We start from the raw sequence: 72,089 nt of genomic DNA, 5'->3' as shown, positions 1-72,089 counted from the left end.
AATCACAAAGATGGACTAACTAGATGTCCGTGGTCAAAGCTCAAGGCGGAAAAAGTGCAGACTTAGAAGGGCAGACCTGGAAACACACCCCATTTTGAGCCCTCAACAGGAGAATTAACCCAGGACGGCTGCCCTGCTCCCATGCTCGTACCATAAGCTCTATTTTGGGCAGGGAATGTGTCCGCTAATTGTGTTGTCTTGCATTCTTCCAAGCGCCTAGTACAGTGCACAGATAACCGCTCAGTAAGTTCCACTGATTGATTGACCAGTCCTCCCAAGAGCCACGGGACGCCAAGAGCTTGGAACAGTTCTCTTCATATAGTAAGCGCTCAGTAAATACCACTGATTGATGGACACCAAGAGCAAAACCCCATTCCTTGCACGGCAGGTAGCAGGTAGGAATGATAATAATAATTATGGCATCTGTTGAGCACTTACTATGCACAGGCAGTGGGGTGGATACGAGCAAATCGGGTTGGACACAGCTCCTGTCCCATGTGGGGCTTACAGTTTCAATCACCATTTTACAGATGAGGGAGCTGAGGCCGAGAGAAGTGAAGTGACTTTGCCCAAAGTCACCCAGCTGACAAGTGGCAGAGCGGAATTAGAACTCATGACCTTTTGACTCCCAGGGCTGTGCTCTATCCACTATGCCACGGAGCCCACTAGTAGTATGTGGGCAGGGAACGTGTCTCCCATTTCTAAAGTATTGTACTACTTTACAATACTAATACTGTATAATATTCCTTATAGAGGTAGATTGTCTTTGTGAAATGGCTAAGAGTTTTAATAGCTTCACATTTTAAGTGAGGAACATGAGGTACAGAAAGGTTTAGGGATTCACCCAAGGTCCCTGAGTAAGACATCAGCTCACTCTCCTGAATCCTAAATCTGGGGATTTTGAGATTTAAAATGATAACAATTAAAATGGAATGGTAATCTACTTGGGTTAGCTCATATACACTCTTATCTTTACTTCACTTCCCAAATGGCATGGATGGTAAAGTTAGCTGCATCGCATTACCGTAGTAACCCAAGAGCTAATTGCAGAGTAATTTGCCACTGGTAGAAGTTGTTGAGGAGTATCATCAATCAATAGTATTTACTGAGCGTTTTATTGTGTGCAGAGCACTGTATTATGTGCTTGGTATCGTATATTTTCCCTCCATTAAGAATTTCATCAGAAAGAACACTAGTTTGTTCAGTGCTTTCAGCCCAAATCCAATTCCAGTTTAAGCAGCGTGGCTCAGTGGAAAGAGCTCGGGCTTTGGAGTCAGAGGTCATGAGTTCAAATCCCAGCTCTGCCACTTCTCAGCTGTGACTGTGGGCAAGTCACTTCACTTCTCTGTGCCTCAGTTACCTCATCTGTCAAATGGGGATTAACTGTGAGCCTCACGTGGGACAACCTAATAATGTTGGTATTTGTTAAGCGCTTACTATGTGCCGAGCACTGTTCTAAGCACTGGGGGAGATACAGGGTAATTAGGTCGTCCCACGTGAGGCTCACAGTCTTCATCCCCATTTTACAGATGAGGGAACTGAGGCACAGAGAAGTCAAATGACTTGCCCGTGGTAGAGCAGGGATTCGATCCCATGACCTCTGACTCCAAAGCCCATGCTCTTTCCAGTGAGCCATGCTGTTTCTCATGATTACCTGATTACCTGTACCCTGTATCTACCCCAGCGCTTAGAACAGTGCTCTGCACATAGTAAGTGCTTAACAAATACCAAACATTATTATTGCTCCACAAATCTAAGGAGAATAACCATCTTCGTCATTTTGAGGAATGAACTGACCTTGAACTTCCTACTAAGACTGCTTTCGAGTGTGAACTTTCTAAAAAGAGGGCTGATAGTTTTAAGGGAAGATTTCTCAACTCTTCTCCGAACTCTGTAAGTTGTATGAGGGGGTGAAAACGGGACAGAAATTGTTTCTTAAGTTTAAAGCTATACTAATTCACGTATTTGCAAATATATTACATAACATAGACTGTAAATTCGTTGTGGACAAGGAATTTATCTACCAACTGTTATACTCTTCTCTCCCAAGCGCTTAGTACACTGCTATGCACACAATACATACCCAATAAATACAATTGAGTTATAACCTAGTATTCAGAAACTTAAGTGATATTATCAGATATACACTTCAGAAGAAAGGTGTTTATATTCATTCAATCACATTTATTGAGCATTGACTGTGTGCAAAGCACTATACTAAAGCACTTATAAGTGCAGAGTAATAAAACTAAGGTATTAAAGCACGAAATGTTGACATTTTATAAATCCCTTTTTTACCATTCTGTGAAGCTTAGCTTCATCTATAATTTTTCCAGCTTCTGAATCTCTAAAATAAAAAAAAACCTAGGGACAGGGTACAGTATGCTAAATGCTAATACTGAAGTTTCATTGTCTTGCAGTTACAAATGGATCTGTTACCTACCACTATGTAAATAAGATCATCTGCTAGACAGGCTTCAAGAGGGAAGAACGTGCATTCTTAAAACATAATTGTGTTCTTTATGTGTAGTAGTCTCAAGAAAGTTGTCATTATCGTCTTTAATACTCTGCACACAGTAAGCAAATACCATTGATGATACTAAAACAGTAACATTTTACTACTTTCCTTGCAATTAATTTTTTCAAACCTCTGTACCAAAATGCCTCCTTTCATCCAGTGCTCCCCGGGATTACTGGGACATCGACTAAAATGAGTTTATTTTCCTCCTGAATCCTGGGATTTTAGCATTTGCTTTCATAACGTCTCATAATGTAGAGCCACATGTCAAAAAAGATGCTTTGGGATTGTTGATTTTACCCTGCAAATTTTTTCAAGTGTCCACATTAGACACTGAGCCCCAAGAGCTGGGGGCTTTGCTTGGAATCACTGTGCTATTTTGCAATTTGATGCACTTAATACATGACTCATACTTTGTGGGCTATTCAATCAATTAATAGTATTTATTCTAGACTGTGAGCCCGTTGCTGGGTAGGGATTGTCTCTATTGCCGAATTGTACTTCCCAAGCGCTTAGTACAGTGCTCTGCACACAGCAAGTGCTCAATAAATTTGACTGAATGAACACTTACCAGATTAAAGGATCCAGAACAGTTAGAGGAGAGGAAGTGGTGGCAGTAGGTACATACAACCCCTCTGAGAAGTTTGGCCAGGAATCGGAAAGAGATGAAAGAATAGCTAGATAGCGTAGAAGAAGCCAGAGGTATTTTTAGGATGGGGAGGCGTAGGCATGTGTGAAAACAGCACCAGAGTCAACAGTCATGTGGCAGTGAGAGATGTTTATGCACTTTGTCTCCTCGCCCTTGAATCCCACTATTTGACTTAAAAAAACACAGAACCCTTTCCAATATAACATGTAGGCAAAAAGATAAAACTTAAGTGGGTCAATTTTGCTACTTGATTAACAGCTAGAGGTGAATGATGCTCTGGAGAACTACTATGTACAATAAAGTTTTGGGGCTATGTGAATGTCAATTACTTTTGCCATTTTTCTCCCCATTAGCAGACAACAGAACTACCTAGACGTAATGGCTATCCTGTCAAAATGGTGCCATCAACCTAACGTTAATGAAATTCACGTCAAGGCATACAATTCAGTATGGTATCTTAAACCCCAGAGTCAGGCACTGTAAAAATGCGGTAAAAACTTGTTAATTTGAAATCACTGACCACTTTGGTAGTATATATCAATTATTTATCATGGCAACTCTTGTAAATATTTTTATTGGTCTCCCCCATTAGCATATATGCTTCTTGTGGGCAAAGAAAACATCCCGTCTTTGTTCTCTGCTTTCCAAGCACTTAGTATAGTGCCATGCCCTTGAGAGTGCTCAAAACAATACTACTACTACTATCAGAAAAAAGGAATTGGCTGGACCACATACAGATTTTACATTTTTAAAGAATTAAAGACCAATAAGACACCTTGTCAGAAGGAAAATAATGGTTACTTAAAACTACATGCCATTCATAATCATTCGATCAAACTTAAGGTTGTAGTTTATAACATATAGCTTCCGGGAAAACATCTTCTGGACTCCGATAATGCTTTTATGTGAATTATACTATCTACAGAGATTTAATTCTAAAATCAGTAATTACTAATACCTATAACCCCAAAGGTTCTAGAGAATCTTATTTATGATCAATAAAGAAAAGTAGCAATTATGAAAATAAGGGACAAGTTGACCTGGGTTTATTTGGTTTACTAGAGGTTAGACTTTTTTTAAAAATTATATGTATTTCAGCCCAAACAACTGAGCAACATTTCTTCTCTATTTTGGTCAGTTGTAAGAAAGTTAATTTTCACTAGAAAAAATAAAACTTTCTGATTTAGACTTTTATATACACAAGAGTTTCACGAAGTCTAAACCTCTCCACTCTCCAGCAAAGAAAAACAAATCTCCAAGCCTTTCCAACATACAATCCTGTTTCATTTTGCCCCGTAAAATGTTTAGGCAATTACAAACAGAAAACCTTTCAAGGTCTCTCATTCATTTCATCAATTAGGATGCACAAAGCAGCATCTTTCTCTATAATCTGATCTTTCCTGTGACCAGAAATCTCTCTCTGGTGCTCATTCTGTCCAATACAACTGTTGCTGTCATCAGCATCCATTGCTTCAGTTTTTAACTTTAGTCCTCCCTCAGAATGGGGCAGATCATCAGGTAAGGATGCGAGGCAGTTCTGGATCATTTCTATAACTCGTTCCAAGTGTTTCTGAAATCTCTCGGCTGTCTCCAGGCGTTGTCGTTTCTGCACCTCCATCATAACTCTCAGGGTTTCCCTTGCTTGGTGGGGTCGGTATTCATTTATAAGATGATGCACATGGACAAAGAGTAGCTTGAGATCTTCCAGTTTTTCCTCCCTTTTTATACTTCCTGGGCTCCTTATCAAAATATCCAAGAGGTCTAAGAAGTTAATCAGAATGGACATGTTGAGTTTCCTCAGTTCTTTCTTGTGATCAAACTGCATTGGGTGCAATCGTTCGATGCCCTGACTTTCCAAAGGCCGGATAATGAGATCATCACACTGGAACTGGTTGCCAAACATCATATAACTGTCTTTCACAGGGGGTGGGGGTTTAGGAGCTAAACCCTTCCGAATATTTTCATCAGTATATTCCTTGATGTACTGCATTGGAGGTGGAGGAAGAGCACTGACTTGCTGAGGTTCACCCATTGTGAAAAAGAAAAGCACCTGCAGAAACACAAATATACAGTTTTAACAAATTAGGGACTCTACTAAATAATTTTTTTTTGCCTTTTGGGAAAGGTGAGGGATCGAGAAGAACCAGTGCCCATGAATGGTCCACACGTTTGACTGACAGTAGAGAGGGGTGATGAGTGAGCTCATATGCCCTTCCCGGAAAATTTCCAGTCTTTTGGGGAAGAAGAGAAGGCAGATAAATCAGAGCCAATAAGAGCAAGATAAGGCAACTTTTATATCTACCAGCAATTGCACATAGTAAGCGCTTAACAAATACCAACATCATTATTATTATTATTATGAGGGCACGAGGCCTATTCCAAGATCACTGCCGTTTTCCAAAACCCGGTCCCTGCTGAACTATCCTAGTGACTCCAAGTTCAATTAATCAATAGTACCTACTTAGCATAGTGGAGCACTGTACTAAGCATTTAGGAGGTTAAGAGAGAGGTAAAAACCATGTCTGTTCTTAAAGAAATGTGTTTATAAATTCCCAGATGAATTACATGGTTTTAGGGGTGCAAGGTCAAAAACAATGCAACAAGTCTCCCTTGGTGGGGTGAAGGTGGCTACAGAAAGAAGGGATGCCTTACATCACAAAACCCTATCACCATGCCTTTATAGCTTCCTAATTTCACCATGACACCCATTACTTCCTCGTTGTGGGCAGGTAAGGTGTTTATTGTTATAGTGTACTCTCCCAAGCGCTTAGTACAGTGTTTTGCACACAATACACACTCAATACAGATGATTAGATGAATGAACTTCCTCTTAACCTCCCTTACCCTGTGACGTGTCTGGAAAGAAGCGTTCAACGCCCGGCGGGAGATGAAAGACGGAGGTCACGATTAAACCTCCCGATTCCCAGTCCAGTGCTGTGAGCCCTTTGGGGTGCCACCACCTAGAAAAGTAGAACGCGTGCACACAATGGAAATTCTGCAGGATGACTTCAACATGAAGAAACACGGCAAAAGCAGCAGCACGGGGATGTCTCTCTCTCTCTTTGTATCTCTCCCCGCTCAGGTGTGCCCTGTCTCACTCTCCCCAGGTGTGCCCCATCTCTCACTCTCCCCTCAGGTGTGCCCTCTCACTCTCCTTCTACACCGAGTGCCCATTGTTGCGTAGGGATTGTCACTATCTGTTGCCAAATTGTACTTTCCAAGTGCTTAATACAGTGCTCTGCACACAGTAAGTGCTCAAGAAATACGACTGAAAGTGTGGCCTCTCTCTCTCTCTCAAATGTGTCCTCATTCTCTTGCACTCTCCCCTCGGGTGTCTCCTCTGTCTCACTCTCCCCCACCTTAGGTGTGTCCTCTCTCTCCCTCCCCTCAGGTGTGTCCTGTCTCTCTCACTCTCCCCTCAGGTGTGCCTTGTCTTTCTCTCTCACTCCCCTCATATGTGTCCTGTCTCTCTCTCTCCCTCCCTCCCCTCAGGTGTGTCCTGTCTCTCTCTCTCACTCTCCCCTCAGGTGTGTCTTGTCTCTCTCCCCCTCCCCTCATAATAATAATAATGTTGGTATTTGTTAAGCGCTTACTATGTGTAGAGCACTGTTCTAAGCGCTGGGGGAGACACAGGGTCATCAGGTTGTCCCACGTGAGGCTCACAGTCTTAATCCCCATTTTCCAGAAGAGGTCACTGAGGCACAGAAAAGTGAAGTGACTTGCCCACAGTCACCCAGCGGACCAGTGGCAGAGCCGGGAATCGAACCCCTGACCTCTGACTCCCAAGCCCGGGCTCTTACCACTGAAGCCATGCTGCTTCTGTGTCTTGTCTCTTCCGCACTCTCCCCTCAGGTGTGTCTCTCTCATTCTCTCTCCCTTCAGGTGTGTCCTGTCCCTCTCCCTCCCTCCCCTCAAGTTTTCCTCTCTCCCCCCCTCAGGTGGGTCCTCTCATTCTCCCCTCAGGTGTGTCTTGTCTCTCTCCCTCCCTCCTCTCAGGTGTGTCTTGTCTCTCTCCTTCCCTCCCATGTGTCCTGTCTCTCTCACACTTTCCCCTCAGGTGTGTCCTGCCTCTCCCTCCCCTCAGGTGTGTCTTACCTCTCTTACTCTGCCCTTATGTGTCCTGTCTCTTCCACACCCTCCCCTCAGGTGTGTCTCTCTCCTTCTCTCTCCCTCCCTCCCCTCAAATGTGTCTTCTCTCTCCCCACCCCCCCAGGTGTGTCCTCATTCTCTCTCCCTCTCCCCTCAGGTGTGTGAGAGTGTCCTGTCTCTCTTACACTCTCTCCTCAGGTGTGTCTTGTCTCTCTCCCTCCCTCTTCAGGTGTGTCCTGTCTCTCTCACACTCTCCCCTCAGGTGTGTCCTGTCTCTCCCTCCTCTCAGGTGTGCCTTGCCTCTCCCTCCCTCCCCTCATATGTGCCCTGTCTCTTCCACACCCTCCCCTCAGGTGTGTCCTGTCCCTCTCCCTCCCTCCCCTCAACTGTGTCCTCTCATTCTCTCTCCCTCTCTCCTCAGGTGTGTCTTGTCTCTCTCCCTCCCCTCAGGTGTGTCCTGTCTCCCTCCCACTCTCCCCTCAAGTGTGTCCTCTCTCTCCCTCCTCTCAGGTGTGTCTTGTCTCCCTCCCTCCCCTGTGTCTTGTCTCTCTCACCCTCACTCTCCCCTCATGTGGGTCTTGTCTCCCTCCCCTATGTGTCCTGTCTCTTCCACACCCTCCCCTCAGGTGTGTCTCTCTCCTTCTCTCTCCCTCCCTCCCAAATGTGTCTTCTCTCTCCCCACCCCCCCAGGTGTGTCCTCTCATTCTCTCTCACTCTCCCCTCATGTTTGTCTGTCTCCCTCCCCTCATATGTGTCTTGTCTCTCTCACCCTCACTCTCCCCTCACGTGTGCCTTGTCTCCCTCCCCTATGTGTCCTGTCTCTTCCACACCCTCCCCTCAGCTGTGTCTCTCTCCTTCTCCCTCCCTCCCCTCAGGTGTCATTCATTCACTCACTCACTCGATCGTATTTATCGAGCGCTTACTATGTGCCGAGCACTGGACCGAGCGCTTGGAACGAACAAGCGTCCCCTCACTCTCCCTCACCACCTCCCGTCAGGTGTGTCCTTTCATTCTCTCTGTCTCCCCGCCCGCGGCGTGCATTATCTTTTTCTCTCCTCCGGTGTGTCCCGTCCCTCCCGGCCCCCCGCGGGCGGCGCTTCGGCCTCACCGTTCCCGGTCCGGGGCGGCGGGAGAAGTCCGGAGAGGGACGGAGGGCTCCGGGCAGGTCCCGCCCGCGCTCGGCGGCCCCTCCGGCGGCCGGCCCCCTCCACTTCCGGCCGCCCTCTAGTCCCGCCCCCTTGACCCGGAAGAAGAGACGAAAGCCGCGTGCCGATTGGCCGCCGGAGCCGTCCTTTCTACGACAGACGTTTGCTCTCCTTCACCCCCTCCCACCGCGGCCTCCAGCCCGACGGCAACGGCCGCCGCTTGGCGCGCCGAGTCTCTGCGCATGCGCCCGCCGCCGCCGCCCGCGGACTACCTTTCTTTCATTCATTCATTCATTCATTCATTCATTCATTCACTCACTCACTCACTCACTCACTCACTCACTCACACAATACTACTTACTGAGACCTTACTACTACTACTAATTATTATATTAACAATATAATAATTATGCGCCCGCCGCCGCCGCCCGCTGACTACCTTTCATTCATTCATTCATTCATTCATTCATTCATTCACTCACTCACTCACTCACTCACTCACACAATACTACTTACTGAGACCTTACTACTACTACTAATTATTATATTAACAATATAATAATTATACAATATGCAATATAATATATAATATAATAATGTTGGTATTTGTTAAGCGCTTACTAGGTGCCGAGCACTGTTCTAAGCGCTGGGGTAGACATAGGGGAATCAGGTTGTCCCACGTGGGGCTCACAGACTTAATCCCCATTTTACAGATGAGGGAACTGAGGCACAGAGAAGTTAAGTGACTTGCCCACAGTCACACAGCCGACAAGTGGCAGAGCTGGGATTCGAACTCATGAGCCCTGACTCCAAAGCCCGTGCTCTTTCCACTGAGCCACGCTGCTTCTCATATCCTAATATCCTAATAATTATAATATCCTAATAATTATGGCCCCTTGTCAGCTGTGTGACAGTGGCCAAGTCACTTCACATCTCTGTGCCTCAGTGACTTCATCTGTAAAATGGGGATGAAGGCTGTGAGCCTCACGTGGGACAACCTGGTTACCCTGTATCTACCCCAGCGCTTACAACAGTGCTCTGCACCTAGGAAGCGCTTAACAAATACCAACATCATTATTATTATTATTATTTGTTAAGCGCTTACCATTTGCCAAGCACTGTTCTAAGCACTTAATAATAATAATAATAATGTTGGTATTTGTTAAGCGCTTACTAGGTGCCGAGCACTGTTCTAAGCGCTGGGGTAGACACAGGGGAATCAGGTTGTCCCACATGGGGCTCACAGTATTCACCCCCATTTTCCAGATGAGGTCACTGAGACCCAGAGAAGTTAATAATAATAATAATGGTGGTATTTGTTAAGCGCTTACTATGTGCTAAGCACTGTTCTAAGCCCTGGGGGCGGGGAGACAAGGTAATCAGGTTGTCCCACATGGGGCTCACAGTCTTCACCCCCATTTTCCAGATGAGGTCACTGAGGCCCAGAGAAGTGAATAATAATAATAATGGTGGTATTTGTTAAGCGCTTACTATGTGCCAAGCACTGTTCTAAGCACTGGGGGCGGGTTATAAGGTAATCAGGTTGTCCCACATGGAGCTCACAGTCTTCACCCCCATTTTCCAGATGAGGTCACTGAAGCCCAGAGAAGTGAATAATAATAATAATAATGGTGGTATTTGTTAAGCACTTACCATGTGCCAAGCACTATTCTAAGCGCTGGGGTAGATACAAGGTCATCAGGGTGTCCCACGTGGGGTTTACAGTCATAAGCCCCATTTTACAGATGAGGAAACTGAGTCACTGAGAAGTCAAGTGGCTTGCCCCAAGTGACACAGCCAACAAGTGTCAGAGACAGGATTGGAACCCATGACCTCTGACTCCCAAACCCGGCCTCTTTTCACTGAGACATGCTGCTTCTCTAGGTGCCGAGCACTGGACTAAGTGCTTGGAAGGGACAATTGGGCAACAGATAGAGACCATCCCTGTCCAATGACGGGCTCCCAGTCTAAACGGAGGAGACAGACAGCAGGGCCAAAGAGAACAAATCAAAAACAAGACAACATCATCAAGATAAATAGAATCTATTTAGAATAGGAGATATACATCTCATTAACAAAATAAATAGGGTAATAAAGAATATATACAAATGAGCACAGTGCTGAGGGGAGGGGAAGGGGGAAGAGCAGAGGGTGGGGGGGAGCAGAGGGAAAGGGAGGGCTCAGTCTGGGAAGGCCTCCTGGAGGAGGTGAGCTCTCAGTAAGGCTTTGAAGAGGGGAAGAGAGTTAGTTTGGCAGATGTGAGGAATTTGCACAAATCTCACGATTTGTAGTTGATGGGGGCGGGGAATGGAGGGAGGCTCATCCACATTGGAGTGTTGTGAGGGGTTGGTTTATCTCTCCAATTCCGACGAGTGCAGTGCCCTACCTATTTATTAATTCGTCATGTAATCTATGGAGTTGGGGGGCCAACATATAATCTTGATTCCACTTTAATGCATTGAGAAACAAAGAGGACTAGGGATAGCTCAGGCGCAACTAATCAGGGTGAGAACGAATGCTGTAAATCAGCCCTTCCAATCCACTTAATTTCCCATTTGTCTTGCCAGATAGGATAAAAAATAAACTTTCAAGGATGTTATTGTTATTGAACATGAGAGCTCCCTTGTTTGGGCCCAGCTCAGAGACAGGATGGCCAGTTGTCCAGTTTCACACTGGGCAAGTAGGTTTTCATGTGGCCTGGTATCTGCCGGATTTGGACAGAGTGTTGGACACCTTTCTGTACAGCATTCTTATTTTCAGCATTTGGTCTCCCTTTGCCGTGGCTCCTGTCGCCAAATTCTACAATTCAGATGTAGTGTCTAGGGTCATACAGTAAAAGGAAGGGAACACAGGGCTCCTGGAGGAAAAGAGGCTGTCCAAGAAATGCTTTAAGTTCAGAAGAGCTCAGCAAACTTCTGAAAAACAGCTCTTATGACATCATCGTATTAGGCTGTATGGCCTGTATAATACCTGCTTCTAATCTCCAATCTCCATGTGAACAGGGACTGTCTAAACCCACACGTAAATTGTCTTTTACGTGTACTCTTCCAAGTGCTTCGTACAGTGCTCTGCACACGTGTGCAATAAACACCATTGATTGTTACACTTGACATCACTGACATCTCAATACCTGTCAGTACCCGGTATTCCCAAGACCTGTCAGTGGCCAGACTACACAGAGGCCATGTAGGCCTTCCCATACGTTATGGGTATTGTGATTATTGCTATAGTTTAATAAAAAAAGGAACACTTTTCTTTGCTGATTTTAATATTGTATAGTAAAGTATGTGACTGTGAAGACATTGTATGCTGAAGATTTTTCTTATGTCATATGTAAATCCCAGCCCTGTGCTTATTCTAATTTCAGTGAAGGGAGAATAGAAATGATTACCCTAAAAGCCCTATGTGGACAAGACTTTACCATAAATATTAGTAGTAGTATTTATTGAGCACCACTTGGTGTTAATATGGTAAGTGTTTGGGAAGTACAAAATAAAGAAATGACATGACCTCTGCCCACCAAAGCCCCCCCACGCCCCCGCAAATGCTCTGTGTACAACCAACAAAAGTATTTTCAGAGTAGTCAAAACAAATAATTGAATGTACACTTAAATAAACACATATACAAAAGTTAGAGGATAGATAGAAATAAGTTCAGAGATTATTTACGTGGCTGAGGATGCTAAGAAGTCATAGTGGAGGAGGTGGGATTTTAGGAGGGCTTTGAACTTACAGAGAGCTGGAGGGGGCTGCAGAGGAGTCAGGGGAATGTCCTCCCTCATCTCTTTGCCCTTCTCCCTTCTGCTCCCTCTTATCCTTTCTCATATTTCCCTGGCTTTCTCTCTTCTTTATCCCCCTTTCCTTTTAACCTATTTCATCTCTTTTTTTAAAAAAAATCGTATTTGTTAAGCACCCACTAGGTGTCAGGCACTGTTCTAAGCCCTGGGGTAGATACAAGGTATATCAGGTTGGGCACAGACCATATCCCACATGGGGCTCACGGTCTTTATCCACATTTACAGACGAGGTAAGTGAGGCACAGAGAAGTGAAGTGACTTGACCAAGCTCACACAACTGACAAGTGGCCGAGCCAAGACTAGAAGCCAGGTCCTTCGGACTCCCAGGCCCGTGCTCTATGAGAAAAGTCATACTGCTTCTCACTAAGCCAGGCTGCTTCTCTTCCTTTTCTCCCTCCTTTCCCATCCCTTCAGCCTTATCCCCACTTTCTCTGTCGCCTTTTGGCCATTCCCCATCCCACCTAGGTTGAGAAATGCAATAAAAACAACACTTAATGACTCTGGAGCCCAGTGGAAATAATCTAACTGCAGTATTCCTTGCTTGCTATAAACGATTCTGAGCAGCAGAGGGGAGCAGGGAGCTTGGCCTTTGAGGAATGAGCTACAATTTCTCACCAGTAAAACTTAATAATAATAATAATAATGTTGGTATGTGTTAAGCGCTTACTACGTACAGAGCACTGTTCTAAGCCGTGGGGTAGATATAGGGTAATCAGGTTGTCCCATGGGAGGCTCACAGTCTTCATCCCCATTTTACAGATAAGGTCACTGAGGCACAGAGAAGTGAAGTGACTTGCCCACTGTCACGCAGCTGCCAAGTGGCATAGGCGGGATTCGAACCCATGACCTCTGACTCCCAAGCCCGGGCCTTTTCCACTGAGCCACGCTACTTTAGCCTCCTCTAGAAGTGTGGAGAAAGAAGGTAATATGTGTATTATCAGAAACCATTTTCAGTTACTTTGCTAAATTTTCAGTAGTCGGAGAAGTAAGAAAAACTTTAAAAGGAATTGCTTTGTGCCAATACTAGTTGTAGGTTTGAATGGGCATTTCAGATGACAAGGTCTCTGCTTTAAGAAGTTCATAATCCAGCAAAAAAGACTGATGAACAGATATGATTAAACTATTAAATGAAAGTGCAAGGATAAAAATGTTGTATCTACTGTATTAATGAAGCAGTGATTTTTGGTTGCTTACATTGGTTCATCAAAACCTACTCTTTCCAAAAGACTATTTGATGCTGAATTGTACTTTCCAAGTGTTTAGGACAATGCTCTGCGCCCAGTAAGTGGTCAATAAATACGATTGAATGAATGAATGAACATTCCCACATTAATTTAATATTCCGGGATTAACACCTGATAATTTCCTTTAGTATTTAGTTTTATACATTTTTCCTTAGTAGTCATGTGTATATCAACTTATGCTAATGTTCTTATTTCTCTGTTTACCTTGCCATAAATGTCCTGCTATCAAGAGTTATAGTTTTGTTCTTTACTGTTTGTAAATAATTTGTGTCTTTCAGGCTTCCCCATTAAATAGTAAACTTCTTGAGGGCAAGGACCATCATTTCTATTTTTACTGTGCTCTCCCAAAGCCTTTTTAAAGAGTTCTCTGCCCACAGTGGCTGCTCAATAAATATTATTGAATGAATGAATAAATGAGTGAATGAGTGAAATCTGAGATCATGTGTCCTTTACCGTACTCCCCTTGGTCAGGTTTCTTTGGCCACCTCTTCCACTGTTGCTGCCAGTTCCGTCCTCCTTCCGCCTCTCCATCATTTTTGGTACACTGAGACCAGGATGTACTCAAGCTTACAGTGAGATGTAGAGGTATTTAGGGGATTGGAATAAACGATACAGTGGGGAGAATGGGAATTAAATTAGAAAGGCTTCCCTTAGGGGATAGATTTTTAGTAGTTCTTTGACTGATGGGAGGGAGGAAGGAAATACTGCGAAAAACAGGTCAGCTCTTTGGCTTTGATAGTCAGTAGGCAGTTGGTCTACTGAGTCTGTCGACTTGTGACATCTGAATGATCACCATGGTAATGACTGTGTTGTAACAACCACTGACTTGGATCTGATAGGTGTACCCACTAGATGTCCTAACTGATATATCTCTAAGGCGATATGTGGGCTCTCTTTAAGAAAAGTTGGTATTTATGCATTCTTGATAAATAGCAAAGATAGCAAAGGAAATTCGGAGTTTGAGCATGAGAAAAATTGTACATATTTGGCATTTCCCCACCTCCCCTCCGGTCGGATCCGTGCATGTTGCAAAGCTGCTATTCAATTTGCGCTATACAAAATCACTCCGTTTTGATAGACTTGAATATGAGTCAGGGAGAGAAAAAAAAATTAGTTTATGTTTGGACTTTTTAGAATTGTGCATTGTAACCAATTGACAACACCAGCCACAAAGTATACAGCCTTGGCATTATCCTTAATTCCGTCCTTCTTTCAACTTTCACATCCAGTGTGTTGTTAAATCCTGCTGGGTTTTCTTCCACAACATTTCCTCAATCTCCTCTTGCCTCTCCATCCAAACAACCCCCCAACTTAGTCTGGGTGTGTGCCCTAACCCAGTTTGAGTACTATATTTGCCTTCTCACACTGGTCATCCTACCCATAGTTAAGTGCCAATTATGTGTCACGCACTGTACGAATCGCTGGGGTAAATTCGCTAAACTAGCACACTTCCCCCCTTCAAAGCCCTACTGAAAGCTCACTGCCTCCAGGAGGCCTTCCCAGATTAAGCCCCCCATTTTCCTCTGCTCCCCCTCACCTCCCTATCACCCCGACTCACTCCCTTTGCTCTACTCAGCGTGGCTCAGTGGAAAGAGCCCGGGCTTGAGAATCAGAGATCTTGAGTTCTAATCCTGGCTCCACCACATGTCTGCTATGTGACCTTGGGCAAGTCACTTCTCTGTGCCTCATTTACCTCATCTGTAAATTGAGGATTAAGACTGCGAGCCCAACATGGGACAAGCTGATTATCTTGTATCTACCCCAGTGCTTAGAACAGTGCTTGATACATAGTAAGCGCTTAACAAATAGCATCATTATTTTTGTTATTATTACCCCCTCTTCCTGCCCCACAGCACTTGTATATATATGTACATATTTATAATTATAATTCTATTTTTATTAATGATGTATATATATATCTATAATTCTATTTATTTATAATGTTGCTGTGAGCCTGTCGTGGGCAGGGATTGTCTCTATTTGTTGCTGAATTGTACTTCCCAAACGCTTAGTACAGTGCTGTACACACAGTAAATGCTCAGTAAATACAACTGAAAGAATGAATGAATGAATACAAGATAATCAGGTTGGATGCAGAACCTGTCCCACACGAGGCTCTTCCAATTTGTAAATTATTTTATGTCTGTTTCCCCATTAGAATGTAAATTCCTTGTGGTGGTCAGGGATCATGTATTCTTCTATTCTATTGCTCCAAGTGCTTAGTACAGTGCTCTGTACACAACCGGTACACAGCAGATACTAATGATTGATTTATAAATAAATCTGTGAACATTCTTTAACTCAGTTACTCAGAATGCTCTAAATATGAAAGACAGACAGCAATGAGAGTGGGTAATGGTCATAGTGTGTCAAGCTCAGAGTTGGCTCAGCATGTTGCAGGAGACCTGCAGGTTTTTGCAAAGAGCTACTGTAAAATCCACTGGTCTAACTCATGGTTCAAAACAGCTGGAATCAGTCAATCAGAGCTTGAATCATTCTGAGAATTAGGGAAATCATTTCAAAGTCATAGCAATCATTAGTTCTCTGGTTCTATAGAGATTCAGTCCATACTTCACTCTGTTGCCTGGATCATTTTTCTGAAAAAACCACTCAGTTCACATCTCCCCACTCCTCAAAAATCTCCCGTGGTGGCTTCTCCACCTCAGCATCCAACAGAAACTCCGGACCATTGGCTTTAAGACACTCAATCAGCTCTCCCCCTCTTACTTTACGCCTCCTTGATTCTCTACTACAACTCAACCCTCACACTTCACTCCCCTAACAGCAACCTACTCACTATGCCTCGCTCTTGTCTTTCTCACCGCCAAATTCTTGCTCATGACTCTTTTGCCGGGAACTGCCTCCCCCTTCATATCTCATAGACCATCACTCTCCCCTTCGTCAAAGCCCTACTAAAATCATATCTCTTCCCAGAGGCCTTCCCTGACAAAGTAAAATCTCACTTCCCCTATTTGCCCTCTCTTGTGTTTTGCCTATACACTTGGATCTTGATCTTTTCAACACTTTCATTTTCACCCTACCCCCACAGCACTTATGTATACATCTTATTATTTATTTATTATATTTAATAATATTTTTATTTTAGTGATATTATATTATTTTAATATCTCTCTCCCACTCTATTTTGTAAGCTCTTTGTGGGCAGGGATCCTGTTGACTTACTCTACCTTATTGCACTCTCCGAAGCACTTAGTACAGTGCTCTGCATACTGTAAGTGCTCAATAAATACCACTGATTGGTTGATGATGACTGATGAACATATTAGAGTTTTTAAAGGGTTGTATTCTATTTGAAAGCCTAATTATTAGTATTATTAAGATTATTATACCTAAAATGTTTTTGTTTGGAAAGGAAGTATTTTTTTCTTTCTTAATCTTCTCAAGCTCGGCAGTTTTGAGGATATGTGTTTTGAATTTCAAAACCTTGTACGTGAATTTATTAAAAAAAACCCTCATTGCCAACTGCAGAGCCATATTTAAGGCCCATGGTAATCTCTTCTTTTTTGCGGCATCTTGACAATGTAGAACCACAAAGGTCATATGATTTGGAAGGTGACCCAAATATGGGTTCTTTTCTAGTTAGCCATTTGTTGCACATGTATGGATTTTCTAGGTCTGAGCCTAGGCTTTGAATCACAGTGGTATTTCCCACACTGGCATTCTGTTTCACTTTTGACGCCTGGGTGATAAAGCGTAGTTTGACATTCTACATTTACAAAATACTATTCGGTGGAATTGGAACTCAACCCAAAATCCCCACCATCACCAGCTCTTCTAAGAAATTGACTTCACACCCTCAACCACAATCAGTTTCTTTATTGCCCTGAGGTCGTGAAAGGAATTCCTCCAATGTTACTTGGATACCGTTTTCAAAGCAGACCTCCAGAGTTCATGTCCTCTTAAATTGAAAACTCACTAATGGTAAGAAGTCCCGCGAAAAACCTGATTTGGTATTGACCAAACAACATTCTGCCAAACAGCCATGCTAAATGTTTGAAAGAAGAATACATAAGAACAGTTCACCTGTGTGAAATTCTGATGTATACTATTGCCTAATACCAACAGGTCTCTTCAAAATCGGCTTAGAGCCTTTAGCTGTCTATAGAAAAGGCACAATACTCACCTCACAAATGAATGCCAGGAATCCTTAGGCAGTGGCTTTTACTTCTATTTGTAGGCTTTCCAAACTCTATTAAACAAGATGAAAACCCACACATTTATTCAATTGTATTTATTGCACTGTACTAAACACTTGGGAGAATACCATATAACAATAAGCAAACATATTCCCTGCCCACAAAGAACCCATGAAATTGTCTTCTTAGAGCTATTTCTTCCCTTTTCTAAGTTTCTATAACTTTTAAAAATATGTCTTAAAAATATATATGTGACAAATTAGAACCTAAAATGAAGTCAACACCACATTATGACATTCCCTTCACTGGGGAAGTGATCAACAAATTTGGAACTAAAACTGCAGTTTTCTACTTGAGCCCCTACTGTGTTTAGAGTGCTGAACTAGTAGAGAAGCAGCATGGCTCACTGGAAAGAGCACGGGCTTTGGAGTGAGAGGTCATGGGTTCGAACCCCGGCTCTGCCACTTGCCAGCTGTGTGACTTTGGGCAAGTCACTTAACTTCTCGGTGCCTCAGTTCCCTCATCTGTAAAATGGGGATTAAGACTGTGAGCCCCACGTGGGACAACCTGATTCCCCTGTGTCTACCCCAGCGCTTAGAACAGTGCTCGGCACATAGTAAGCGCTTAACAAATACCAACATTATTATTATTATTATTATTACGAACATGGGAGGGTACAACAGAAGTTGTAAATAGTGTCGTACCCTCCAGGAGTTCTACATTCTAATGGTGGAGACGTGCAGACACACATTATTTAGAAATGGTGAGAGCAGGAGAAAGGAGTATGGTAGGGAAAATACAGAAACAAGTAAATGTAAATTAATGAAAATCAAAATATTCGCAAGTGCTAAGTGTGAGTGGGTAAATGTTAGTGTGAAAGGCAGCTGTGGAACTGATACAAGTTCAGGAAGGTGGAAATGAATCAGGGAACGCATCTGGGAACAGATAGGTTTCCAGGAGAGCTGTGAGCTGACAGGAGGAGCTGAGGTCTGACTGATTTGAAGAGAAAAGGGAGTTCCTGGAAGAAGGAAATGTGTGAGCATGGGATCAGAGGTGGGAAAATCAAGAATGGGGCACAGTAAGAAAGTTAGTTTGGGAGAATGAGGGTATGAGGTGAGGTGTGGCAGGAGAAGAGCTAACAGAAAAGAGAGTGAGAGTGCAGAATAGAGGGAAAGTGTGAGAGTTTTGAAATCAAGAGTCAAGAGTTTCTACTTGATGTAGAGAGAAAGGGGTAGCCATTGTAGGCTTTGGGGAAACAGCTGCGTGATATATTAGAAAGATGATCCAAAGAGCGGAGTGTAGTTTTGATTGGATAGAGGAAAGTTTGGAGACCAGGAATATCAGTGAGGAGGCGTGTCAGGTGGAAATTAATAAATCAATCCTGGCTGGTGTTTAACAAACATTTTGATATGTCTGTGTACAACAGAAATGAAAACTAAGATAAAGTGCCAGGATATAACACATCCATGATTTTAAATGACTGAAGTCTTGATTTTTATCATAAGTGAAAATTTTCAGTCAATGTCTTCCTGTCTGTTATTTAAAAAAAACAGCATGTACCTATATATAACTTTTCAGTGACTTCACTACCTTAGGACAGAGTTGCTAGCTGAGCAGGATGTGAGGGTGGGGAGATTTCCAGAGCCAACATCAAGTACCTGCTGAGTGAACAGACCAACCTGGGTAAATCCCCTGTAAAAATCTTTGCCACAATATGGTGCTTTCATTTCAGCATGTTAAAGTGGAGGTGGCGTGGAACAGGTTCTGATTAAGAACAAGAACATATAGATACAAAAGAACAAGCCTAATGAAGATCGGGGGGGGGGGTAAAATTGATCAAAGCCATTAGACTGTAAGCTCTTTGGGGACAAGAATAATTTTTTTGCTTCTTTTGTATGTCTCCCATGTCCCTTCACACAGAAGATTCTCAATAAATACCATGATGATGATGGTAGTCTCACTTTCTGGCAATCGAAAGTGACCATCGTCCCTGAAATTCTCTCCTCTTCTGAAATCTTGTTTGGGGTCCAGAAGAAATTAAACTGGACCTAAAATAAATCAAGCCTTGGGCCTAAAAGGCAATGAGGGACAGGCCGATGGTATTGAATACACCCTACCATTTTTCTCAGTCAATCAATCGATCGTATTTTTTGAGCACGTAACATGTGCAGAGCATTGTACTAAGTTCTTGGGCGAGTACAATACAATATTGGCGGTAGATACAGTCCCTGCACTAAAGGATCTTCCAATCCAGTGGGTAGACAGACTTAAATAAAGTGCAGGCAGGAAGAAGCAATAGAGAATAGAGATAGGTCCAGAAGTACTATACTGGGGGAGTGCTGAGGCATGAAGATCCAAGTACTTGATGATGCAGAAGTGCTAAAATAGCAGTAAAAGGGAAAATAGGGTGGGGGGGATGAGAGAATAATCAGGGAAGGTATTCTGGAGGAGATATGATTTCTCCTTCATGTGCTCCTCCTCTGCCTCCCACCCCCTAACTGTGAAGGTCCCTTAAGGTTTGGTTCTGGGTCCCCTTCTATTCTCCATCTACACCTATTCCCTTGGAGAACTCATTCGCTCCCATAGCTTCAACTACCACCTCTATTAATTTATTCATTCATTCAATCGTATTTATTGAGCTCTTACTGTGTGCGGAGCACTGTACTAAGCTCTTGGGAAAGTACGATACATTACTAAAGAGTGACAATCCCTGCCTACACTGAGCTCACAGTCTGCTGGTGATAACCAAATCTACATCTCCAGCCCTGCTCTCTCTTTCTCTCTCCAGTCTCGCATCTTCACCTGCCTTCAAGACATCTCTATTTGGATGTTCCACCATCATCTCAAACTTAACATGTCCAAAACAGAGCTATTTATCTTACCACCCAAACCAGTCCTCCCACGGCTTTCCCATCACTATAGATGGCACCACCATCCTTCTCATCTCACAAAGCCATAATCTTGGCGTTATCCTTGACTCCTCTCTCTCATTCAACCCACATATTAAACGATTACTAATTCCTGTCGGTCTCATCTTCACGACATCACTAAAATTTGCCCTTTCCTCTCCAGCCAAACTGCGGCCACTTTAATACAATCACTCATGAATCAGCCTCCTTACTGACCTCCCAGCCTCCAGTCTCTCCCCACTCCAGTCCATACTTCACTCTGCTACCCAGATCGTTCTTCTACAGAAACATTCAGGACATGTCTCCCTGCTCCTCAAAAAACTCCAGGGATTGCCCATCCACCTCTGCACCAAACAAAAACTCACCATTGACTTTAAAGGACTCTACCTTCTTGCCCCCTCCTACCTCACCTCACTTCTCTCCTTCTAGAACCCATCCCGCACATTTCGCCCCTCTAGTGCTAACCTTCTCATCGTGCCTCTATATCTCGGTCTCACCGCCGACCCCTCACCCACATTCTGCCTCTGGCCTGGAATGTCTTCCCTCCTCAAATCCAACCATCAATTACTCTCCCCCACTTCAAAGCCTTATTGAAGGCATATCTTCTCCAAGAGGCCTTCGAAGACTAAGCCCCACTTTTCCTCATCTCCCACTCCTTTCTGCATTGCCCTGACTTGCTCCCTTTGCTCTTCCCCGCTTCCAACCCCACAGCACTTATGAACATATCTGTATTTTATTTATTTGTATTGATGTCTGTCTCTCCCCCGCTCCTCCCCCTCCCTCCAGACTGTAAGTTTGTTGTGGGCAGGGAATGTCACTGTTTATTGTTTTATCGTATGCTCCCAAATGCTTAGTGCAGTGCCCTGCACAGTAAACACTCAATAAATATGATTGAAGAAGAGCTTTGAACCTGGGGAGGCTGGTGGTCAGCTGGATTTGAAGCCAGAGGAAATTCCAGGCAGAAGGGAAGGCAGGAGCAAGATTTCAACAGTGGGAGAGAATAAAGCGTGAGGAGTAGATTGGTTTGTGAGGAATAAAGAGGGTGAGCTGCAGGTGTTGTGGGAGAAGACTAAAGATAAATAGAAGAGAGACTGACGATTGTCTCAAAAAGCACTCTCTTTGCTAAGGTTCTGATTTCCTTTTATTTCCCTTGATCCAAGCATTCTACCCTGAAATATACCTCAGCATTGTATCCTTAACATTTGCTTTCCCAAACTTCTTTTAGTTCCTTTTAAGTTAGGAATATGAGGCTAGAATGCTGAAGTCTGGGTTTTCTAAGTCAACAGTTACAGACAGTACACAGCAAGGTTTGACTTTCTTTTCTTTTACTTTCTCTTGTATTGAAGCATTAATAATAATAATGTTGGTGTTTGTTAAGCGCTTACTATGTTCAGAGCACTGTTCTAAGCGCTGGGGTAGATACAGGGTAATCAGGTTGTCCCACGTGAGGTTTACAGTTAATCCCCATTTTACAGATGAGGTCACTGAGGCACAGAGAAGTTAAGTGACTTGCCCACAGTCACACAGCTGACACGTGGCAGAGCCGCGAGTCGAACTCATGACCTCTAACTCCAAAGCCCAGGCTCTTTCCACTGAGCCACGCTGCTTCCCCACTCCACTCTTCCCCATTCCACTCTGAAGTATACCTCAGCATTGTATCTTTAACATTTTCTTTCCCAAGTCTTCTTTTAATTCCTTTTTGATCGTGGCTGCAATGCTGAAGCCTGGATTTTCTTAGCCTAGAACTACAGAGGGCACACAACAGGGCAAACTGATGGTACCTTCAAAACTCTCAGGATGTTTTAGGTAGACCATTCATTCATTCACTGTCATTTATTGAGCATTTACTATGTGCAGAGCACGGTACTAAGCGCTTGGGAGAGTACACTACAACAATAAACAGACATGTTCCCTGCCTACAACGACCTTACAGTCTAGAAGGGGTGGGCTAGATAGGATAGGTTCTAATCCCGGTTCCGCCGCTTGTCTGCTGTGTGACTTTCGGCAAGTCACTTCACTTATCTGGGCTTTGGTTGCCTCATCTGTAAAAATGGGGATTGAGCTCCACATGGGACAGGGACTGTGTCCAACCCGATCTGTTTGTATCCATCCCAGAGCTTAGTACAGCTTCTGGCGCATCATTAAGCACTTAACAAATACCGTAATTATTATTATTATTATCAAAGGGCCAGAAAAATAGAACACCTAATGCAGTACTCAGGAAATTCTTAGTTACAAATGTGGACTAACAAATGCACCATTGGTTGGAAACAGGAAGGAAAGAAGTGTTTGACCATTTTTTGATCTTTAAATTTCTGGTATTAAATATGAAATAGAGACGAGACTGATCAAAGTGATAAGCCGATAAAAATTTAATGAACCCTAAGTCTTTTGAACTTGTTAGCTAGGCAAAGCTGCTGGAGGAGAAAGTGGGCAGAAGCCTGGACCCGCTCAATCAATCAGTTATATTTATTGAGCGCTTACTGTGTGCAGAGCACTGTACTAAGCTCTTGGGAGAGTGCAACAGAATAGAGTTGGTAGACACATTCCTGCCCAAAGAGAGCACGCACTCATCTTGAGCCTCGTATGGGCTGGGAACATGTCTGCTAATTCTTTTATATTGTGCAGTATGGTACCCTGCATATAGTAGAGAAGTAGCGTGGCTCAGTGGAAAGAGCACGGGCTTGGGAGTCAGAGGTTCTAATCCCGAGTCCACCACTTGCCTGCTGTGTGACACTGGGCAAGTCAACTTCTCTGTGCCTCAGTTACCTCATCTGTAAAATGGGGATTAAGACTGTGAGCCCCACGTGGAACAACATGATTACCTTGTATCTCCCCCAGTGCTTAGAACAGTGTTTGGCACATAGTAAGCACTTAAATACCATCATCATTATTAGAGAAGCAGTGTGGCTCAGTGGAAAGAGCCCGGGCTTGGGAGTCAGAGGTCATGGTTCGTATCCTGGCTCTGCCACTTGTCAGCTGTGTGACTGTGGGCAAGTCACTTCACTTCTCTGAGCCCTTAGTGACCTCATCTGTAAAATGGGGATGAAGACTGTGAGCCTCACGTGGGACAACCTGATTACCTTGTATCTACCCCAGCGCTTAGAACAGTGCTCTGCACATAGTAAGCGCTTAACAAATACTAACATTATTATAGTAAGCGCTTAACAATTACCAACATTATTATTATTATTATAGTGCATGCTCAAGGCTCAGTGGAAAGAGCACAGGCTTGGGAGTCGGGGGTCATGGGTTCGAATCCCGCCTATGCCACTTGTCAGCTGTGTGACTGTGGGCAAGTCACTTCACTTCTCTGGGCCTCAGTGACCTCATCTGTAAAATGGGGATTAACTGTCAGTCTCACATGGGACAACCTGATTACCCTGTATCTACCCCAGCCCTTAGAACAGTGCTCTGTACATAGTAAACGCTTAACAAATACCAACATTATGAGAAGCAGCGTGGCTCAGTGGAAAGAGCACGGGCTTGGGAGTCAGCGGTCATGAGTTCGAATCCCGGCTCTGCCACTTCTCAGCTGTGTGACTGTGGGCAAGTCACTTCACTTCTCTGTGCCTGTTACCTCATCTGTAAACTGGGGATTAACTGTGAGCCTCACGTGGGACAACCTGATTACCCTGTATCTACCCCAGTGCTTAGAACGGTGCTCGGCACATAGTAGGCACTTAACAAATACCAACATTATTAATAGATATCACCGATTGGTTGATTGAGCCCTCATCCCACTGGGGCTCTGGGATTTAGTGGAGGGAGCCCCCTGCCTACATCAGCCTTCCCCCGATTCCACTCAAGGCTGTTGCAGACTGTTGCAGCAGTGAGTGGACAGAAATCCTCTATCTTTCCAATATTAGAGTGTGGAGAAGGTTGCAGCCGTTTGTGACAGGACTGTGAGTGGAAGAGGCAAGATAGAACACAGACCAGGAGTTCAGAGGACCTGAGTTCTAGGCCTGGCTCTGTCATTTGACTGCTGTGTGCTGTGCTGTGTGTCACTTACCTTTTCTGGGCCTCAGCTTCCTCATCTGTAAAATGGGGATTCACTACCTCTTCTCCCACTTAGACTGTGAGCCTCATTTGGAACAGGTTCTCTGTCTGACCTGATTATCTCGTATCTACCCCTGTACTTACTACAGTGCTTGGCAAATAGTAAGCTCTTTGCAAACACCACAATTTAAAAATTCTTAGTATTAAGAAGAACTAACATTTACAGATTTCCCTTTTATGGCGTCTCCTCCTCTGGGCATCCGCTCTGTAAATCACCTCCCCACCTAAAACCCTCCTTTTCTTTTCTCCCACTCCCTTCTACATTACCCTGACTTGTTCCCTTTATTCATCTCCCCTTCCAGCCCCGCAGCACTTATGTACATATCTGCAATTTATTGATTTTATATTAACGTCAGTCTCCCCCTCTAAGACTGCGAGCTTGTTGTGGGCAAGGAATGTATCTGTCTATTATTATATTGTACTCTCCCAAGCACTTAGTACAGTGCTCTGCATACAATAAGTACTCAATAAATATGATTGAATGAACTGGAGTGAATAAAAGAGCTTATAGTCTAGTGGGGGAGACAGACGTTAACACAAATTAATTCTAAATATTTACAGAAGTGCTGTGGAGCTGAGGGTAGGGTGGATAAAGCGTTCAAATCCAGGTGCTTGGGGGATGCAGAAGGAAGTGGGAGAAGAGGAAATGAGGGCTTAGTCGGGGAAGATCTCTTGGAGGAGGATGTGCTTTCAGTGAGGCTTTGAAAGTGGGGAGAGTGACTGGTCTGTCAGATATGAACGGGGAGAGAATTCCAGGCATGGGCACAACATGGACCCAAACTGGACTTTTACAATTACTAGACACCACACCACCTCCCATTTCTCCAACTCTGAATTACCTCTCTTTGACCACAGTCTTCTAGTCTGTTCCTCTGTCCCCATTCCCTCATCCTCTAAATCTGCCCTGTGTTCTTTCAGAGACCTATGGTTGCGGACCCCTCGGCAGAGACGCTTTTCCAAGGTACTCTACCTCTCTTGGATTCCCTAACAGCCTCCCTTCCACAAATGCAAAGATCCATGCTTTCAGCTGTTCTCTCTCGAAGCTCAACTCCTTTGCTTTCTTGCTTCTTGTCTCTGCAAGATCACCTCCACAGGTACTTCCTTTATTTCTGCACTTGCAGGAATAGCTGAATCTTGCTGAAGTCCAGAATCCAGGTCGACTCCTGCCACTTAAAACTTGGGTTCTGTTACTTTAATACTGCCCTTTCATCAGCTCAACACTCCTCCTATATCTCCCTCATTGAGTCCCATGAGCACAACCTCGAGGGACTATTTCAGACCTTTAACTACCACAGTGGCCACATTTTCTCCCTCTCTAAAGGTTGATGACCTTGATAACTACCCTGCTTGGAAGACAGAGGCCATCAATCAAGCATTCAATCAATCAACGGTATTTACAGAGCTCTTACTGTGTGCAGAGCACGTACTAAGCACTTGGGGAGTACAACACAACAGAGTTGGTAGGCATGTTCCCTGCCCATGGCAAGCTCAGAGTTTAGACATGAACTTCCCCAAGGGTCCCCTTCACTTCTTCAATGTTTTCCTACACCCTTGTCCTTGTCTAGTTGTCTTCCAAGAGTTCTCCTTTAGACTTTTCAAATCTAGTGCCTCTCCTTGCACTTTGATTTTTTTAAATGGCATTTGTAAAGTGCATACTGTGTGCCTGGCACTGTACTAACTGCTGAGGTGGTTACAAGATAATCAGTTGGGACACAGTTCATGTCCTAGATGGGCCTCACACTTTAATCCCCATTTTACAGATGAGATAACTGAGGCACAGAGAAGGTAAATCACTTGCCCAAGATTACACAGCAGACAGGTGGAGGAGCTGGAGTTAATACCCAGGTTCTCTGACTCTCAGGACCGGGCCCTTTCCACTAGGCCAAGCTGCTTTTCCACCCACTCTTGAGCACTATACATAGTGCTTGGAAGGATACACTAGAAGCAAAAGGCAAGCTCCCTGCCCTCAGAAGGGCTTGAAATCTATTGGGATAGTCAGGCAGACATGTTATTTACAAATATAATCTCTCTCTCTCTCTGTACATATTTATATATAGCATATATATGTGCATGTGTATGCATATCCATATACATACATCCCTATATATGCTTACATCGTTGCTTGTAAAGAAATATAAGATTACCTGGGTATAAAAATAAAGAAAAAATCCCACTTGTGGGCCTTTCCCCAAGTGTAGCATGTCATGACTCCTTTGTTCCATTCCATGTCTGATATTAAACATTGGAAAATCTGGGAAAAATGTCAGCAAGCCCACTCTGGCCTCCAGCAGGCCAATATTCTGAGAAGGTTCAGGGATTTGTCCTTACCATTCCACTTTCGTGCCACCCTCTTTAATCATCTCTACATCTCTATAGACTGTAAGGTCGTCTCTAGACTATAAACTTGTTCTGTGCGGGGGTCGTGTCTACCAACTCTGTTATATCCAACTCTTCCTAGTGCTTAGTATAGTGCTCTGCACACAGTGGGTGCTCAGTAAATAAATACCATTGATTGATTGACCTTGTTCACTCTACATTGTTCTAATAATCAGTGTCTATCGGTGGTATTTTTTGAGTGCTCACTGGGTGCAGAGCACCATACTAATAAGTCTGCTATAATTCTATGAATTATATTTCTGACTAATTTAAGACAGGGCTTTTTCTTAGCCTTAAGCTTGCTTTGTGATAGAGGTGCGCACTCATGCAGTAGGATTGCAATTTGCTTTACCTTCACAAATTCAGTTGCCCTACAGTTTCATTTTAAGGATGTGGTCATAGTAATAATAATAATGTTGGTATTTGTTAAGCGCTTACTATGTGCAGAACACTGTTCTAAGTGCTGGGGTAGATACAGGGTAACCAGGTTGTCCCTCGTAAGGCTCACAGTCTTAATCCCCATTTTATAGATGGGGTAACTGAGGCACAGAGAAATTAAGTGAGTTGCCCACAGGCACAAAACTGACAAGTGGCAGAGCCGGAATTCAAACCCATGACCTCTGATTCCCAAACCCATGCTCTTTCCACTGAGCCACGCTGGTTCCCTCTGAGATTGGAAAAAGGTCCCCGAGGTGAGGTCTTTCTGATTCCACCCAATTTAAGAGAGTCACGTCTCCCCTACTAAATGAGGCTAATCCATTTAGCTCACTTTTTATGATATTTATTAATCAATCAATCAATTAATCAATCACATTTATTGAGTACTTACTGTGTACAGAGCACTGTACTAAGCTCGCTGTGGGCAGGGATCATGTCTACCAACTCTGTTACAGTACATCTCTCAAGTAATTAGTGCAGTACTCTGCACAGAGTTAGCGCTCAGTATGCTCTTCCTATGTGCCAGGTACTTAGCACTGGGATACACACAACCTAATGAGGTTGGACACAGTCCATGTCCCACATGGAGCTCATAGTCTTAGTCCCCATTTTACAGATGAGAGAACTGAAGCACAGAGAATGTGAAGCGACTTGCCCAAGGTCACAGGACAGACAAGTGGCCAAGCCGGGATTAGAACCTCGGTCCTTCTAATTCTCAGCTCCGTGATCTAACCATTAGGTCATGCTGCTTCTTAATGATGTATCCACTTGGGTGCAGGCAGAGTTATTCTTAGTTAATGGGAAATAAATCCATCATTTTCACTGATGCTCCCTGTTGAGGAGGGAGAGCCCAGTTCAGCTCCAATCTGGCTCATCCAAAATGACTCGAGGTGGCAAGGAATCTTGAATCTGGAAAAGGAAAGAGTTACATAATTTTACCAGAATGAAGATCCGGGTGGACTATTCCTCTTTCCCTGGATTCCATCGGCTTACAATCCTGCTCCAAAAGTACATAGTTCTTGTAGAACGGCCTTCCAGCAGGAATTAGTTATGGTATTTATGAAGTGTTTACAGTGTGCTGGGTAGATACAAACATTACAAGATACATTCCACTATATTGAAAGATAACGGAAACGATGGATTACAAATGACAAGGAACAAAGTCGATCAATAGTGACCACAATATCAAAACAAGTAAAAGAATGGATCTTGTTGGTGGGAGTCTTTAAAGACTCTTTACTGCTTCAGGTGAGCAGTACTTTGTCAAAGTAATAATCTTTATTAAGCACGCACTGTGTGCAGAGCACTGGACTAAGCCTTGGGAGAAAACACACAGGTGGGGTGATGGTACAGTGTCTGCCAGTCATGGGGGCTCATAATCTAAAGGGACTGGCAGCCTCTCTAGAGTTTTAATGGTTTGTAAATGGAGTCATCTGGCTCATGGTATCCTGGAGGAGGCTCCTTTGAGCAGTGGTGGCGGTGACGGCAGACTTCGGAGCCCTAATCTTAAGGGAGGAACTCATTCCCTGCCCACCTCCTGTCTGTGCGGAAATGGAACTTTCCACTGAGCGTGTCCTGCAGCTCTGGGGAAGACCGTAGTCAGTCAGTCAGTCAGTGGTATTTATTGAGTGCTTACTGTGTGCAGAGCCCTGTACTAAGAGCTTGGTAGAGTACAGTACAACAATAAACAGATACATTCCTTGTAGTGCATCCATTGACATCGCAACATTCGAAGAGGGGCAACGGCCTTGTGTTGCTGTCCCATCCTCAAGCGCTTAGTACAGTGCTCTGCACGTAGTAAGTGATCAATAAATATGATTGAATGAATGAATGAATCCTCAGCAGCCCTGGGGAAAGGGCCGCTGGGAGTCTGAGTGGTGTTGGGGCTGGCAGTCTCTCCCCTTGGTGGGGGAGCCTGGTGGCTCTAGTGTCGTGGAAGCAATTGGTCCTCGTCTGCTGCAATCTCCCTCTGCCATGATGGAGAAGGGGCTACCCGGATGGGGTCGGGGGTGGGCGGTCTCACTCTAGAGTTGAGGGCCCCAGAGCTGCGGCCTATTTATTTAAGTAAAAACAACAATAAACATATAGAAATATTTGGCTTCATTATTCACATAAATCCACTATAACATAGACAAGATATTTAGGCTTATTATCCATGGGTCTCTGCTTGTGGTATCATACCAAAGCAGCTGTGCACCCTGACCCATCAACAATGTCTTCCCTGGGGCCAGACTTGCGTTTTTTTTCTTGTTTTGAGTGGTATTTGTCAAGACACTGTACTAAGTACTAGGGTAGATACAGGAAAATTGGGTTGGACATAGTCCAGGTCTCACATGGGGCTCATATCTTAATACCCATTTTACAGATGAGGTAACTGAGGCCCAGAGAAGTGAAGTGACTTACCTGAGGTCACACAGCAGGCAAAGGAAGAACAGGGATTAGAACTCAGGTCCTCTGACTCTCAGGCCCATGATCTTTCCACAAGACCAGAATTTATTTGGAATTTGGGGGAGAAACATTATAGTGCCCCCAAGGCTCTAGTCAATGGTGTGGCAGACATAAAAGGGGCTAGGGAGAGCCAAGAGAGGAATCAGAGGCTCATATGACTACAGTCCAGTAAGCAGAAGGAGGTGGAAGTGAACATTCATCTCAGCATCTTTGCTGCCTTTCTCCCTTTCTTCTGTTAGACACCTCTCTCACTTCTAGCACATCTTCCATATACAAACCAGCTGAAGGATGGAAATAAAGAGGGAAGGCTGATTACTGCTGACAGCCACAATGGGGATTAAGACTGTGACCCATGTGGGACAGGGACCGTGTTCAACTTGATTAGCTTGGATCTACCCCAGCAGTTAGTACAGTGCCTGTACATGGTAAGTGCTTAACAAACAGCCTTTTTTAAAGGCTCTGTGCCGCCCTTACCTGCAGTTGGCTTTGGAGAAACCGTTTTGGGATCCTCCACTCCAATGGGTACTATTTGTAGCTATTACCACTGTTGTGATACCATGAATCAGATCTCTCTGTCTATAAAGCATGTCTCCACTGTAGGAGCCATATTGCAATTCCATCAAGAAGGAAGTAGCTCTCCTTAAACCCACATATTCACGTCACCAAATCCTATCAGTTCTACCATCACGACAGCTCTGGACTCCACCTTTTCCTCTCCACGTTGCTACCAAGTTGATCCAAGCCCTCATCATATCCCGCCTTGACTCAATCCACCTCTCTCCTCTCCTCAAAATTCTCCATTGGTTGACTCTATGTCAAACAGAAACTCCTTACTATTTGCTTTAAGGCACTCACTACTCCTACTTACTTACCTAGCTAATCTCTTACTATATATATGCCAGCTACTACACTTTGCTTCTCTAACCTCAAACTTCTCACTGTACCACGATCTCATCTGTCTCAATGCCAATCCCTTGCCCACTCCTCCCTCTGGCCTGAAACTCCTTCTATTTTCATATCAAGCAGATCACCATTCTCCCCATCTTCAAAACCCTCCTAAAATCATATCTCCTTCAAAAGGTCTTCCCCTACCAACCTCTCATTTCCCCACACTATTCACCTTCCCCTCTGCGTCGTCTGTGCCCTTGGCTCGATGCCCCTTAAATGCTTTGATTCTCATCCCACCCCCAGCCCCACATGTACTTATCCTATACTCTGCTATTTCCCCCACACACCTATAATTCATTTTACTGTTTGTCTCCCCCTCTGGACTGTAAACTCCTTGTGGGCAAGGATAGTGACCTCCAACTCTGTTGTGTTGTACTTTCCCAAGTGCTCTGTACAGTGCCCTGCCCACGGTAAGTGCTCAGTAAATACCAATGATTGATTGATTGAAAAGGTTTGTATGGAAAAAGAAGTGAGGCGAAAGAGAAAACGACAGTCCTACAAACATAGAGACAACTTTTTATTGTCTCCAGTGTGGCTGAGATTGTGGGTTCTGCGTTGGCCTTTCCAGTCACATGCATACTCGTAGACTAGTAGTAATAGTTGTATTTACTAAGTGCTTCCTCTGTGCAGAGCTCTGAACTATGTGGTGGGAAAGAATTCTCCGGTGGGAATTAGACACAGCTCCAGTCCCTTGGGAGAGTTCACAATCTAAAAATTAAAAGGGGAAGAGGGAACTGGAGACAGATACATAAGCAGAGAAGAAACAAAATGTTCAGACAACATGAAGACAAGTGAAGATCAGTAGGGTGCTGTGGCAAAAGATGCAGAATCTCAGGCTCCTCGAGACTTCAAGTCCACAGTCACAACTGCAGCCTCGGTGACAGTTACAGCAGCAGCTCCCACCGTCTTTCCAAGGTTTTGTGGAAGACTCATGCTCTGGCTGTGCTTCTTTTTCTCACAGATGGGGTGGAAGGCAGGTCGGGATGGAGGTTCCTCAGTGATGTGGAAGAGAGCGGGTGCAGTTTCCCAAGGTGGGAGCAGAACGCTGGGAGCTAAGATGGCGGCAAGTTCACTAATAGGATAATTTCACCGTCAGTGTGATCTTCTTCCAACATATATGTATATGTTAGTCACCCATGTTGGAAGAAGATATATATATATAATTATTATTATATGTTTAGCAGCGTAGCTTAGTGGAAAGAGCCCAGGCTTGGGGATCAGAGGTCATGGATTCTAATCCTGGCTCCTCCACTTGTCGGCTGTGTGATTTTGGGCAAGTGACTTCACTTCTCTGGGCCTCAGTTCCCTCATCTGTAAAATGGGGATTAATAATAATGTTGGTATTTGTTAAGCGCTATGTGCAGAGCACTGTTCTAAACGCTGGGTTAGATACAGGGTAATCAGGTTGTCCCACGTAGGCTCACAGTCTTAATCCCATTTTACAGATGAGGGAACTGAGGCACAGAGAAGTGAAGTGACTTTCCCACAGTCACACAGCTGACAAGTGGCGGAGACGGGATTTGAACCTATGACCTCTGACTCCGAAGCCCATTCTCTTTCCGCTGAGCCACGCTGCTTCTCTAGCCACCCTGACTGTGACCCCCATGTGGGACAACCTGATTACCCTGTATCTACCCCAATGCTTAGAACAGTGCTTGGCACATAGTAAGTGCTCAACAAATACCATCATTATTATGAGAAGCAGGGTGGTTCAGTGCTAAAATGGCGGCAAGTTCACTAATAGGAGAATTTCACCATCAGTGGGATCTTCTTCCAACATGAGTGACTAACATATATATGTATATTATTATATATTTAGCAGCATAGTTTAGTGGAAAGAGCCCAGGCTTGGGAGTCAGAGGTCATGGGTTCTAATCCCAGCTCTCCATCACTTGTCTGCTGTGTGACTTTGGGCAAGTCACTTAACTTCTCTGTGCCTCAGTTACCTCATCTGTAAAATGGGGATTAAGACTGTGAGCCTCATGTGGGACAACCTGATTACTCTGTATCTACCCCAGTGCTTAGAATAGTGCTGAGGCCATTGTTGGGTAGGGATTGTCTCTGTTGCTGTATTGTACATTCCAAGCGCTTAGTACGATGCTCTGCACACAGTAAGTGCTAAGTAAATATGATTGAATGAATGAATGAATGTTTGGCACATAGTAAGTACTTACCAAATGTCATCATTATTATTATTATTATTATTATAATGGTAACTGTTAAGCATTTACTATGTGCCAGTCACTGTACTAAGCACTGGGATGGAGATAAGCAAATTGGCTTGGTCCCAGTCCCTATCCCTTGTGGGACTCACCAACTCAATCCCCATTTTATAGATGAGACAAGTGGGATATAGAGAAGTGAAGTGACTTGCCCAGGGTCACATAGCAGAAAAGTGGCGGAGCCAGGATTAGAAACTATGACCTTCTGACTCCCACGCCCATGCTCTAGCCACTAAGCCAAGTGTGTTACAAGTCACTGTGGGATACTTTAAATGGGAAATGTGTTAAGACACATTATATTCTTTGTTAGATTACATGCTCCATGAATCTAAGGAAGCAATGGATGGATCAGAAATCTTCTTTCTTTGCATTTTGAAGACTCTTCACATTACCTGAACCAATTGATGGTTGGCCAAATGGTGGAAGATGAAGAAACTACTGTAGATTTTGTAAAAATCAATTCTTATGATCCCTTTGATTGTACTGTCCTCTCCAAGTGTGTCTTACTTTTCCAAAACATTTAGCAAAGGGTATTTTTTTCAGAGCGCACTGCTTACTTTTGTGAATTTTGAAAGGATGTGGTTATTGCCTGACATCAGAGAGGAAGCTGTGCAACGCTGACTGAATGTAGATAGAGAGATAAAACTGGAGGCACCTATCTTACCTTTGAACTACTCTCTGAAAATCAACTGCCTGCTCTTAGCATTCTTTTTCCTGAACTCACTTTGGGTGTTCACATCCCCAGGTTGTGTCGTGGGGTTATGTCTAATTAGAGCAGTTGGCAACCTTTCTTGGACCAGACCATGAATAACTATATCCTCCTGGAAGAGCAGCTGATCAAGAAATCCCAACAAAAAAGAAGGACCTCTCCCTCCAACTTTAAAGTGCGCTTCTTTGTTTTAACCAAAACCAGCCTTGCTTACTTTGAGGATCGCCAAGGGGTATGTCAGTTCTTCTTTAAATACTTTCAGCTAAAAGTCATATGCTCATTGGAAAACGAACCTCGTTTGGAATGTGTCTGCTTTGTAGTGACTTTAGAATTCTCGTATACTGGCGCGACCCCAAGAATAGAATCGATTTAAACTTGCACAGATTGCCCATTGTAATAAAATGTTAACCTGGTATTCAGTTGCCAAAGTTAGCCAGAAGGTTGGTTAAGACCATCGGGTAAACTCTAAAAGACTATTACCCAAGGGACCTTTGTGTCAGGTGAATTCAAAACAGAATGAAGAAAAGGATGGCAATTTTTGGACTGGTTAGACTGTCAGTAAAGAGTAGACAAAAATACAACAATCCAAATTACCTTTCCATAAAAATATCTAGAGGAAAGTCATTTCATCGGTCCACATTATCCAGATTATTGTATCCATCTAGATAGACTGAACTCAATGTGCGTAAAACTCGGGATATTTATTTTGATTTTTTTGTCTGTTAATTAAACATTCCATTCAAAGGAAGGTCGAATGGTTTCCTAGAGGAGATGCTTAGGTGGACATGGAGCTAAGTTGATTCTAAGGGACATTTTAACTTGTGAATCCAGGAAAGAGTCAGGGAGTTAAAGTCAAAGTACTAACCCTATAACTGAGTCTTTGTACTAACTTCACTGAATTAGAAAGAAATGAAATACCTGTTTTAGGACAAATGAAAGCTTGGCTGAAAGTCAGAATTCCTTGGAAATTGCAGAAGGCCGATTATTATGAAATGACCTATGTTAAAGGTTGGATAATACTGCCTTTTTCAGTTGGGTGTATGTTCTAGTTTTATTGTTTTAAAAGGGGATTAAAATCTGCGCAATTGCAGTCTTACTTTGATGGTCACCAAAGAGTGGTAGTACAATTTTAAAAATAGTGAGTCTGTGATTTGATGACATTGAGCTAAGAAAAGACTTATATAACATGCTTGAATTTTTACCATTGTGAATAATCTTTTAAAAAATCCTACTTTCATTTGGAAGTTGCGGGAATGGTCTCGCAAACCTTCCTTTTCTTGGAGTGCACACGTTCCTCACCAGGTCTATTTATTTTCTCTTTATTACGTTCTCTGATTTGGCTCATTTCTTTGTGAAGCAATGTGAATATGTAATATTCATATGTTAATTATTATGAAGTTTCCAATTAATTATTAGTTTGAACTCCCAGACCCAAACAGTTAGTGTCAGGACACCTCTTCGCTCTCACCTTTGGAAAGGGTTTTTTTTTTGTTTGTTTGTTTTTCATTATCTAGCTTCTTTAGATGAACAACCCGCAAATCCCCAGAAGTAAATATTTGGTCCAAATTTTGAAAGCCAGACCTCTGAAGTTTCCCAAAATATAAATGTTTATGATTCTAAGGGGTTATTGTTTTCTTCCATACACCATGTATTGCTTTATCTTTATGAATCCATTTTTGAGAAACTATCCCTTTAACGATTATGGGAATTTACATCTATAAGTTAATAATAATAATAATAATGTTGGTATTTGTTAAGGGCTTACTATGTGCAGAGCACTGTTCTAAGTGCTGAGGTAGATACAGGGTAATCAGGTTGTCCCACGTGAGGCTCACAGTCTTCATCCCCATTTTGAAGATGAGACAAGTTAAGTTAGACGAGTTTAGAAACTTGTCTAAAGGAGTCACGCAGGGCTTTTAGTCAGTGCGTATGAGTTTTTAACCTCTGACCTCATTAAATCATTTGCCACGGCTTAGTCCACAATGATTGCTTCATGAAGAGATAACAACAAAGGTGAAACATTGAATTTATAGAGAGCCCCTTTCTTCTAAGGAGATCAACATGTTATGTATAATATTCCTTATAGAAGTAGATTGTCTTTGTGAAATGACTAAGAGTTTTAATAGCTTCACATTTTAAGTGAGGAACATGAAGTACAGAAAGGTTTAGGGATTCACCCAAGGTCCCTGAGTAAGACATCGGCTCACTCTCCTGAATCCTAAATCTGGGGATTTTGAGATTCTGTTGGTAAACTTAAACGTGTATTTAGTCTTCGTAGTATAAAACAAAACATATACATACACTTACTCATTTAAGTTTTCAATGATCCATTTCCATCTGGTAACAGAAGTCATTTAACTTATACAAAGAATGGTATAAGAAAGTAATAAATGAGTCTTTTAATATGGATTTAGTTTCTGTGAACAGGGTTGGTTTCTCACCCTAGAATTTGAATTTCTCCTTTAAAAGAATATTTAGCATGCAGAAAACAACAATATAAGCTTTTCCAATCCCACATGACAGTGGGCTACAAGCATTATCTGGAAGGTCACCATCAGGACTTTTGCTTGGTGCCATATTGTATGGGTGGGCCAGGGTGGACAGGACATGGGCCTGAAGTTAAATGAAGTTACTAGTTCCGAAAGAGCATCAGGTGTTTGAAGCCAATGAACAGGTTGTACTGACTTTAGGCCTTAATCAGCACGACGGAAAATGAAATGTGTGCTTTGACCTGCTTAGTGACTGGGCCTGATAAAGGACATTGCAATGCTCTGAAATAGGAATCTGCAAAATCTGAGAAGCAGCGTGGCTCAGTGGAAAGAGCACGGGCTTTGGAGTCAGAGGTCATGAGTTCGAATCCCAGCTCTGCCACTTAGCTGTGTGACTGTGGGCAAGTCACTTAACTTCTCCGTGCCTCAGTTACCTCATCTGTAAAATGGGGATGAAGACTGTGAGCCCCACGTGGGACATCCTGATTCCCCTGTGTCTACCCCAGCGCTTAGAACAGTGCTCAGCACATAGTAAGCACTTAACAAATACCAACATTATTAAAATGAAGAGAACTTGATAATCTGAAAATCACTCAGAACTTGCCCTTGTGTGCAGTTCAAGAAAAAGCTCTTATTGTCACTTTAGGAATTTTGAGAGATCTTTCATTGATTCATTTTTAGGATAATAAGGGATTTTCCCGGGACCCCTCAAGTACACAGATGGAAATAAGGAAAAGGAATATTCTGGCAGGACTCTGCCAAATGCGTGGCATTAGCTGGTGATGCTCTTGTCATTAAGTCAGATTTTAAAACTGAAAATGACTTTTCTCCATTGTAACATTGCATTCCTGAGTCAGAAGAGTCTTTTGGTGCATGTGCGTAACCTCCATTAACGCTAATCAGCATTATGCATGGACATCAATGGAGAAAGGATCCCAAACAATGATGGGCTGTATTTTCTGAATCACATTATACAGTGCACAATGCAGGGCTCTTATCCAAATCCTTCTATCAATAAGGCAGCCCAGAAAATAGACCCACGTAAACTGTCTATCATAAGCTTCCACCCACACTTCATTTAGCATGTACCTCTCCCCCTCGGGGGCAGATCTCTACTTGTGAACTTCAGAAAAACCTTAAGGATCTCTCCTGTAATTTAGTCTCAACATCAAGGTTTTCTTTCTAAAACAGCATATGCATGTAGCTTCACTTATATAACATGGCTTAGCAATTTAGAAGGCCCACAATACTGGGAATAGTTTCGATGATAAATTAGCCGTATGATTCATCAATCGATAATTTTTCCCACATCAGGATTTCTGTTTCAATTTGGTCCCATCAAATTACTGCACGAAATAAAATATAATGGCTAGGGAGGATCCAGGAAAAATCTGTCAGACGTTAAAAGTGAAATCCGAACTACCAGAATGTTCAGACTCATGACTGAGAAACACGGAGATGTCTATATTGAAAAGGCAACCATGATCCTGAAAAACAAAGTGGTTTCTTTCTGCACTCTGGTCATTAGATTCTATCTTTGTTAATATTTAGTTAGACTCTCCTGGGTGCCTGTCTTACTACCAGAAGTTCCAGGGAGATAATGGTTTGGAAAAGTTAGGTCCATTAAGTTTGCTCATTACTATACACAATTACTTGGGATTAGAGAAGGTCACAAGCTGCTTTACAATGTTGGTGTACCCAGTGATTTCACATAATGGGAATTTTTCTGAAGCTACTTTGTATTCCTGGAAAGGCCTTGCAAGCGTGCTGTTTGAATCCAGCTGTTGACTCTTCACAGGGAGGGTCTTAGCTGGTCTGTTTCCTGGGTTTGATTTCTCTCACCTTGACAATGAAAACAGCAGGAAGGAATTGCCACACCTTCTTACCTGACCCATTCCAGTAGCTAGTTTCATTCCTTTACATAGGCTGAAAGAAGAAGTCAAGAAAGAGATAGAAAAGGAAGTGATGGACTTGTCTTCTGGAGACATATAATAGGGTTTCATCGAGTGACCACGATTTTTCTGACTGACTTTCTCAGTAAAGGCCTAGTCTGGAGCTCAGAACCCAGTGAGTAATCACAGTGGAAGGGCTGTGTAGATCCGTAAACTGTTTAAAAGACCGGCAAGAGTTCTATCACCGAGGCTGCCCCAAGCCAGGTTCCTTGGAACCACCTTCCTATTTTTATTCCCCAACTTGGTGTTGGCTTCGGCACAGTGTAAAGAACCCAGTTAGGAAAGTAGTAAGGGAGAGACACTGGGGCTGTCAATACCTTCAAATTAACAGCTGTCAACTGTGTTAGGTCGAGACACACCAGGAAACACAATCAGGGAAACAGAAACAAGAGGTTGATGCCTAGTCTCCATTTGCCCAACCTCCTGGTTTCTGTCTCAGTGATGATTAGGCTGCAGTGTGACAAAAATTCCCATTGAATTGGATTGAAAATGAGGCTGAAAATATTACAGCTTCTGAGTAGCAGGCTGAACGCCGGGGAATCATTTTTATTTTTTCAAATTGCCATGAAGTTTGTCTGGCATACGCAATCGTGCTTTGTGTTCAAAGATAATGCCACTTCCGGCAACCGGAGAATTTAATCTCTGTGTGTGTGAGGATGTGTGCGTGTGTGGGGGGGGGTATGATTGAAAAGGCCAGTGCCACACTACTGCTTCCACATAATGCACGGTGCAAACTGAAGACTCCCCTGTTGGGTTTATGTGCTTGCTGTTTGCAGACCCCAGAGCTGGTATGGGGTTTTTGCCTCATAGTCTCTTCTAGACTGTGAGCTTCTTGTGGGCAGGGAATGTGACTACCACTTCTCCCAAGAACTTAGTACAGCGCTCTGCGTACCGTAAGCGCTTAATAAATACGATTGATTGACAGTCCTCCAAGGCTTCATCTGAAGAAGAGCTACCCCTTCCTTGACTGTAACAGCACGTTAACCTATTGTGTCCTGCTGCCATTGTCTTCCAACATTCATGCTACCTTGTCTGAGACTGTTCTTCACTGTATTATTGAAGCATTTCCTCAATAATAATAATTATAGTATTGGTTAAGCACTTACTATGTGCCAAGTACTGTTCTAAGCACTGGGGTAGATACAAGCTGGTCAGGTTGCCCCACATGGGGCTCCCAGTCTTAATCCCCATTTTAACAGATGAGGTTTTTTAACAGATGAGGTTACTGAGGCACAGAGAAGTTAAGTGACTTGTCCAAAGTTGCACAGCTGACCAGTGGCGGAGGCAGGATTGGAACCCATGACCTCTGACTTCCAAGCCCATGCTCTTTCCACTAAGCACGCTGCTTCTGGATGCTTTCCTTTGTTTTATTATTGCTCACCATAGTGCAGCTGTTTCTGTATCCTATTGCCAGGTAAGCTAGTTGTTGGCAGAGAGCATGTCAACTAACTCCATTGTATTGTACTCTCCCAAGTGTTTAGTACAGTGCTCAGCACACAGTTAAGTATTCAAAAAATACCACTGATTGATCAGTTCGTTGATTCATTCTATATCTATTCTTGTTCAACAAAACAGTGTTGAGGTGAGCAAAACTTCAGTGATCATAGACTGGCTTTTTTCCAAGTCATTTCTTTTGGTGATCCGGTCTTGCTAATTTTTGCTCCAGCAATCTGATATGAAGCCTGTTGTAGGTCCAGTCTCACAACAGAAGGAATGTTAGATAGCTCAGTGGTTCTTTATGCTCAATGTGGGCAGGGAACATGCCTACCAACTCTGTTGTACTGTACTCTCCCAAGAGCTTAGTACGGTGCTCTGCATATAGTAAGTGCTCAGTAAATACAATTGATTGATTGTTCAAGCCTACAGTTGGGTTTGATGTTTAATACCACACTGTCCCCACATAATTTTTTAGCGCCACTCAAGCATATCTCTCATTGCAAGATAACAATAGTTGGAATAAAACTGCAGGAGATTCTAAATCTTGAGAAAACTGTAGGTTTGGAAATCACCATTTTGGCAAGAATTCAATCTTCTGTGACCAATCATTAGTACTTAAGGAGGGCATACTGTGGAAGGAGCAGTTCTAAGTGCACAAGGAAGTATAATAGAACAGTGCTCAGCACTTAGAACAGTGTTTGGCACATAGTAAGAGCTTAACAAATACTATCTTATTTTTGTTTCTTAGAAGGCATGAGTCTCTGCCTTTTAGGACCTTTGGTGAGATGGTAATATTCCAGTGGGGGAAAAAAATGATAAATTGCTTTAATTTATGCATTTCAATTCAGCCATAAGGAAAAGAGGGAGATTTGTTAACCAGAAGATTTAGGATTTTTTTTTTAATCTGAAGGAAAATTTTAACTGCAGAGAATAAAGAGCCAGATTCTCATTCTATTGTGTCATTCCCCAGTAGCAGAACACATCTCTCACCCATAATGAATCTCACAAACAAAATTGATTTAACTATCTTCCCAAATGCTTCATAGGCTGAATATGAATTTTACCATCATATTTATTGAATGTGTTCATGATACATTCCAGCATACATCAACCATTTACTTAATTTTTTTCACAATGGTGAACCTTGTGATAGTATTTTCACTCAAGAACTCAATGCTCCTATCTGACCGTGAATCTTTGGGGCTTCAGAAGTGGTGAGGTCAGTGCTAGAAACAAAAGCAGTTTCCCATGCATATAAAATTCCGTCATATAAAATTTCCCCCCTGAAATGTAGTAAAAGCACCTTGAACTGTATAGATTTAGGACCAGGTACAGGGTTAGACATTATTGCATTAGTCTAATGAATCTGAATATTATCTCTAAGTAGGCTTGTTGATATGTGTAATTTCTGCTATGCTTTCTTTACGTCTGCTTCATCCAAGATGTATTTTCGGCTGCTCTGGCTCCCCATTTTTTTTATGGCACTTGTTAAGCACTTACTATGTGCTAGGCATTTTACTTAGCACTGGGATAGACAAGACAATCAGATTGGGCACAGTCCATGTCCTACAAGTGGCTCACAGTCTTAATCCCCATTTTACAGATGAGAATAACTGACATACAGAGAAATGAAGTGACTTGCCCAAGGTCACATGGCAGGCAAGTGGCAGAGTCGGGATTAGAACCTGGGTCTTCTGACTTTCAGTTGGCCATGCTGTTTTTCTATTGTTTTGCTATGGCAGTGCCACTCCGATCAATTGATTAATCAGTGGTTTTTATTGAGCGCTTTGTGGGCAAGTACTACTTTAGGCACTTGGAAAAGGAACAGTACAGCTGAGCGGCACATGGTAAGTCCTTAACAAACAATGTTAAAAAAATTTGGGGTGTTCTCTGCCCACACTGATTTGCACACAGTAAGCACTCAATAAATACAGTTGAATGAGCAAGGAGCCAGCTAACTCCCTTTCCTGTAGGTCTAGGCTGGGGAGGGGTAGGGTGCTGATCTCACCCCAATGTCTCTCTCTCCTCCCCCCAAATCCAATGCCTCCAAGGAACACATGCTGCCTGCCTCTCTCGTCCACCCCTCCCCCTCCCAGAACACTCACTTTTGGCCCCTCACTCCCCTCCCCCACTCCGATCTGAGGTTTTCAGTCACATTATGCTTATGGTTTGTGGCTCTTCAGTTCACGAGGGTTGGCCACCTCTGTGTAAATTAGTTCCCATGCCACATTGGACAGTGACATGCTTTTCAATCCAGTTCCGCAGAGGGAGGGAATATGTTTTGGAAGTGATTTCTCTGTGGAAAATTTCCATTCCAGTCAGGACTGGAATGTGCCTGGGGCAAATCGAAATCTCAACCCCAAGCAAATGTTAGAAGAGACCACCCTGAGATGAGGTTAATGAGCTTGGAGTCACGTTCCACCGGTTCTTTCTTAGAACCCACCCCCAGCACTCTGACACCAGTCCACGTACCTAGTAGAGAGAGCAACTGGGGCCTTTGGGACTCCACCTCTCCACCTTGTCGCTAACCTAGATGTCTCGGTTCAGGGCCTGAGTTCATGCAGGCTGTGGCTGCAGGGTGAGGAGAACAGCCCAGAGTACACAGAAGATTATGTGGCTAGCTCATGCCACGCGATCTCATGGCTCCAGAAATCCATTTGCACAGGGGGAACAAAAAGCTTTCAGTTAATTCACAAACATCATCACTTTTCATCTATCAATCCCTCCTCAGCTGAATTCGACATGGGGCTGAAAACAGTTGGCATCGTTAAGAAACAGGAGGGTTCTGTAGGTCACTGTGAATTGATCATTCGTTTTGCCCTGTGTAGATTCGATTGTTCACTCCATTTTATAGATGGGAAAATTTTTCATAAGGTCAAAAGGCATGTCAGTGGAGGAAGGAAGGAGAACGAGTACTCAAGCTTTATCACAGACAGATCTCATCGTCCAAGAGTTCTTTGGCACATAGTCAATCTGCCAAATTCTCATGGCAATATGTCATTTTAGTAAACATTTTCATTTAGAAAAGTGAATGATGACGCTACTGATGTTAGATCCTGCCCATGCATGAGAGTGTAGCTGAAAAGAAAGGTACATGACCGACACGCCCTCCCACATCGTTTGCAAGCAAAGATAGTTCCTTGATGCATATAGATTTTGTTCCATTCAAGCCCTGTCTCTGTTTTTAAGTATGCCTCAGTATCCCAAACTTTATGAAGTCTTTACTCACTCAAAGGAGACTAACCCCATTTTCCTTTGCTGAGATGAGTTCTCAAAAATTCACTGCTATGTCCTATTGCTTGAAGCTGCCCTTCGTCATGTCAAAAATGGTTTATTCAGCCTCTTAGCTTGCATGTGCCCCTTTTTAGTACAACATGCATCCTGGACAGAGGCTGCTTGGGTATCCTGTTATCATTCAATCCCCTAAAAAACCCCACCCAGAGAAACTGCACTGAGAGAATTGTTTCAGTGCAGGTGAGCTGACTTCATTCCAGAACCACACTGTTGGCATCTTGTCCGCCACTGATTTTAGGTAAGGTTTGTAGGTGTCTCAGTGAACCTGCTCAAAAAGCTAGCTGTGCCTTCTGAAGTAGGTCTGGATCTCACTGCCATATGCAAGGGTAAAACCTGGGGAAACAGTTTGGCCTAGTAGATAGAGCACAAACCTGGGAGTCAGAAGAATCTGGGTTCTCATCCCAGCCCTGCCACTTGTCTGCTATGTGACCTTGGACAATACTGTGTGCCCCATGTGGGACAGAGACTGTGTCCAACCTGATCAGCTTGTATCTACCTCAGTGCTTAGTAAAGGGCCTGGCATATAGTAAGTGCTCAACAAATACCATAAAAAAATAAATAAAACTTGCTTATTTCAAGCAAGGCAGGGCTTTGTGGCTCATCATAACTCTTTTAGCCTCCGAGGCAACCATAGTGTGAAAACATGATGCTGATATACAGATGGAGGAAAGTCAAGTGACTGAGGTTTATGAAGGTGATAGGTCTTATGGACAGGAGAAAAGAAGAAAGGCAGGAGGGAAGCAGGTTTGGTCAGAATTCTGAGGTTGTTTGACTTTTAAAATTAGCTTTTTACCTCCTTCAATCTCCTAAGAATTGAGACATTTTCTACTGTTGAGTTGAAGATGTACAGAAAATAATATGCCCACACATTAGGAGTAGGATAGCACTTCACTATTACCTCGATCAACAGTCCTTCTTCTACCAAGTTAGTGTAAGACCAAGTCAGCCTGGAAGAAAGGAGAGGATATGGGGTGATGTGGACCAGTAGAGAGTTACTTTTCTTGGGTGATTGATGACTGATTTTGGCTTTTTGTAAAAGCTAGAATTCAGGAAGTTACTAATTTTAGTAACTGATATCCAGTCCTCCTAAGAAAAACCCTGAACTTTCTTCTGGATTCCAGCATCATTTTTCATTTCCGAGCCCCAGATGTGGTGTGCCACTGCTTTGTAACTTCAGTAGTTGAACTTCATTCCAGAAATTCAGACTGAAGACTATAAACTCCTTCTGGGCAAGGATCGCTCCTACCAATCCTGCTGTTTTGTACTTTCCCAAGTGCTCTTCTCAGTTCTCTTTGAAAAGTAAGAACTCAGTAAATACAAATGATTGAGTGAAATATCTTCATGTGAAGTTATGTGAAGTTACATGAAGTTTATAAAATGCTGGGGATAAAATCACTATCAATCAATCAATGGTATTTATTGAGCATTTATTATGTGCAGAGCACCCTACTAAGTGTTTGGGAACGTACAGTAAAACAGAATTAGCGGACATGTTCCCTCCCCAGAGTGAGTTTACAGGCTAGAGAGAAAAAGCTTCCAGACTTTGAGGAGCTACTAAAATACCTTGATAAATTATCCCGACGTAACTAAAAGTGATCACTAGCCTTTATTAAATCAGGAACAATGCTGCTAGTTCCTAGCTGAAGAAATTCAAATTTGTGTCTTAAAAAAGAAAGTGTAAAGGAGAGAAAGGAGAGAATGAGAGCAGCGTCCGTCCATGTGGGATATTTTGCTAGTGGGCGTTTGCTCTTAGAATAATGCCTCATTTGAATTCCAAGTCAATTTACAAAGTCACTTCCTTCATTGTTCTGTGGGACTGATTGGTAAATGGTGAAAAGTCTTGCATCTCAATCACTGTACATCAGGGACAGACTGTGCAGCTGAATCAGTTTTGTCAAGGAGCTATCCAGAACGCCAACTTTTTCACTTTGGCCATGGAAAAATTCAACAGAATGGCATCAAGAAGTCTGAAATGTCTGGGTCACAGGCAGTAATATTTAGAGTCATGGTCTGGAATAACGGGAATGCTGTGGACCCCAGCTTTGAAATAAAAGGGTCAAAAATCAAGTTGGAGGTACGTTAGAGTTCTGGGAAATTTGAAAAAGGCAAAATGTCTCTCCACATCACTACCAGATTTGTTCCCTACCAGCAAAATGATTCTAAGAGTCTATTATTCTTTGTGATTGATTTCTCACTTAATACTATTCAATTTGTACCACATACACTGTACTATAATAAAAAGAACATATTGTTTTAAAAATCTGGTTTTATGGAATATTAATTTCTCCATATGTTACACAGAGTAAGTGCTCAGTAATTACAGTTGGTTGATTGCTTGATTGATGGATAGTGGCCTATATGCAAGATGTCTAGACCCACTGTTAGTTGAGTGGAAAGTCCCTGGCTCTGAAACTCAGGAGACCTAGATTCTAATCTTAACTCTAGAAGGAGCAGAATTAATTAATTAATTAATTCAACTGAATTTATTGAGCACTTACTGTGTGCAGAGCACTGTACTAAGCACTTGAGAGACTACAGTGCAGCATGCCTTCTGGGACTATCAGTCAATCAATTGCATTTTTCAAGAGTACAGTACAACAGATTACAATACAACAGAACTGCAGACACGTTCTTTGCCCCTAACAAGCTTACAGTCTAGAAGCTATGCCATAAGTGGTGGAAGTGTCAGACTGGAGAGCCAAGTAGAGTGTTCCACAAGGATAGGCCAGCAAGAATCCTGAAAAATAACTGCCGACCACAGTGGCTTACCAAGGCAACTGCCTGCTGGATTATGACATCCTGAGCCAAAATCAACACTCTGCTGAGGTCATTTCAGGTGTATATGTATCCTGTATATAAAAAATAAATCATAATATGTCTTACATGTAATTAAGAAGCATGGGTAGCATGGATAGCCTATAGAGGAGAAAGAGATTGGATATTTATATCTAAAATCTGATCATCCAAATAACAAATGCTGTGTTGTTGCATTATTTCTTCAGCCGCACATTCTGCAATTCTGCATTCTGCAATTTGGGCACATCCTGCAATTTCCTTAGTTAAAAATCAATCGATCAGTCAATCGGTGATATTAATTGAGCACTTACTCTATGGAGACCACTGAACTAAGTGCTCAGAAAAGGACAGTACAATCAAGTTGGTAGACCTGTTCCCTGCCCACAATGAGCTTTGGTCTAGAGGGAAAGAGAGACAACAGTACAAATAAGTAAGTTATATAATGTATATAAATGCTATGGGACTGAGGGTGGGGTGACTATCAAGTGCCTAAAGGGTATGGATCCAAGTACATAGATGACACAGAAGGGAGAGGCAGTCAGAGAAAAGAGGACATTATCAAGGAAGACCTCTTGGAGGTGGTGTGACCTTAATAAGGCTTTGAAAATGGGGAGAGTGGTAATCTGACATATATGTAGGGGGAGAGAGTTCTAGGCCATGGGGAGGATGTGGGGAAGGGGTCGGTGGCTAGATAGATGAGATCAAGATACAGTGAGCAAGCTGGCGTAGCGGAGCAAAGTGTACTAGCTGGGCTATAGGAGAGATCAGTGAGGTCAGGTAGGAGGGGGCAAGCTGACTGAATGCTTCAAAGCCAACATTGTATGTGCTCATTTTAGAAAATACCAGGGTTACTTTGAGGAGATTACAGTGCAATCAATCTTCCCGAATTCCAAACTGTATTTAACTTCTAGACCATTTCTTCTCTCATCCAAAGCTAGTGAAAGAGGCACTTAGTTTGCAGTGTGGAAGAAATGGCACTGCATCAGCCGAAACTTTGCTAATGCTACTAGGTCCCTACAACTGAAACTCACTAGGATTTGAAGGCAGCATCTACGTTGTTAGTGAAAGAAGGAGCCACTGGTGGAACATTAAGACATTTCTAAAGGTATATCCAGTGATTATCAAGGACAGGCTGGGTAGGAATACTCCAGAATGGCAGAGTGTACTAGGCAGAGGAATGGTTTTCAAACATTTGAGAATTCCCACTGAGAATCCTACTTCCCAAAGGTAGATTGTTTAAGCTTTTTAAAGGAATCCTGAGATATTTTTGAATATCCAACAGATTCTTCCCTTACCCTATCTACAACATCTTTCTAGGCCCTGGTTGAAATTAGTGTTGGTAACCTCTTGAAAGATGCCTTAGTCCTGCTGATACCATAATGGTCTGTATTCACTACATCTGTGTCCTGATCACAGAAATCCAGAAGATTTTGAAGAGGGAACAGAATTCCACTACTCAGGAGATCCTGTCTCAACCCCTCTAACTTAGAAAGCTGAAAGTAATGGGAAAGATGTTTAGGAGGCACTGGGATGCCTTTAATAGTGTTAGAGACCAGTATGGATCTGCTCCAACTCCAATTGCAGGGAGGGAGATGATTAAATCTGCTGAAACCTGCTTCTTCCCCAAACCTCTTTTTTTCCTCATGGTATCTGTTAAGTACTTACTGTGTGCCAGTCGCTTCACTAAGCACTGGGGTAAGTACACAATAATCAGGTTGGCCACAGTCCCTGTTCCAAAGAATGCTCAAAGTCTCAATTCCCCATTTTAAAATTGAGGTAACTGAGGCACAAGGTCACACAGCAGACAAATGGCGGGGCTGGAATTAGAACACGGGGCTTCTGAATCGCAACACCAGGCACTTTCTACTGGGCCATGTTGCTTCCATATTTAAAGGGAAGCAGCATGGTGAAGTGGATAGAGCAGTGGCCTGGGAGTCAGAAGGTAATGGGTTCTAATCTCAGCTCTGCCAACTGTCTGTTGTGTGGCCTTGGGCAAGTCACTTAACTTTTCTGTGCCTCATTTACCTCATCTGTAAAATGGGGATTAAAACTAAGAGCCCCATGTGGGATAGGGATTGTGTCGAACCCAATTCGCTCATATTCACCCCAGCGCTTAGTACAGTGCATAGCAAAGTAAATGCTAAACAAATACAACTATTATTATTATTATAAAAGTGTACAGACACTTCTCCAACTCAGTGGGAAAAACAGAAGCAAAGGCATCTTACACTTCGGGCTGCCAGTCCATTGGAGGGCAGTCACTTCTCGGCTAACCCACACCACTGTCGACCTCAACCCGGGACCTCGAACTGATTGGCCTTGTTCGCTCGGCAGGAAGGACAGAAGCAGCAGTAGCATGGCGCCTCCACAACATGTAGAACATTGGGAAAGTCCTGTTGTAGTGGCTATTGTGGCTGCAGCTGTGCCTTTAGACTCTGAGCCACAGGAAGCCTGAGACTATGCTCTTCTAGCCACAGTACCCTGGGACCCTGTCTAATTCTTATCTGTGTATTCTTTCTGCTAGACTGTAAGCTCTTTGTGTTCTAGGAACCTGTCTGCCAACTCTGTTTACTCTCCCAAGCGCTTAGTACAGTACTCCGCACATATCAAGTGCTCAATAAATACCAGTATTCAATTATTACCCCTCTATTAGATTGTAAGCTACTCTTCTAGACTGTAAGCTCACTGTGGGCAGGGAATGTGCCTTCCAACTCTGTTGTTCTGTACTCTACCAAGTGCTTAATACTGTGCTTTGCACATAGTAAGTGTCCAATAAAGCCCACGGATTGATTGTAATCTCCTCTAGATTGTAAATTCCTTGAGGGCAGGGATTCGTATCTACCAACCTTAGTTTTAAACTCTCGCAAGTGCAATGTACAGTGCTCACACACAGTAGGAGCTCAATAAATATTATTGATTGATGGATTGATTTCTCAGTGTTTAGTACAGTGTTTTTTACAGAGTGAGGGCTTCATAAATACCATCACTACTAGTTTTAAGACATCCCTGTTAGGGGAGAATTATCTAAATTTCCAATAGGGAAACTTGAGATACATAGAATTTAAGGAATGTGGTGTTGTGGGGAGAAGTTAAAAGATGGGGAATTTTAAGGGAAGAGGATTGGCTATAACAGGCAAGGAAAGAAGTGGAGTGATTAGCATTAGATGTTCCTTCATTAAAGTTATGTCTTTTTATCTGGCCCTTTTTATATGGCCTACCGGATAGCGCATAGTCCTGAGAGTCAGAAGGACCTGGGTTCTAGTCCCAGCTCCACCACTTACCTGCTGTGTGACCTTGGGCCAGTCATTTCACTTCTCTGTGCCTCAGTTACCTCATTTGTAAAATGGGGATTAAGAATGGGTGCCCCATGAGGTACATGGACTGGTTCCAACCTGATCACCTGGTTTCTACTCCAGCATTTAGTATGGTGCCTGGCACATAGTAAACACTTAACAGATATCACTAAAAAAAGGCGTAAATCAGTAGGAAAGGTAAGAATGCCTATCTGCTTCATCATGGTCCAAACAGATCTCTGAAAACAAATAGACAACCAAACTGTAGTGTTGGGAGCAGGGAGACAAAATGACTGCCAAAGTCTAGATTCTGAGTTTACAAGTAGTTGCAGAGGCCCCTGGGAAGTTTCTCTGTGTCAAGATGTTTTTTAAAAGATTGCAGCTTTCCAAGTTTAACTTTTTGAAAGAGTTATGATTGTGGGTTGAACTTCAGAATTTAATCCCAGCTGTGGATGATTCAAAACAGGAAGCTGTTTTGTGTCTGAATGGTAAATCGTTCTCATAAAGTATGAGAAAATAATTCATTCTTCCACAATATATTGTATACTAATACTTCCCTTATGTTTGTTTTATCATATAACATGAGCTAACACTGCTGTCAGATATCCCTGTAGGTAGTTACTTAGAAGGGAAAGGATATAAGAAGATACATTAAGGACTAGGGTTCTAATTCTGACTCTACCACTTGTCTGCTGTGTGACCTTGGGCAAGTCACTTAACTTCTCCATGCCTCAGTTACCTCATCCATAAAATGAGGATTAAGGCTGTGAGCCCACTCGGGACACAGACTATGTCCAACCTGACAAATTTGTATCTACCCCAGTGCTTAGTAAAGTGCCTGGCACATAATAAGCACTTCAAAAATACCATTAAAAAAATCCAAAACAGTCATTCTGTAGTTTTGAGAAGACCTTGGTGATGTCATGCTACAGACTAGCTATTTCTATCAAACAATGTTAATTTACCTATGCTTAATTTTCCAGTCAGTTGATGATGATGATGATGATGATGGTATTAAGTGCTTACTATGTTCTAAGCCCTGGGGTAGATACAAGGTAATCAGGTTGGACACAGTCCTTGTCCCACTTGGGGCTCGCAATCTTAATCTTCATTTTACAGATGAGGGAATGGAGCCACAGAGAAGTTAAAGGACTTGCTTAAGGTCACATGGCAGACAAGTGGCTGAGGTGTGATTAGAAACCAGGTCCTTCTGACTCCCAGGTCCATGTTCTAACCACTAGGTCACGCTGCTTCTCTAGTCCACACTGATTATGACGATATATTTGAACCCATGACAACAGCAAACTGTTGTCTTTCTACTGGGATCCTTCTTAGGATCCTTTGTCAATCAACTGTTTGCATGACTTCAATTACAAGGAGAGAGATCCTCAACCAGGGATGCAAATGAGAATTCTCAGAACTAAAGAATACTCTTGCCATAAAATTTTGTGTTTTCACTGATTAAAATGATTAACACCATGTTTCTTTCCTCAGAAAAAACGAACACTGAAGGGATCCATTGAACTTTCCAGAATCAAATGTGTTGAAATTGTGAAAAGTGACATTAGCATTCCATGTCACTATAAATACCCCTTCCAGGTAAGGCAGCCAAGCCAAATCACAACCAGCTTCTCATTGTCCAAGCCACAGAGAATGGGCTTGATCATTACAGTCCCAGAAGGGAGGGAGAAAATGGTTATGTGGCTAGCGTGTAACCTGATTATCTGAGCGTTCTGGGTTCTTTTCCCAACCCTCCCCTCAGTGAACTACTTGATCTGTAGGCAGTCCACCAACTTAGTGGACCTCACAGGATGTACTGTACTTGGGAATTGCTTTGTGGTTCCCAGAAGAGAAGAACTGTTTATGGTAAAGAGTAAGCCTCTGAGGATAGCACTGCAATTATATCTACGGCTCCTGTTTCCTCTGGTGCTGCTCCAGTGGAAACCAGCAAATTGAAAAAGGTGATAAACCAATTACAAATTTTCAGGAAGGATTTTTGTTGCCAACCTGAAGATCCAACCCAGTGCTTTATAATAATTATAATAATTGTGGTATTTGTTAAGTGCTTACTATGTGCCAAGCACTTTTCTAAGTGCTGGGGTGGATACAGGGTAATCAGGTTGCCCCACGTGGGGCTCACACTTTTAATCCCCATTTTACAGATGAGGTAATTGAGGCACAGAGAAGTTAAGTGACTTGCCCGAGGTCACACAGCAGACAAATGGCAGAGCCGGAATTGGAACCCATGTCTTCTGACTCTCAAGCCCATGCTCTTTCCACTAAGCCACACTGCATTTGACCTTGGACAAGTTGCTTAACTTATTTATGGCTCAGTATACTCATCATTAAAATGGGGATTAAATACTTGTTCTCCCTCCTATTCAAACTGTGAACCCTATGTGGGTCAGGGACGCTGCCTGACCTGATTACCTTGTATCTACCATTCCTGGAACATAGTTAAGTACTTAACAAATACCAATCTTCTTCTTCTTCTTCTTTTTATTGTTATTAGTAGTAGTAGTAATAATAACAAAAATTTTATAATTCTCATTTTCAGATATGTAAGTACCACAGAAAATTTGCCCTTTGAGTTTGGGGTTTTATGACCATCTGTGAAGGAAGTCTTTCCACAAATTTTCTATCTGCTATGTTTTTAGCTAATACAGTAATACCTTAAATTTGTTTGGACATCTACTTTAGCAAGCATTTTCACATCAATAATTTTACCCCTGCAATATTCCCTTGAGGAGAGACAGATATTATTATCCCCATTATATGTATGAAGAACATCTATTTTTTAAAAAAACACATTATACATTAACACCTAAAATAATTGTGCTTTCCAAGGGGGAAGAAGAAAGTTTTGTGTGTATTCTTAGTTCTGTCCCTTAGAAAAACAAGAGTGGTCACAAATAAGTAATGATATTTTCAGTCTTTCAGGTTGAATTTTCTGATCTTGGTTTACTCTGTATCGTTTTCCAGGTTGTTCATGATAATTATCTCCTCTATGTCTTTGCTCCTGACCGAGAGAGTCGGCAGAGATGGGTGCTGGCTCTTAAAAAAGGTAACCAAACTCTTGGCTTCGAATACATCACTTCAAATAGTGGTTCCTTTCTTCCTCTGACTTGTGATTGACTACCATTGGTTCTCAACTAGTGCTCTACAGTGATATCCCAAGTGTGTGCTGTATATTCTAAATGTCTTTCCATATTTTATTATGCATGTGCAGATCCCTTACTGAGCAAGCTCATCATTCACAATTAACGCAAGCCCAAGATCTTGTTCATTCAGAGATAGGATTGTACCTGGATTGGGAAAGTACATCTGAACTTTTCCCTTCAAGCACAGTTTTCTTTGTACTTATGCCCTTTGCTATTGATTCTTGTATCCTAAATATTCCTTTGTCTGCGCCTCATTTATCATTTCTCTTTTCTAAGTGTTTGTCCTCTCCAATCTGGATTGTATCTTGTAAGATAAGGACCTCGACCAGGTTTAATTTATTTTGCATTCACCCCTGCATTTTGTACAGTGCTCAGCATGAAGTAAGCACTCAATAGATATCATTACTACAACTACATTGAAAATATCCCTCTCTCCCACTTTAGCGGATTTATATCAGGTTAGAGCAGTGAGTGAGGAGAAACCTTCAAACAATGCTCTGTCTTGCATGACTTACCCTAGTGCAATTTATTTTAACTTTAAATAGAGCCGCTAGAGGAGAAAATACAATTTGTAGATAGATGGATGGTTCCAAATGTCTCCCTTTTAGACTGAGTGTACATTGGAAATCTTAAGTTGAAAACCGAGGCAATTATCAAGAAAATTTAAAAACCCAAAACATAGATAGCCAGATAATTCAGGCAAATACACACTGGTCTTGTAATGGACAAATAAATTATCAAGCTGTAGATTGACCTTAATGTTGGCAGTCAAGACTTATCTTCCACTGGCACACTGTGATGACCTATACATAGAAGTAGGAGAGAAAAAAAACCCCTAAGAGTTTACAAAAATAGATGAAAATTCACTCTTGAGGGGCCCCCTCCCAAGAGAAAGCTAATCTTTTTAAGGGAACCAGGTGAATAATAATAATGTTAATATTTGTTAAGCGTTTACTATGTGCCGAGCACTGTTCTAAGCGCTGGGGTAGACACAGGGGAATCAGGTTGTCCCACTTGGGGCTCACAGTCTTAATCCCCATTTTACAGATGAGGTAACTGAGGCACAGAGAAGTTAAGTGACTTGCCCAAAGTCACACAGCAGACAAGTGGCCGAGCCAGGATTCGAACCCATGAACTCTGACTCCAAAGCCCGTGCTCTTTCCACTGAGCCACGCTGCTTCTCTAGGTGCTTAGCTCTCCTTGGAATACAGATAATCAGGGGAGGATGGGGAAAGAGGGAAGATGCTAGTTAACTGAGGAGAAGGAGTTCTTTGGTCATTTTAGGCTGATTGGACCTGAATGATTCTTGGGGACAGGATTCAGGATATGAGGTTCTCTAGGGTGAGGTCCTGAGGTTTGGATACCTGGATAGCAAGTCTCCTGGCCCAGACTGTGGGAAAGCAATCATGGATTGGCAGCAGTTTCACCCTGAGACCCTAGAATCCTAAGAGAAATCCAGAGGGAGTGAACCTGAAACCTGGGATTCCCCAAGAAAGGCTGAAGGGACTGGACCAGATGAAGGAGACTTTCAGAAAGTTAAAAAGGTCCTGTGTAAGAGAAAATTGATTAATTAATTGTGTTATTTGTTATGCATTTGCTACTTGCCAAGCTCTTTACTAAGCATTTAGGTAGATATAAGACAATCAGGTTAGTCACAGTTCCTGTCCCACATGGGAGTCACAGTCTAAGCAGGAAAGGGAAAGATGTTTGAGAGCAGAGTTCTTTTATTCTTGTTAACTAGTTTATTTGTAAAGATTATTTCATTGTTTTCTGTTAAACCCAGTTGGAGCTTTGTGTCTGCATTTGGAAGGGGACTCAGGTGGCCTCTGGTTGTTGTAGGGACATGCTTGTCTGGGAAGCAGAAGGAGGGGAGTTGAGACTCTTTTGAGCTCCCTTGAGCCATCTCTGGGAGCAAGGATATCTGGCTAGATCCCAGATATTCCCTTGCTTTTTGGGGTTGAAAACAGCTTAAAGAGTGGAGGATTAGGACTTGCTTGGCAGAGGTTCCCAATTCCTGCCTGTTCCTAGAAGGGAAAGCCACAGAGCTTTAGAACCAGGCAGAAACTGGAGGCATCTGAATCTTCCCAAGGTGGTTTGGGAGCTGCTTTTCTAACAGAAGGGTCGAGGAGACCCTGATTTGCCACATGCACATAATGTATGCACCATAAGAATTAATTAAGGACATTATGTGTGACTCTTTACAAACTACATATCATCTTTCAGTTCATAATCTAAAACAGACCCAGACAGTACTGAAGCAGTAATGACTTGTGTAAAACAAATAAACAAACAAAATGTGTTATTTTGATTGTTTAACAACTGTTCCCGGTTAAGGGGGTTATTTCTTAATCTTAATCTGACAGTATCATTTTGCTGATATTTCTGGTATGAAAAAATGGATGATTTTATTCTTGCTACTTACTGACACCAAATTCATGCCTAAGCTCTGTGAAGGGAGCCTGATTTTTTAAGGAAGACTCTGCTTCTTTGCCTTTTCCTGAACATTTTCCAAACTCTTCCAGAAACCAGGAACAACAACAGTCTGGTGCCAAAGTATCACCCCAATTTCTGGATGGATGGGAGGTGGAGATGCTGCGTCCAGACAGAAAAGCTAGCACCTGGTTGTGCAGAGTATGATCCAACCAAGAACGGTAAGAGAATCAATAAAAATATTTTCATCCTTTGAAAGGCATTGAAATTATAATTCACTATGTTTTTGTTGAGCACTTACTATGTGTCAAGCACTATTCTGATCACTGGTGTACATACAAGATAATCAGGTCAGGCACAGTCCCTGTTCCATTTGGGGCTCAAAGACTAAGTAGGTGGGAGAATGAGTATTGAATCCCCATTTTACAGATGAGGAAACTGAGGCACATAGAAGATGAGTGACTTACTTGCCCAAGGTCACACAGCAGGCAAATGGTGGGGCTGGGATCAGAACCCAGGTCCCCTGACTCCCAGGCCCGTGCTCTTTCCTCTAGACCATATTGTTCCTCAAGTGAAAGCAAGTGAATGCTGAACTTGCAGTGCAGCCTAAAGGAGAGCAAGGTGCTTTTGAATTTTCCAGGAGGAGAAAATTCCCTTGTTTCTTCTGCTTTCATCGCCCATTTGACTAACATTACATCTAAGCTATTACTTTAGATGTCTTTGACCAAAAGTGGTGCTTTTAAAATGGTTTTTGATGCTGCAGTTGTTAGCACCTGTTGCTTATTAGTTATTCTTTATTTGGTTCAGACAATTAATGAAAAGAGTCCAGGTTGCCCGCGGAGAGTTCATTTTTCTGCTCTTAGGCAGAGTGGCTCAGCAGTGGAAGTAAACGTCGTGCAGGGCAACTGTGAGTGAAATATTTCCTCCAACTTCCTTGACCCAAACACAGTCTGATGAGCCTGTTCATTTTTCCATTTCACATCCTATCTATGCCTGCGTGGGTAGTGAGAGTGCCTTCCTTCAGTACACAATGTTTCCTATCCTTCAGCAGACAGGACTAAAATAGAGAGACAAAACCAAGGTGTTATATGAAGTGGGATAGGTGACTCATCAGGTGACAGCAAGTCGTCATTAGGGCCAGGGAGATGTTACCTCCGGTGAGATCTTCCCCGTGTTGCCTAGAGCTTTGGCTCCCACCATCTGGGGTCATTTAAAGTTACAAATGTCTCAACGTTTATGATCTGGTCTTCTGGATCTATAACCAATCAGTCCATCAATCAATGGTATTTATTGAGTGTTTACTGTGTGCTGGGCACTGTACTAAGTGCTTGGGAGAGTACACTATAACAGAGTTGGTAGACATTCCCTGACCTCAACAAGCTTACAGCCTAGAGGGGGAGAACCAGCTCAAGGGTTCACATTTTGGTCAATGATAATTTCCATTGAGGAATTAGATGAGTTACTCTTCACTTTCTATTTTTGGACCTGGTTAATTGAATGGTGCTGTTGGGGAAAGACACATTATGTGTTTTTTCCTGCCACCTCTAAGTTTGAAGCCTACAGTCCAGGAAATCATCATACTAAGAGATGCCAATGTTTCCTGAATGAAAACTAAGATCTTGGATGCAAAGCGAATACGTCCTTCCTCATCCACCTTAAAGGCAAGGAAGCTGAAATCCAGATATCAAAAGATTTTAAGAAATCAACATGGACAACCAGCATCAAAGTCAGGATGTCACTGATTCACATTTTCCCCTGAGTCACTGATTCCCATTTCTAGATAACAATTCTTCATTATTATATAAGGGGTGAACACTGCCCCATAATGCAAATTCTTGAGGGAATGTATGCCCAGGTTTAAAGAAACTAGGCTAAAAAGTAAGGCTATGCGAAATAGAGAGGACTCTGACTTTGTGCTGGATTCCTGTGAAAACCTCTGTCTTCAGGGGAAGTTTTTTTTTATCGTATTTGCCAAATGCTCACTATGTGCTAGGTACTGTACTAAGCGCTCAGGTAGATACAAGTTAATCAGGTTGGACACAGTCCCTGCCCCTCATGGGGCTTACAGTCTTAATCTCCATTTTACAGATGAGCTAACTGAGGCTGAGGCACAGAGAAGTTAAGTAACTTGCCCAAGGTCACCCAGCAGACAAGTGGCAGAGCTGAGATTAAAATCCAGGTCCTTCTGACACCCAAGCCCATGTTCTATCCACCAGGCCACTATCCACTATGCCACACTGCAGGCAAATCCTTTTATAGCTCACCATAGACTAGAGAGATGAGGAACAATAGTGGGAGGTGAAGAGAATGGTAAAACTGGGTATTGCCCATGCAAATTTTGTGGGCTTCTGAAAAATTTGTGGGCCCCAATAATGTTTTTAACTTCTCCACCAAGCAGTTTTTGTCAATGACTTTTCTCCTGTTTTTTTTTTCCTTGCTGCCCTTTTCAGTGAAAAGCCCCTGCATGCGGTGACTGCCTGTTTTTTGCCCAGTTTGGTTCTGTGTTCATTTTGTTTTTCTTGGTTTCTCATTTCAGCTTCAAAGAAGCCTCTTCCTCCCACTCCTGAAGATAACCGGGTGAGTTCAACTCCCAGACCCCAGCAAGTGGTTTTTGATCTTGGGTGAACTAGAGGCCACTCGAGGTCACTTCTCATTTGGAATGTTTTATCTTGTACTTCCCCATATTTTTATTTTCACTCCTGTGATACTGCTGATAGGACGTTCACCCCAGCTTAAAAGTAGAAATGGATTTGTCCAAGCCTCTGTTGCCTTTCATCTCTTCTTGACCCATTCTTTTCAACAGATCGGCATTAGTGATTTTTGTTCTGGCCTTTTTGAAATCTCCCTTATTTTCTCTAAGGGCTCAGGGAAATTTGTGTCTTGTCTGCTCCTAGAGGGAACGTTGTGTTTATAAGAGTTGGGTTCATTTTCTTCCAATTTACACAGTGACGTTTCAAAATGGAATTGGTGATTTCCTGAGGGAGTAAGTTCAGATTTGCAAAATTATACACCTGAAAGAGAGCTCAAGAAGTGGTTGAGTCCCTCTTCCTGCATCCACCAAAATATTCCAGATAAAGAACTAGTTACATATTCCTTTAACTTTCTACAGGAATCCTCCCAGTTTCTCTTGAAGAACAAGTTGTAGTGTCTCACAACTTGAGACTAGATCATTCTACCCTGCTAGTTTGTCAGTTCTTAGAGAGCAGGGATTTTCATCTTCTAACTCAGAAGTGCTTTTTCAGTAGAGTGATCTACATTCTCAGTAGAGTGCTCTACAGTTTAGCTCAAGAAATACTATTGATTGATATGATTAATCAAGGGACTCATCCTCCCATCCAGCAAATTCATCTTCTGCTGAAGTTTACATAAATTTCCTCACCTATTTTCATTAGAAATTAGAAACCATTGGAAGTTCTAGAAAAATCTGAGAGTTTAATACTCTGGCCTCATCTTTCCTATTCCAGTTTTTCAGGAGGCAGAATGGATCCTTTTGAGATCTCTGACTGCATAATGTAGAATAAAATTTCAAGTCTGGCCTCTCAAAAAAATCATTTTCAACATTTCCTCCTTTGAGAATCTTGAATTAACTTTCTTCTCTTAATGTCTTCCTGTTCTCTATGTGTACCGAATGTCTCTGGTTAGTCTTTTGTGAGATTATGTTTTGAAAAGGTCTCATTCGCAGTACAGGAGATTATATAAAAACAGAAGTCAATTCTCCAGAATATTAGGATGCTACATCATGTGGGACCAATTTGTGAGGAGAATTTTTGTCAGAGATCAGAAACTGAGTGGCTTGTAACTTTATGGCATCACTTACCTTTGTCTTTGTCTGCTTTCCAGAAACTACTGCCAGAGTCTGAAGAAAACTTAGTCATTGCTATGTATGACTACCTTACCCAGGATCCCCAGGAACTAATGCTTCAACGCAATGAAGAGTACTATGTGCTTGACAGCTCAGAGATTCATTGGTGGAGAGTCCAAGATAAAAATGGGTGAGATTTTGGGGTTAAAATGGTTGCCATCAGTTCTGAAAATTATTCCATTGCCACTTTCAATGGGGTAGTTTGTGAGTCATCTGGAAATTCCCTTGCCTCCCTGAATCTGTTGTATATATTTCTGGAATGGAGGCATGGTTAAGTCCTCATTTAGGGAAGAAAATGTGGATTCTGCAAGTCATATCCCAAAATGAGTCCTTTAAAATAAACTCAGTACCATGGTTCTGGATATATTAGGTCTTTTAGCAGGAACCTCAGGAGAGTGAGAAGAAAAAAAGGTGCTACATTAATATACATGGCCATGAGATTACTTATTAATATCACAGAGAATTCTCCTATAATGCAGGGGTCGTTGGAGAACCCCCTGTTATTGGAAAGTGACATGAATGACAATTTTCATATAAATTTCTAAATATTACTGTTATTCTGCCAGTAGCAGAATGCACTAACCTACTCCCATTCCTAATTATTTTACTATATTCTTTAAAGTAGAAAAAGGGAAAAAAGTACAAACTACGACAGAGCTGAGGCATAAGCTGAGAAACTTGACAGCATCGTGCTGTGACTGACACCGTGCACATGCACTGAACCACATCTTCCTAAACAGTAGAATGTCTTTACATTTCTGGAAAGATTCTAGCTAGAACACTACTGCTAGGCTTCTGATAAAAACAGTTTCAACTGCATTACCTGAGTTACAGAGGGACTTCAGACTAAAATGTAGGATCAAAGATAGAATACTTGCCACACAATAGATAAAGGAAAATCTTGAGAGTAACACCCTTATTATCACTATTACCTCTAGAAAGGCATTTGTCACTACTAACAGATCAGGGTTCTGGAAACTGCTAAGCAAATTCTGCTGCCCCGAGAAATTCACCAAAATCCATAGGCTATAACCCAGTGATTTGGGGGGTCACTTGAATCAGTGGTAGGTGCTGTTCCATTTGGCATGGCTTTGAGTCTAGAAGTTACTTCCTCAGAAATCAGAGGTAAGATCACAGTTTAACACTTTAGTCAATTTTCTGTGTTTCAGAGGGCTGCCTCCTTATTTGTTGAAGGTGTGTTCAGGAGTTCACCTATGTAAAAAAAATGAATTTTTTAACTTCCCTTCCTCAAATGAATCTTAAGTTATGAAATGAAAAGCAATACCGTAATATTCTAACAGCTAATTATATTTTAACAGGCATGAAGGGTATGTGCCAAGCAGTTACCTAGTGGAAAAGTCACCAAATAATCTGGAAACATATGAGTAAGCTGATTTTACTTCTCCCTTTTTGTGGATTTTGTAAATGACTAAGTAAATTGGTGCATGATGGGAATCCTGTTTGGTATGTTGATAAACCAAGGAAGAAGAACATTTTGGTCGCACTAGGAGCATTTATTGTGTTTGCGAAAGAAAGAAAAAAACGATGTAGTTCAACCTAGAAATTATTCAGTTTCATCACTATGCAGAGTTTCCAATGCAAAAGAAAAGAATACTATGTATTAAATTAGGACTGAAGCATAAAATAGCTCCAGGCATCAACCTAAACCTTAAATCCTACTAACTAATGAAATGGGAAATATTACATTTTTATATATCAAATCAGGCAGATTCCACCCCCCTCTGCCCCCACCCGGCCCCAATCTCCTGGGAAGAAGAAGGCATCTTCCCAAATGTACAATTACATCTTTGCAATCACATCTTTGAAAAAGTGTTTTCCATGACTTGGCCATCATAAATTTCTTCTGTAACAGTGATGATGAAGATGATGAAGATTAAGCTTCCCGTTAGGGATGTTGGATGAGCCTTAGTCCTAAGGCTTCAGGACTGAGAACCTGCACAGAGGAATGGCTTTTAGCGCTAGTGGCTTGCCTTGTGCTACTCAGACTTCTTCTCATCTCTGCCAGTCATGTTCACATGGGACACAGAGTGCAAAAAGTGGATAGGAGGGCAAGGGTTCTGGACATTGCAAAGTGTCTATGTGGGGCATGGGCAGGGAGGCCCCCAAAAGGGGTTGCTGCAGCAGCAGTTGCTTTGTCGACTTGAGAACTACAGGGAGTGAACAACAGTGACCATAAATCGTTGGGAGCTAGATGCTAGGGCGATGTAAAAATGGGGTATCCCCCCAAAAGGGCCACTCTGCTTGCGGGGGTGGGGAGGAAAGCAATTCTCCCTTTGCTGCCTGGAACTAGATTATTGGTTCTGCTGTAGAGAAGGAATATAGGGGGGTGGGGGGGCGGTGAGAGAGAGAGAGATCTCATTCCTTAGGTTTAGTGGAGGACCAGACTCATTAAGCTTGAAAGAAACATCAAATTATCAAATGATGCCAAATGCATTTTCTGGCCTAGTTCTCTTTGAGAGATTATAGTTCATTTCTTTAGTTAACAAGGAATTTTTCAATGCTTTCAGGTGGTACAATAAGAACATCAACCGAAATAAAGCTGAGAAACTCCTTTTAGATGAGGTAAGTGGAATTTCATTTAAATTGGGAGAAAATTAATTGACAAAAATTTAGGAACTTCTACTGAGAAACACAGTGACCTAGTGGAAAGAGCAGGGCCTGGGAGTCAGAGGACCAGGGTTCTAATCCCAGCTCCACCACTTGTCTGCTGCGTGACCTTGGGCAAGTCACTTAACTTCTCTGTTCCTCAGTTTCCTCATCTGTAAAATGGGGATTAAAACTGTGAGCTCCATGTGGGATAGGGACTATTTCCAATCCAATTACCTTGTACAGTGACTGGCACATAGTAAGTGGTTAGCAAATCCCACAGTTCTTCTTCCTCTTATTATTATTATTATTATAGTTGACTTGGAAGGAGTGAGATGATTTGCTCTTTTTTTACTGAAGACACAGGGATTAAATTTTGACATATCCTAAGGCAGTTCTGTTGGTTAGTATTAGTTCTGACCTTACACTACTTTGACCATAATTCTTTGCTTCACTTGCACTTCTCTTCCTGGGGGGGTTCATCTTTTTGCAGAATTGAAGGTTGGGGGTGACTTGAAAACTGACACTGCTCAAATGGTGCAAAAGGCTGAGTTTATCCAAAGGTATATGGGGATGGAAAAGGAGAGAGATTTTCTCCCCTACCTAAGGTTGTAAAGTTTTCGTTTTTCTAACAGCCTAATCCATCCCCACAAAGGGGAGAATATGGTCCATTTTTTCCCCAGACCCATGGACCCATCTGCGTCTTGCACTGGTACTGAAGTGATCTGAATTAAATGTCTGGAGTGGAGTAAGACTCCCACAGCCTCCATGGTTCTCATCCTTTCACTATCAACAAATTCATGAGATCTTGTGAATAGCACACCCAACTTCCATACCCATCCCAATTGTAATTCCATTGCCTCCCCTTAGAGGACAGTCACTGAAAGGATGCTCCTGACCCCCACAGCCCCCAGAGGTGAAGATGCTAATACTGAAAAGAAGGAACTCAAATTTACTTCATGATTCCACATTGTCACTCATAAATCCTTTTTTAAAAAAGCATGGGAACTTCCCTGGTGTTACTGAAATTAATAACTTCTGTTTTTTGCCATTATGGAAGACACACATGGCCCAGTACAGAATGTAATAATAATAATAGTACTAGTTTAAGTACTTATATGCCAACCGCTGTTCTAAGTGCTGGGATAGATACAAGTTGGTCAGGTTGGACACAGTCCCCGTCCCACATGGGGTTCACACTCTTAATCCCCATTTTAGAGCTGCGTTAACTGAGGCACAGGGATGTTAAGTGACTTACCCAAGGTCACACAGCAGACATTGGGCAGTGTTGGGATTAGAACTACAGTGACAGAGGGGCAAATGTTTGTGCAACTTCCCCCTTACACATCCATTTCTTCCAGAAGGCGTCACTGTGCTGCCACTGGGAATTGAGCCTCCACCTGGATGGCAGTGCTTTGAAAAATAAGGCCATAAAATTATTTTTGGTTTTTACTCAACTTCCACAGGAAGTATGCTCGTGTCAGATATCAGCCCCTTTACCTACCCCCAAAAATGTGGCTGTCTCTTGCCTCTTGCACTCTATAACCAAGATTTCCTGTCACCACGTCTGACGATCACTCAGAAGAACCACAGGGTGGAGGACAAGGCAGAAACAGCAGTGGGCTATGCACCAAAAGGGGAGCCTCAGAGGCACGAGAAGCAGACTTCCTTTATCAGCTAACCAACATTCACAGACCTCCCAACAGTGACTATAACTGTGACTTCCTTAATAATGAATGCAATTTCAGTATTCTTCAGGGACAGCTCCCACCTGCCTCACTGGGTCTCTGTGGTTGACAGCCAGTCACAGCCACTGGTCATCTAGGTCACAGAACAAAGCCCAGCTATAAATATTGATGAAGGATGTGGTTCTTCGTCACATAATAGTAACTTTCTCAGACATCAAATAGAAACATTACTTTATGAACATTGGAATACAGTATATCTATGTATCCATATTTAATCAATATATAAATGAGCAAGAGAAAGGTAAGCATGACCTGTGCAGAAAAATAAGAATCTTTGGACATTCTACTTGCTCTTTTATAAGATTAATTATGCATAGAAAAGAAAGCAAGGATCAACCTAGATTTTTCCCATCCCTAAATTGCCAAGCTGGGTGACCTACTCCATTTGGAATCTGCTCCACAATTATGCCAAGAAGCAAGAGAGATTGGGCTCTAAGTTTAATAAATAAATATGAGTGTAGCCTTTATATAAAAAGAGTTTAATAACATTCTCTATAGTACTTGTATGCTGAGTGTTTATTAGAGATATAGTTATTCCCCTGGCCATATACCCTGGGAGAACTTTTGTTTCAGTCAATCAATCAATCAATTGATTATTAGTATTTACTGAGCACTCACTTTGGACAGAGCTCTGAACTAAAAACTTGGCAGAGGATAATAAGAGTTAGAAGGCAGGATTCCTGCTCTCAGTGATTTTACAATCTAGCTTTCCTCTGTGGACCCGGCTTCTACTTTAACGAGTTTCATTTAAATGCAGTAGCTCATGTGGATTTTTTTTTAATTCAAAGAAATAAAAACTCATTTAAATCATTTACCTAAATTAATTACCTAATGGAAGACCTTCAGGAAGAAATTCCTTACTGGAACTGAAAAATGAAAAATAACGAAGAATAATAAAGAATGAAAAATAATTGGGGTAGTTAGAGCTAAGCTTTCATTAATGGTCTTTAAATTGGCTTTACCTTTAAAGTTTTCCATGCAGAAAATCCACCTTTACATGCGCTCCTAAATTGTTTGTACCAATTGAATATTTGGCTGTGGTACAAGTCAATTTGAGACTATTTTCCCTTCAGTAGGGAGTTTTGTCTAACTCTATCCTCAATCCACAGCATCCACAAAGGTAATTATTAATAGTATAAGGTATATCAGTTTCTTTTACTTCTGATTCAGTGATAGGGGGTACAAAAATGGATCCTGGACCTAAAAAAGCACGTGGCCAATGCAGATTTGCAGGGTAAAACAGTACAGGGCATGTCCCTTATGAATTTAACAGAAGGTTGAAAAAATTAAGAATTTCCAAACTATTAGATTAGATTCAGTTGTCTCCTGAGTTTTCTTCCTAATATAAATATCCTGAAATCGACTTCTCCAGTTTCTGATTGCTATTCTGGCATATCCTTCTATGCTCTTACAATAGCATTGAGGAAAGCCTAGCCACACTTGTGCCTGTTTTTTACTGATGGTTCATTTGTTTCTTCTGCTTCTTTCCTAGGGTAAAGAAGGAGCCTTCATGGTGCGAGATTCTCGAACTCTAGGGACATACACGGTCTCGGTTTTCACCAAGGCATTTGTAAGGTACAGTCAAGCATGACTCTGCATCAGGTTGAATGGAGAGCCATTTCTGAGCATGTCCACTGGTCTCCTCTATTCCAAACTATTAGGGGTCAGCTCCCAAGCTCTAAGTCCAATGTTCTCTGCTTACAGTAGCCACTTAATAAACACTATTAATTAAATGATCCTAACCATGGGTAGAAGTTTATTAGGGGACCATCGAGTGGGTTTATGCCATTTGTTAAATCACAATATTTTAATCCCTTAGCAGTGCTCCTCTGCCATTTATAAAGCAAATTATTTCTGTCTTTCCTTCATTCCTCTCTCTTTTTAAAACTCAAAACTGCAACATTTCAAACTACACTTTGGTGGGATTCCTTCCAAGCTGGCTTTAAGGAGAAGATTGAAGAACTTAAATGTTCTCTTGTACTCCAAGGGCTTGGATTTGTGCTACAGTTGGTTGCACAATTCGATGTTATGGGAATTTCAAACTTCAGATGGCTTTCTAATCTGTGCATTGTATCTAAAACCGACACTTGTGTTTTGTTTTGTTTTTCCCTAGTGACAGTTGTCCAAGCATAAAGCACTATCACATCAAAGAGACAAATGACACCCCCAAGCGATATTATGTTGCAGAAAAGTTTGTGTTTGATTCCATCCCACAACTCATCAAATATCACCAGCACAATGGAGGAGGTGAGTTCTAGTGGGCTGGAGAAATAGTTTACCAGGAAGTCGTAGTGAGAATTGGAGGAGAAAGAGAGTTTATGCCCCAGTACTCTATATCTTCCTTAACCTGTAGCCCAGGAAGCCTGACCCTATACAAAGAAAGCTTACAGATTCTTAGGTATGCCACATTCTGTTACCGTATCCTGTTCTGACACAGAGATTACTATGAAAGGCATAGCATTGCAAATCTATACCCTCCAGTACAATTCAAAATAGAAACAACCTCCAAATCAGATTTTCACTTTGATTTTTAAACTGCTCAGAGATTCTTTCATTTTTGGCGGAGTGTGGGGTGATATCCCTGAGCAGTCACTGTGATCGAAATAGCCAGAGGAAAAAAAAAAGGCTTACATCTTTGCTCTATTACTACAGGTCTGGTCACACGTTTACGACACCCAGTTTGTTCCTGGAGACAAAAGGCCCCCATCACAGCTGGGCTGAGATACGGTAAGTGGGTTTCTTGGAATTATGTTCCCTCCGATGGGAGGTGATTCTTTTGTCCGATTGGAGTGTATCATAGCTCTCCAATGCCAATACCTTTGTTTGAAGCAACCCAGATCTAAAGTAGAAATTTCCAGCAACCAATATCTTTCTTTGACGTTAGTTCAAGTAAAAAATACCCACATGGCGGACATAGTACTATACATATATACTCATCTTTGTGTGTGTGTGTGTTCCAGGAAGAGAGAGATGTGTACCGCTCAATGTAACCTTTTTATTTTTATTGAGAGTACACATCATCCTAGGTCTTTTCTGGTTCCAAAAGAGAGTCAGGTGATAACAAAGTTCCTCCTCTAGCATACTTATGTAAATCAGATAGGTCCTTCTTGAAGTTATGGCAATAATCACACATATGCAAACAGAAGTAGAGAAATCATAAAAGGATCCTTAGCTGGAAACCTTGAGGTGTCATATTTAAGTGAGAAACTCCTTGCAAATCCACTGGGCCTCATCCAAGGCAAAGTCTACATTCTGTTGATTCCCGTAAGCATTGATAATAATGAATGTTGTATTACTAATGATGATGATAGATCAAATTACAATATGACTTCTTAGCTGGTCTACCTTATGCTCACTGCTTTTGTCCCCCTAGCTCACTCTTCCTTTTTTCCCTAATTTTCCAGGCAAATGGATGATAAACCCTTCAGAGCTCACTTTTGTGCAAGAGATTGGCAGTGGACAGTTTGGATTGGTGCATCTTGGCTACTGGCTTGAAAAGAATAAGGTAGCCATTAAGACTATTCAAGAAGGGGCAATGTCAGAAGAGGAATTCATAGAAGAGGCGGAAGTCATGATGTAAGTGCTAGGTATCACGGCTGTACAACATATGGTTTTAGACCACAATTTCACAAAATGGTTTGGTCCATAGACTGTTCTGGTAGGGAAAAATACCCCCAAGGTCTACCTGCCTTTTGGGAGGAGAGGACCCATTTCACACCTAGAGATTCTCACCTAGGGGAGACTTGATTCACTTCTTGTCTACCATTCCCCACATTCCCTTGCTAACTCTACTCCAGCATCTTCTTTCCCAGCCCCTTACCTCCTCCTCTCCCTGCTCTCAGGGCAAGGTTGGAGTTGGCTCTGTGGGAGAGGCTAGTGCAGAGAGCATGGATAAAAGCAAAAATATGCTATTGGATCCTTTCCTAATGTTCTGAATCTAACCTGTCCATGGCCCAAAGCTGACACTGCTTGCTCAGTTTTCACCTGGGGTAGGGCAAAGGAAAGATAAAATACTGTTGTGCACCTATCAATCAATCAGCTGTATTTATTGAGCGCTTACTGGGTGCAGAGAACTGCACTAAGCATTTGGGAGAGTACAATATAATAGATTTGGTAGACATGTTCCTTGCCCACAGGGTGCTTCAAATACATAAGATTCTAGTGCTTGCTGATTGAGTGACGGTTTCTTCCTCTCCCTTACTTGTTCCTCCAGGAAGCTCTCTCATCCCAAATTGGTTCAACTCTATGGGGTGTGCCTGGAACAAACTCCCATCTGTCTAGTATTTGAGTTCATGGAACATGGCTGCTTGTCTGATTATCTTCGGAATCAGCGGGGAAGCTTTACCACAGACACTCTTCTAGGCATGTGCCAAGATGTGTGTGAAGGGATGGCTTATCTGGAAAAAGCCTTTGTCATTCACAGAGACCTGGTAAGTATACTCTCCAAATCACTCCAAACCTCAACTGCTCTCTTCAGATATGGAATACTTTGCTGTAGTCCCTTAGGACTGTGAATTCTTCCATTTTTACCCATTAGATTGTAAGCTCCTAGCAGATTTAGCCCATTAATCTGTAAGTTCCTACAAGATTGCATCAGTCAGAGTTCATATTGGCAAAGAGAGAGTGCAGATTTTTCTTATTCTAGATAACATCTTGGGAATACAGATGTCACAATAAACTCATTTATACCTTGATAATGAGTCTTAGAACACCTTGTGGGGGTGTTGTGAGGCTTAATTAACATCTATAAAATTCATTTATGTCCTTTTACAACAAACAGAAGAAAAAGGCAAAATACTTCATTTTAGGAAATTTCTTAACTACCAGTTGTGAGTAACCATTTCCCTTGTCCTCTGCTTCTCTCTCTAGGCCGCCCGGAACTGCTTGGTGGGAGAATCCCAAGTCATTAAAGTGTCAGATTTTGGAATGACAAGGTAATGGGAGATTATTTAGACAGTTTTCTCAACAATGGGATCCAAAATCTCCTCTGAGCATGTTTTCCAGTGATACCGCTTATCTTTCCTAGGTTTGTCCTTGATGACCAATATACCAGCTCCACTGGCACCAAATTCCCTGTGAAATGGGCATCACCCGAGGTTTTCTCTTTCAATCGTTACAGCAGCAAGTCTGATGTCTGGTCATTTGGTAAGTTTCACCAAGATAAAGAGGGGATCATAGCAAGCTTTCTGCTCTGAAAACAATGGAGAAAAGATTTCTCAAGTTTGAACATCCTGGGTAGAGCTCAGAGATCTTTAGCTGCAGACTCAAAGCATGCCACCGCGACCACTCCCACGCTGCATTTCCCCACATTTGCTGCAAGGCCCATCCAGCTCTGCTGTGCAGTATGATGGTCAAGTCCTCAAATGACCCTGGTTGACACCTGAGTTTTTCCAAGGACTTAAAAACTTAAATCCTGTCTGGTTTCACACAGGATTACCATATGCATATAGAAATTGTGCCATCTATTCACAAGCCCTTTGAAATTTAAATACTTAGTTCAGTGCTCTGCACACAGTAAGTGCTCAAGAAATACCACTGATTGATTATTTATAAAAAATCCCATTTCTAGATTTTTCTCTTCTCTAGACCTTCTTACACCAACACTGCCACTGACCTCAATTTTTTGCCATTGAAATACAAAGCAGAAAGTGGAAAAGTGCTTTAATTTGGGGATGGGAGCCTCTTCAAAATCCTTGGCGAGGCATGATTTCCCCTAACTATAGCACAAGGAATACTCCATTAGGGACTCAAGAAACACACATGTAACCATTTAGGTTTAGTACTTAACAAATACCGTTATTATTGTTATTATTTTTATTATTATTGTCATCTCACTGAATTTCCATTAAAAGGAGAAAATCCTTCACATTCCCCATTTTCACTTTCTTCTTCCCCAGTCATATCCCAACTCCACCTCAGCCCTCATGCACTCTTGGCCACTTGCAGCATTGTTATACTTATCGAATTATGCACTCTCCCATTAAAGCACTTATTGGTTCACTTAGACATGTTTTCTTTCTCTTTTTCTTCCTTTCTATAATAATATTTGGTGTCCTCATTAGAGTGTAAGGTCCTTGAGGGCAGATATTGTGTTTTCCATCTCTGTTACACTCTCCCAAGCACTTGAAACAGCACAGTGCACAGTGGGTGCTCAATAAATACTATTGCTTGATTTATCCTGCATGGAATATGATCTCATTTGTCTTTTATCATCAGTAAAAGTGTCAAATGAATTCTCCAGAGAGACTATGGGATTTCCTTTTAAAGCAGTCTTGCAAAATGGGGGAGACTCTCACCAATCCAGCCTACAGAATAAGTTGCACTGTTGAATAGATGATCTTTTCAGGTTCGTTCTAACCCAGCAACACAGAACTATAAAGGTATCTCTTATGGGCGTGACCACTAACTACTCTGCTTTTGCTTTTTGAAGGAGTGCTGATGTGGGAGGTCTTCAGTGAGGGCAAGATACCATATGAGAGCCGCAGCAACACAGAGGTGGTTGAAGACATCAGTGCCGGATTACGTTTATACAAACCCAGATTGGCCTCCCAAGGCATCTTTAAGATCATGAGTCATTGTTGGAAAGAGGTCAGTACCAGTATTAGACAAGATCTGCACAAATGGTGGGAAGAATTCCACTGGGGCCCTCCTCCTCTTTGCAGTAAGGGGAACTCCAATCTCAAAAGAATTGTGATGAGACTTCTAGATGATGAAGAGACCCTGTCAAATCTCTGGGGTGCTAGGGGGAGTCTTTCCTGCTCTCCAAGGAGGATTTGCACTCCTGGTCAGTATAGGAAAGAATACTCATTAGAGTTTCTGAACCAATCAATCAATGGTATTTACTGAGCGCTTACTATGTGCAGAGGACTAAACTAAGCCCTTTGGAGAATATAATACAACAGAATCATCAGAGATGCTCACTGCCCAAAATGAGCTCACAGTATAGAGAGGGAACCAGACATTAATATAAATAAGTAATGAATATAGCCCCTTCATGTGCATTTTCCCACCTGTCTATTCGAAGATGGTAGACAGAAACCCCAGTTGGGTTGATAGTTGATAGTAAGAAACGGCAATTTGATCATTTTTAAAGATCAGAAATTCTGGCCCATCTAGCTGTTTACATAAGTGACATAAGTCTAGGCAATCCAGGAATTATTTCCTTTAGAAACTCCTCTTACTCAGTTGGCCACTGAGTGATCTCCAGTCTCTAAAGCCCTACTAAAGCCAAAGGACTCTCCATGCAGGAAAGATTTGTCTCTGGGCTCACAATGGAAACAGAATCTCTCTCCAAGTTCAGGGATGTCAAAATTTCCTATAATGGGGAAACTATGTGAGAGTTCTTTGGATTTGGGAGAAATTGGGGGAGAAGCTTAAAACTAGACAAGCCCCTAGGCGAGGGATGTTGCCGGAGATTTCTTCCGCTCTCCTTAGTGAATAGCATAAAAGGACCTAGGGTTAGATGAGCGCTTACAGGTTGGCTTGGGCAAAGCCAAAAACGTGGGTCAGATCTGCTAGGGAGGTGCTGGCAGTAAATAATTTCAGAAGGTAAGTTGGGCTTTGCAGTGGAAAAGGCTGCACTATTGAATTGTGGCTCATTGCCTCCAGAGATGACAGCACTGAATCCTCACTGGGCAGACAGAGTGAAGGACTCAATAACTATATCAAAAAACCCCATATGTCCTAAGGGGGTGTCCAACTTTCCAACGTCTAGCCGGCCCGGCCCGGTGGCCCATTTGGGGAAGGAATTCCTGCTCCCAGTAACTGTTCCTCTGTCATTTTCTCCCCAGAGACCAGAAGACCGGCCATCCTTCTCCCACCTGCTGTGTCAGCTGATCGAGATAGCGGAATGTGAACTTTAATTCAGTCATTGCAAGGCTACGATTAATTATGAACCAGGAATGGGGAATGTCGACCTCTCGTTACAAAGCATTAAAGGCAGCGCCCCCTAGAGGCAGAGGCCAGGGATCGCTGGACATTGCATCCCAACTAGGAGTGGAATTCTGGCCGAGAGGAGGAGAGTGGCATGCTGGCGTTGGAGAATGTGGCAAGGAAGTCGGTCAGAATGCTCAATCTGACCCATCTGATTTGAGGATCCTCTAGAGAACCACCGGCTTCCCTCACTTCACCTCTTACGTGGGAGACAGGCCTCAAGACTCCAGGTTTTGAGCTAAAATCGCCTGGGTTTTCTCTCACCGGGGACTGAGTGAAGGATGGAACTTTATTTTAAACACCCACTTTCCCCGCAGGCCAAGGGAAACTTTCATTTGACTCCACAATTCAATACTCTGTGATGTCCATGCTTATCCACACACCAATTTCTCAGCAGGTCAAGAGTAAGCCCCTTCGGAGGAAAGAGGTTGGCTGCCTGAATTAGCCAGATAAAACCTCTCAAAGGAATTGGTTCTCTGCCACCGTCACCACAAGAAACCATCAGCTTCCCACTTCCCGTGCTGATTGGCTCAGAAGCAGGAGGATGGGTCGTTAAGAGATGGTATTGTCCCTACCCATCAAAGGGGAATAACATAAGAGGTGATGCAATGTGAGAAAGGGTCCAACGTGCAAGAGATGTTTGGAAGCAAAACATGCTTCATTCCTTTAAAAATCAATCCAAAATAAAACACCACTACTTATCACTCAGAGCAGGAAGGGGCAGAAGCTGGTCACTTCTTATATTCTGTTGCCGAATTGTACATTCCAAGCGCTTAGTACAGTGCTCTGCACATCGTAAGTGCTCAATAAATGCTATTGAATGAATGAATTCTCTTCAGGCCTTTGCCTACTGGTGACCACATCTCTGTCTCTACTACTTTCCTTTCAAACCCAGTGTTTGGCTAGCCCATCAATGTATATTTAGTCATCCTTTGTATTTGAGGATAGTAATAATGGTGGTAATTGTTAAGTGCTTACTAGGTGCAAAGCACCGTTCTAAGCGCTGGGGGGGGGGATACAAGGTGATCAGGTTGTCCCACGTGGGACTCACAGTCTTAATCCCCATTTTACAGATGAGGGAACTGAGGCATAGAGAATTTAAGTGACTTGCCCAAAGTCACACAGCTGACATCGGCGGAGCCGGGATTAGAACCCATAACCTCTGACTCCCAAACCCATACTCTTTCTATTGAGCCATGCAGGATGACAATGAAATGTATTTTTCTGAGTATGAAAGGGAATGAGTATGAAGTTGATAGGGCTCTGAAGGAGTGAAAATCCTTACCAGTCCATATCCACACAAAGTTATAAGTACAGTGGCACTTCAAGTGACAAGGTGTTATGTGTTAACTTCCTATAACTATCTCTCCTCTGGAAGAG

The 72,089-nt window shown here is 42.5% G+C and overlaps 2 protein-coding genes across 2 annotated transcripts; one reads left to right on the top strand and one right to left on the bottom strand.

Annotated features, from left to right (window-relative positions):
- Positions 1-3,281: 3,281 nt before the first annotated feature.
- Positions 3,282-8,466, bottom strand: MED7 (mediator complex subunit 7). Its single transcript, XM_029051881.2, has 3 exons — positions 8,365-8,466; positions 6,012-6,127; positions 3,282-5,217 (listed from the first exon to the last, which is right to left on the bottom strand). The coding sequence occupies exon 3, from the start codon at positions 5,197-5,199 to the stop codon at positions 4,498-4,500; it is 702 nt and encodes a 233-aa protein (XP_028907714.1). The 5' UTR covers positions 5,200-5,217; positions 6,012-6,127; positions 8,365-8,466; the 3' UTR covers positions 3,282-4,497.
- A 25,224-nt stretch (positions 8,467-33,690) lies between these two features.
- On the top strand, positions 33,691-71,725 carry ITK (IL2 inducible T cell kinase). The gene is made up of 17 exons (XM_016228657.2): positions 33,691-33,940; positions 50,464-50,568; positions 51,952-52,033; positions 54,653-54,781; positions 57,097-57,137; positions 58,401-58,552; positions 59,742-59,807; positions 60,951-61,005; positions 64,270-64,352; positions 64,891-65,024; positions 65,430-65,504; positions 66,182-66,353; positions 66,991-67,207; positions 67,647-67,711; positions 67,804-67,922; positions 69,208-69,365; positions 70,568-71,725. The coding sequence occupies exons 1-17, from the start codon at positions 33,803-33,805 to the stop codon at positions 70,637-70,639; spliced, it is 1,863 nt and encodes a 620-aa protein (XP_016084143.1). The 5' UTR covers positions 33,691-33,802; the 3' UTR covers positions 70,640-71,725.
- The last annotated feature ends 364 nt before the right edge of the window (positions 71,726-72,089 follow it).

This window comes from Ornithorhynchus anatinus, chromosome X1, assembly GCF_004115215.2.
Source record: "Ornithorhynchus anatinus isolate Pmale09 chromosome X1, mOrnAna1.pri.v4, whole genome shotgun sequence".
NCBI classification, from domain to species: domain Eukaryota; kingdom Metazoa; phylum Chordata; class Mammalia; order Monotremata; family Ornithorhynchidae; genus Ornithorhynchus; species Ornithorhynchus anatinus.
This window is presented reverse-complemented; position numbering and strand designations above follow the sequence as displayed.

Coding starts and splice junctions, on each gene's coding strand:
- MED7 (XM_029051881.2), bottom strand. CDS start 5,199: ATGGGTGAACCTCAGCAAGTCAGTGCTCTTCCTCCACCTCCAATGCAG.
- ITK (XM_016228657.2), top strand. CDS start 33,803: ATGAATAACTATATCCTCCTGGAAGAGCAGCTGATCAAGAAATCCCAA. Junction 57,138..58,400: donor CCACTCCTGAAGATAACCGG/GTGAGTTCAACT, acceptor TCTGCTTTCCAG/AAACTACTGCCAGAGTCTGA. Junction 64,353..64,890: donor TTCACCAAGGCATTTGTAAG/GTACAGTCAAGC, acceptor GTTTTTCCCTAG/TGACAGTTGTCCAAGCATAA.